At 42.4% G+C, this 71,705-nt stretch overlaps 4 protein-coding genes and 1 long non-coding RNA gene across 5 annotated transcripts; 3 read left to right on the top strand and 2 right to left on the bottom strand.

Annotated features, from left to right (window-relative positions):
• The first annotated feature begins 2,315 nt into the window (after positions 1-2,315).
• Positions 2,316-3,760, top strand: LOC118784383 (trypsin-3-like). Its single transcript, XM_036538614.1, has 4 exons — positions 2,316-2,575; positions 2,992-3,254; positions 3,368-3,504; positions 3,611-3,760. The coding sequence occupies exons 1-4, from the start codon at positions 2,316-2,318 to the stop codon at positions 3,758-3,760; spliced, it is 810 nt and encodes a 269-aa protein (XP_036394507.1).
• Positions 3,761-8,792: 5,032 nt separating this feature from the next.
• has1 (hyaluronan synthase 1) lies at positions 8,793-12,351 on the top strand. The gene is made up of 5 exons (XM_036538042.1): positions 8,793-8,938; positions 10,068-10,774; positions 10,892-11,117; positions 11,302-11,434; positions 11,610-12,351. Exons 2-5 carry the CDS (start codon positions 10,088-10,090, stop codon positions 12,283-12,285), a joined length of 1,722 nt encoding a protein of 573 aa, XP_036393935.1. The 5' UTR covers positions 8,793-8,938; positions 10,068-10,087; the 3' UTR covers positions 12,286-12,351.
• A 3,778-nt stretch (positions 12,352-16,129) lies between these two features.
• Positions 16,130-18,854, top strand: LOC118784057 (hyaluronan synthase 1-like). Its single transcript, XM_036538043.1, has 5 exons — positions 16,130-16,183; positions 16,636-17,346; positions 17,464-17,689; positions 17,867-17,999; positions 18,179-18,854. Exons 2-5 carry the CDS (start codon positions 16,660-16,662, stop codon positions 18,852-18,854), a joined length of 1,722 nt encoding a protein of 573 aa, XP_036393936.1. The 5' UTR covers positions 16,130-16,183; positions 16,636-16,659.
• A 14,266-nt stretch (positions 18,855-33,120) lies between these two features.
• Positions 33,121-37,706, bottom strand: LOC118784382 (sperm acrosome membrane-associated protein 6). The gene is made up of 9 exons (XM_036538612.1): positions 37,685-37,706; positions 37,260-37,415; positions 36,779-36,865; positions 36,426-36,497; positions 36,037-36,060; positions 35,379-35,456; positions 34,765-34,868; positions 33,931-34,087; positions 33,121-33,332 (listed from the first exon to the last, which is right to left on the bottom strand). The coding sequence occupies exons 1-9, from the start codon at positions 37,704-37,706 to the stop codon at positions 33,121-33,123; spliced, it is 912 nt and encodes a 303-aa protein (XP_036394505.1).
• A 3,584-nt stretch (positions 37,707-41,290) lies between these two features.
• Positions 41,291-61,911, bottom strand: LOC118784077. Its single transcript, XR_005005229.1, has 3 exons — positions 61,691-61,911; positions 51,828-51,936; positions 41,291-41,426 (listed from the first exon to the last, which is right to left on the bottom strand). It is a non-coding gene; the product is annotated as an uncharacterized LOC118784077 (long non-coding RNA).
• Positions 61,912-71,705: the final 9,794 nt, after the last annotated feature.

Genomic DNA, 71,705 nt, shown 5'->3' with positions numbered 1-71,705 from the left:
TTTGAACCAACTTCGAATTTAATTGCAGTTCCACTTTACTTATGCAAATTGTCCAATAATTACATCTTTTTAAAAGGAGCTCCTGTCATTGAGTAAACAGTTAAAATGTTCATATCTAAATATGAATACATTCAACTATGCATCCTAGAGGAACAAGTTCCAGACAATTTAATGTTAGCATGATATCCTTTATTGCTGCATATGAGTAGACACCATCTTTTATCTTAAAATGCAAAAAGTGTCTCAAGCACACTAGTGCCCTCTGTTGGTTATAAGATACATTTACATTTACATTTACATTTATTTATTTAGCAGACGCTTTTATCCAAAGCGACTTACAAAAGTGCATACAGTAAGTACAGCGACAGTACGGGGACAGGATGTGTACAGTTCCACAATGAGACAATTCTCAGCTGAGAGCAAGGTCTGTTTGAGGACACAGTACTATCAGATTTGTACAATTACAGCCTATAGGGCAACTAATACGATACACTTTCAAACGGCAAACTTCAACAATATTTCAGTAGGTACTTTATGTATGAGCACTGTGAGGATGTGTCAAAAATATATTTTATGAAATACTTCACTGCAGCCAAGTGCATAATATGAAAGTCATTACAATTCTCCAATAACACCAGAGTTTGTGCTCTATTTTTGTAATCAGTGTTTCATTGACTCTTCCATACAAGGGCAACTAATACATACATGCTTGTACAAGACAAGAACAATTCATACACAGCCATAGCAGAATATGTGGTTTTAACAGAGTTTCCACTTGAATTTGTACTGTAGGTGCCAGACATAGAAACTAACATGTGAGCTATGTTTTAAGTAATATATGTATTCCATGTTAATTAAATGTAATCCAATTATCATCTGTAACAATTATAAATATGCAAAGAATAAACAAATAAACAACCTTTCTAACTCTCTTATTACAATTCCCAGTGATCGAGTCCTGTGCTAACTCCTCTCCCCTCTAATTCCACCACTCCTAATTCATTAATACAACTGGAATAATTCTTTTTCCCCACAGCCACTTTTGATGAAAAGCACCGCTAAATTTATCCTGGGAATGCAAAACGTGCTACGGCTATTTCAATTTTCCTACAATTTTCAACAGTTTAAAAAGAGCAGAACCCCAAATGTTGCACAATGCTGGGGCACCGAATTTGATTGAGACCACACATTCTCTGCCACATGTTTGGAATATTCGAGAGAAAATAAATATATCGCATTCCAGGTCAATGTCAATGACAAACACTTTGAAGATAACTTTGCAGCATTGGTTTTAGGAATAACACAAATCTATACGTGTACTTGTGTAGTATTTAGTAGTATTGTGATGTAGTGAACTTGGTTTCCGTTGCCTAGTCAGTTTTCGCAAGTTAATTTGTGGTAGGGCTGTAATGTTGTTATGCTCATGCTCATTGGTTTTTGAATGTTGTTAGCCTGGTCTGACACTGTTGCTTATTTAACTTGAATGGACACACATGTTCTTTTGTGCTGGAAGTCACTCTGGATAAGAGCATCTGCTAAATGCATGTAATGTAATGTATAGGTAATGATTATTTTGATCACTGCTCTTGTGTCATCATTGTTATTGTGTGAACTCTTTCCGTTAATGTTTGTGTAATTTTCATTACCCATGCTGTGTTCGTCATGATTTGAATTGAATGTGCATTATATCAGATGGTTATTTGCACAACTAGAGGTACTCTCATGTTAGTCATTTACTGCTATTGCTGCTTTTTTCAAGGCCGTTCACAGCCACGTTACCTTATGTTGTTTCCCAAGAGTGTCGCTATTTGAAATAGCAGTTAATAAGCAGATACATTGCGTCCTTGAGCGCAAGTGAGATAGCAAAGCTAAAGAGAATGTATAAAAAGGCAGGGAGAACCCTGAGTTTCCCCCGCAACGTTGACAATATGGCATGCACAAAACCTTTCCTCACTCTCGCGCTGTTTGGAATAGCTGGTAAGAAAGCAGTTCATTGAATTTGCACTGACCTGCAAAAGGCACTTTGCAATTGACTGAGAGCGAATGGATGAAAACTGTTGTTTGTTAGCAGTATTTGCATAAGTGCTCACAGAAAGTTTAACTTTGGTCTGCATGCTAAAACTGAATTATCAAGATGCAATGGGTCCAACACTGTAAACTGCAGTGGAGCAAACCACTTGGAATTGTGGGAAACATTTAAACAGATAATATTATTGTATCTGCATCCTACATAAGCAAGGTACTTTATTCTGAAAAAGAACATTTATGTAAACCATAATAACATGTTTTCATACAGTAATTTGACATGATCGCACATGACACAGGATGACACAGTAAGTTCTGTCAGTAGGCCACCATCTTCTCTTCCTATCTCTATTCCCATCTCTGCTATTACATCTTTGCCCCTCTTTCTCACAGTTGCCGCGCCTGTGGAAGATGATAAGATTGTGGGAGGGTACGAGTGCAGGAAGAACTCTGTGCCCTACCAGGTATCGCTGTTCACAGGGTACAACTTCTGTGGAGGGTCCCTCATCTCCAGTCAGTGGGTGCTGTCTGCTGCTCACTGCTACAAATCGTGAGTACAAAGAGCGAGAGGTTTTTTTTCACAAGATACTGTGGCCCATCATGGTGTCCAAAAGAGACACATCTTTAAACATTGCCTTTACGTTTCATGAACAGTACTTGCCTCTTTTTTTTTCCAAATACCACATTTTTCCCCATACAGATATCATTGATTTGCTTGAGGTTGTGTTTGGTATTGTCTTATGAATTAAATGTCACTCTGGACAAGAGAGTCTCTATTAAATGACAACAGTAACTTTAATTTCACCACTTGTCCTTTTTTTAAATAGGCAGGCAGTTCACATTAACTGAAAACAGCATCTGAAAATGAACGGTATGGTGGTATATACTTGGACTGCTTCAGTATTAACTTTCCTAACCCGTCTTTGACACACTCAAGCCTATTTTATTTTTGGATTCACATGTCAGGTCTGACGTTGAAATACGTCTCGGAGAGCACAACATCTGGGAGGCCGAGGGCACAGAGCAGCACATCTGGTCCGTCAAGTTCGTCCGTCACCCGGAGTACAACCCCCGCACCCTGGACAACGACATCATGCTCATCAAGCTGAGCAAGGCCGCCACCCTCAACAGCTACGTGCAGCCTGTGGCCCTGCCCTCCTACTGCGCAGCCGCCGGGACCCGGTGCCTGATCTCGGGATGGGGGAACATCCGTGACAGCTCCAGCGGCTGTGAGCTCATCGCCTCTGTGGTCGAATTCTGTGATAGATTCTGTGACAGTGAATCTTGATCAAATTTGGATTGAATGAGGATTGAAGCTGATCTCCCTTTCTCTGCCCTCCAGCAAAATATCCGGAGACCCTGCAGTGCTTGGATGCCCCGGTCCTCAGTGATGACACGTGCTTCAATGCCTATCCCTTCCAGATCACTTCTAACATGTTCTGTGCTGGTTTCATGGAAGGAGGCAAGGACTCCTGCCAGGTAATAGTCTCTAGTGACATTGTCTAACTGAGACAATATCTCAATAGCACAGAGTAACAGTGCATGTAGTGGAACAACATACTGACCCCCATAATTTCTCTCTCAGGGCGACTCTGGTGGCCCAGTGGTGTGCAATGGTGAGCTCCAGGGTGTTGTGTCCTGGGGTCATGGGTGTGCCCAGAGGAACAAGCCTGGTGTCTACGCCAAGGTCTGCAACTACAACTTCTGGATCCAAGCCACCATAGCTTCTAACTGAGCAGCACAGAATGTAGTAAACAAAAATAATGGGATGAGGAATGGACCTGATGAGATCAAATAATAAAAAAAACATTTGAGTGTGTTTAGTAATCTGTTCTGAGTGAGTCACTGTTACAGAAGATGTGTTGTTAACCTATGACTTAAGAAAATAGAAAGTAGATGTGTATCAAGGCATGATTAACTTCATACCACCAGAGGGCGCCATACATTTTCATGATGTGTTACATGGAGCATAGAAGATAAAACTTTTACTGGAAACAGGAGGCAACAATGAATTCGAAAGACTTTGTGGAATTTTGTGCCTTGTGATTCAGCAGGCAAGTAGCCTCCAGAGATCTAAGGCTGTGGAAACAGAAAGTAATGAAAACATAATGAAGCATTAACGCATACACTTTTAAAATAAATGCCTGTACCAGAAATTCAAAATACTTCAACTTACATCTACATAAAAGCTTCATTACACTCAGTCCCATGTGTGCACCACACATTTGCCGTGATAAACACAGCCTCTCTTGCATGGGACATCATTTCTGAGGGTGCAGTCTATATTTTAAGCTACCTTCATTTATTGTTTTTGCACTGTGAATGGTGTTTATGTTAAGGTTCAAAATGGTACCCTGCACACATGGCCACTGTGTCTCTCACATTTGCTTTCAGCAAGACTTGCAAGAATAACAATGTTATGGGTTAGGTTATGGGGACTTAAAAAAGGACATGTAGGTGGTTTTGCACTTCCCATTAACATACTGGCTGGTCTTAAAATGAACACCTTTGTCAGAATGGTCTGGACACCACAGAAAATGAGGGACTTGGCAATATGATTGGCACTCATGTGAAGAATTAGATGTTCTGAAATGAATTGCACTCACTGTCATCCCCCCCACGGTATATATTAAAGTACACTGCACTGAATGAGACTGCTATCAAGGTTTTGTTAATCACAGACAGAACTTGTGCCTTATGTTGTTTCCCACGAGCATTAATATTTGAAATAGAAAATGCGATAAAGTGCACTCGTGCCGTTTTCCCAAACAAGCTACTTCAGCTGAAGTATTTTTGCTATATAAATGGATAATGTGTTAAATATGAGGTATATCAAATTGCCCTGTGTAAGGATGTCTGTCAGGCATACAAATAATGCAAAGTAAAAAGATTCAAATTCAAACTGACATTGAGTAAAAACATGCATATAAGCTAAAGTATGCTTAGCGGTGGGAGGAAGGCTGTGAGGTGAGGGCAGAGGTGCAATGATTGTTGGTGGGAGGGTCTGGATATGAGGAAAACTGTCCAGTAGGCTGGGAGTGAGGGCTGGATACTGTCTTTTGCTCTGGAACTTGTGTAGTCAAATTTATCTTATGAACCTAATTGTCTGCTCTTATGTGCACATATACAATCACAATATGGAACTCCAGAAGATGGATGTTAGTTAAAAAAAATACCGGGACGAAACAATGAAATAATTACATATATTCCAATCTAGTGATGATCAAAGACAGGCTGTGGAAAGTCCTTATATCTCAAGTGAAAGGGAACTGTCTGAAGCTCAGTTATACTAATCCTGAGTATAGAATCAGGTGTACTATTAAAACACATTCAGCTTTTTACCATAAGCCCATTCCCTTTCTTGCTGAGAAATTTGAACGCAGCCCTGTGCCGTTGGTTTTATGACGCATGTCCCAGGTTCTCTGACGTGGTGTGACTGGGGGAGAACAGCATCTGGGAGGTCGACCACATCGACAAGCACATCTGGTCCAACGTTTCACCCGGAAGTCAGCAAAGCTTTTGTGTGTGAAAGTTCATTACTTTATGAAAAAAGGGAATAATGAATGTGGACTAATTTATCATACCGCTTTTCACCTCATTGACTCCATGACAATCAAATTTTACAGACAATACAGGGTGGAAAATAAGGTGAATCTGCATATTGTTTTTTATAACGCAGGGACGTGAGTCACTGACGAGCACAAATTTATGATCTGAGATGCCATTTTTAGGGTGGGAAGTTAAACCAAGGTCTTGACTCACTCACCATGGTCATCGGATTCCAGTGGTGCTATCACAGGGAGCAGTGGGTTCCCCAACATCCTGGCCAAATTCTTCATGTGGCTCATTGCATCTGCCTTTTAATTCTCTCCTTGTCTAACTGGCAAATCAAATCCCACCCTCTTTTTCCTAGCTTTGTGATGCTATGTGTGGTGAACGTTCTGGTGCAATAGGACTGCCACGCATCACCCACTTGAGTACAACACATTGGTGTTGGCTGAGATGCGTCATTCTGCCAAGAGATCTTTGAAAGGGATAAACTGGGCTCTATAAATGCAATTCATCATCTTTGTTTTTATATGGTGGACATGGATGATTGTACTAAAATTTCAAGTCTATACAAACGTCCCTCAGTATTACCGGTCCAGTTTGGCAGGGGATCAGTGTATGAAATGTTTCCTTCCACTGTCAACATCATAAATCCACGGCTCTAGCAATACAATGGTGCCCTTCTGTGACAAGAAGTTCCAATGTGTCTTCAAAATGCCTTCACAATTATGCTTAGCTACACCTACCATACCTATACCTCTCTGTGCCAATGGAGGGTAAATATGATGTTTAAAAGAATGAGGACCTTGCATAAAAACTGTCACATGCCAACACATGTGTCTCTGCCAAGTTCTGGAGCTACAACTCTATTATGCATTGCACCATGGCCTCCAGACAAGACACACAAGATGTGGTATAAACAGACTGATATGGCCAAATAAGAATATCTTGGCTTTTATTTGTCAATTTTTTTTCACAAAACTGTACTGTGAAAAAAATTGACAAATAATGTTTTCCACACAAATGATGTTTTCCAGTCAACAGAGCTCACAGGCCTTTTGTTGTCCAGTGGTTGAAGAGAAAATACCTCAATAAAGGGATTTTCTACCAGCAGAGGGTGCCACACAGCATTTGGATGGCTACTACTTTCATTTAAAGGAGATTCTCAGACAAAGTTGATATTTCTGTAAAATAAATAAACAAAATAAATAGATACATGAGGACAGATGTCATTTGTTTCGGTATTTTTGAAAACTTATCTTGTTTAAATGATGTTTTTACAGGTGACATCTACATTGACAAAAATACATAAACAAACTTCAAACAGCAACAAGACAAGCTTTTGTGTCTTCACCAGTGAACATATAACAGTATTTTGTTTCAAACTTTACACTCAAGTCATTGTCATTTTGCAATATCATTGTTTCACAGATGATGATGGCTTGTTAACTCACACAAACTTTTTTTGGGAAAAGCTGTGATTTTTTGTGAAAACCAAACAGAACCTCAACATTAAATATCAAAACAGAGCAAAACAATACATAGAGATGTAAGTACACCTCTTCCTGAACGTCCATGAATTGGTTTTGTAATCGAAAGGTTGCAGATTTGATTCCTTGCTGGGGCACTGCTGCTGTACCCATAGGCAAGGTTCTTATCCCAGATTAGCCTCAGTAAATATCCAGGTATAAATGGGTAACATGCAAATGTGTGACCTATGTAAGTTGCTCTTGACAACAGCATCTGCTAAATGAAAATAATGTAATGTAATCTTAACTGTTCATATATCCCACAAACTTTTTTGAGAAAGAATTTTTTTGATTATATGCTTTATTCACATGTGACAACACATTCAGTTATTTTACAATTTTACAAAATAATTTCTTCTCCAGGGCATCTTAGTGACATCAATGCCACTCCTAGGTATACAGTCTGTACAATGGAGGGAATGGGTGAGAGTGATGTGTCAGAGTTGGAAGCATGCAGCTGGTTAAGCCTATGGGCTGGGCTTAGAAACACTTTCTGTGACATATTCCACAGAAAACAAATAAACATACATATATAGTTCGCTGCAAGTTACCGCAAAGGGGTAATTCATAATTTGAACAGAATAATAATCATGTGGGTCTGTGAGCAGCTAATGAAAATACATTGAGTGTTGTGATTTAAGAAAATATTTTGAACTGAGGGGTGAGATCAAAACCATCACTGTTAATTTCAGGCTACGTCCAATAATAAAAAAAGAGATAAAAATGAAATTTTGATATAAACTGGCAAACAAACTGTGAAGAGAACTGAAAGGAGAAAAATCTGGTTGTGCCTTTTCAGCATATTATATAATGATGACAAATTACAAAACAAGGGATTATCTATTGTCAGGTTGGCCAAGAGATATTATATAATAGTAGGAGCCACATTTTTGATCTCAGATATAACAAAAGAACATGACAACGTGATGTTTTTCCTGGGTGTGGCCCTTGATCTTCTCCGCCACAGTCTTTCTCTCAGTTCGTTTTTTGCTGCCTATTAATTATGAAACAAGTCATATTATCAGAAAGCAATTCCTAGAAAATTTGTCAAAAAGTGTTTTACAGAAGTTAGTGATGCAGAAAATATTTGTGAAATTACCTGAATATTAAAAAGGAAAACAGCCACAGAATGTCTAAGTTGATGAAAACAATGATAGAAAAGGAATGTTAACAACGAATATAACGAAATAAGTACAAACAAAATAATACACATAAGATATGGCAAGGAGGTGAATTCAGCTTGGTTCGCCTTGTATGTTCTACTACTTACATTCAGTTTAGGGCAATGTGCAGGCAAACACATTTTGTCTTCATAGTCTTGATTAGAACAGGTAGATTCAACCTAACGTGATACACAGCAGATCGGGAGCTGAAGCGGTTTGGTAATAAAGCATTACATATTTATGACTTCATATATCAAACGAAAAACTACGTCTATTAAGATGAAATGTCGGTGGAAAATGTAACCAGGTCAAGGGTCCCGAACCTCTCTCCGTGATGCCCTTCATCTTCATTTGGCGCTCCTTATTTCAAAACATCACAACGCTTTAGGGATTGTCGCGATCGACAGGTATGCGAAATTATTGGAACATGGTTTCAATGACGCAGCATGTGACGACAGGATCAATATTTTTGGATGGGCGTAGTAAGTAAGGGACACACGAGTAGCATAGCATCAGTCATAGGCGTGTTTCACTTGCCTATAAGTACCCCAGCTGCTGCCGCAGCTGCCAGATAGAAACTAAGCTTGTGCTAAAGGGAGAGTGATTGCTTACTCTCGGATTGCTTAGCTAACTTGAAGAAGTGCGAAGCCTTTACACAAAAGCCGGAAAAAGGTAAGTGGTAAACTACATTCAAATTTTATTTTTTGAGAGTGTAGTTCACGTGTTATGATATACATACATGCACATATATATCCATTATATATATATATATATATATATATATATATATATATATATATATATATATATATATATATATATCTGTTTCAACAGTATCTTAAGTTAGCTAATGTTCATTATTATAATATGTTTTGCTGTGGATTGAGAACGTTAACAGTAGCCTAATGTGTAGTTACGATGGTCTGCCTTTCTTCAGTATCTCTGTAAAACTGTTTGTTACAATTTATAAGCAACTCTGCAGCCCAAGGGTTTTGGTGATACCACAAGAAATCACACATCTATTCGGGGTACTGATATGTCCTGTTATCTTCACGGAATCGTGTATTTGTTATGCTCATGTTGTGGCTGGAGTCGGCTGGTGTGTAATTCAGCTAGCAAGCTTCATTAGAAATGAATCTAATTAATCAAAAATGTTTTTAAAGAGCTGGAAACGAATACCAAATAATCTTAACAGCATATGCCGTTTCCCACATTTCGATTCTACTAGGATTATTCTCTTCATAGCTGTTAAGAGTAACATCAAGGGGCAGTGTGTACTCGTATAATATTTGGGGATGAATTAAAAATAATGATAAAAATAAAAACGTTTTAATGTAACAAAATAACAAAGGACCATCTTTGGTTTATGTTTGAAGCGTCCTATCATCCTTGAATGCTGGATGACTGGGAAGTTACTTTTTTTTTGGATATTTTCTTGTTTTTAAAACAAAAAACGTATCGTTAAAAAACGAAAGTAAACAGTATCTTTGTCGGTTGGAATTTTAGAACCTAACGGTGCGACATTCTCGTGGTACTTTTATGACTTACCCCCTAGAGACCATAAGGCATGAGAAGGCAGAAGACATGAGATAGCATAAATTGCAGATACTGATAACCTAAACAAGACTTGGAAATACATAGAACACATAACCATATTTTAAAAAGAAAACGAGGAACTCTTTATCAGTTCCAGTGATAGAGACCTTTTTCAGTCTCTCTTGTCAGAAAGGTTATTTAAACTTCTGTAATTTGCCTTGAACAAATGCATCTTTGACGCATAATCATTTCCCTCTCTATCCAGGTAGCTGCTTATTGAGTAAAATGGAACTAAAACCTGTGCTACGGAAGATGGGCACTGTCGGCCGTGCCATAATCACCATCCTCTTCACCCTGGTGGTGCTGGGAGTGATGATATGGGCCTATGTCAAGGGCTTCCAGCTTGCCACCTCCAAGTTTGGCATCATCTCCTTCGGCTTCTACGGCCTCATCCTGGGACTCCATGTCCTGCTGCAGAGTCTGTTCGCTTTTATAGAACACCGCCGCATGCGGGCTCGGCGCGAGCCCTGCAGCTATACCAAGACCATCGGCCTCACCATATCTGCTTACCAAGAGGACCCTGCCTACCTGAGGGAGTGCCTAAACTCTGTCCGTGCCCTGCAGTACCCACCTGAGCTACTGAGGATCATCATGGTGGTGGACGGCAACACGGACGACGACCTCTACATGATGGAGATGTTCAAAGAAGTCTTTGCTGATCAGAACCCTGGCTGCTACAGGTGGGAGCACAATTACCACACCTGGGACCCAAGGCCACAGGAACAGCAGGAGGCAGGAAATTCAGCTGGGGACACGGGCGTAGGGGTGGGACAGGAAGACCCCCAAAGGAGGGAAGTGGAAGAGCTGATCCAAAACAAAAGATGTGTTTGCATCATGCAGAAGTGGGGTGGCAAGAGGGAGGTGATGTACACGGCGTTCAAAGCACTGGGATTATCAGTTGACTATGTGCAGGTGAGAAAGCAGAGGCTTGACGTAATCAATTAAAAACATCTTCAACACATTTGTCACCCTTTTTCATGATAGCATTTTGCTAACAGCAGGTCTTCTTTGTCCTCTGTGTCTCACAAGGTGTGTGACTCAGACACCAAGCTGGACCCGCTGGCTACAGTGGAGCTGTGCAAGGTGCTGGAGAGCAACAAGAAGTACGGGGCTGTTGGGGGGGATGTGATGATCCTCAACCTGAAGGACTCCTACATCAGCTTCATGAGCAGCCTGAGATATTGGATGGCTTTCAATGTGGAAAGGGCCTGCCAGTCTTTCTTCAACTGCGTCTCCTGCATCAGCGGCCCCCTGGGTAAGAGAAACTAGAACACACGGAGACGGCAATCAGTGGCTGATTTGAACAGAAACCAGTGTGTTTGCATGCCATGCTATGTTAGCACATGTCATGATAACTGTTTTTCCTGTTTCCTCTTCCTCCATCTTCCCCTTTCCCCTCTTTCCTCTTCCCTCTTCCCTCTTCCTTCATACTTCCTCAGGTCTGTACAGGAATGACCTCCTACAGCAGTTCTTGGAGTCCTGGTACAATCAGAAGTTCCTTGGAACACATTGTACCTTTGGGGATGACCGCCATCTGACCAACCGAATGTTGAGCCTGGGCTATGCCACCAAGTGAGTGTCACCCCTCAGCTTATCCCACCATGCATTCTTGCCACTAATCTAAAAACTGGAGCACTTTGGTAATCCAGCTGCAAAGTCCAAGTGTGAAAGAAAGGCTCAGGACTGAGAAAAGCCGCTCCAGTCTGCAGTAAAGAAATCAACCGAGCACCTGGTCTTCCTCTTTCAGGTACACAGCTCGCTCCAAGTGCTACACCGAGACCCCGGCTCAGTTCCTGCGTTGGCTGAACCAGCAGACGCGTTGGACCAAGTCCTACTTCCGCGAGTGGCTCTACAACGCCATGTGGTGGCACAAGCACAGCCTGTGGATGCCGTACGAGGCCATCGTGTCGGGCATTTTCCCCTTCTTCGTCACAGCCACCGTGATCAAGCTGTTCTGGACGGGCGGCCTGTGGAACATCCTGTGGGTCCTCTGCTGCATCCAGATCATCGGCCTGATCAAAGCCGCCTACGCCTGCCTCCTCCGCAAGAACTTTGTCATGATCTTCATGTCGCTCTACTCCATGCTGTACATGACCAGCCTCCTTCCTGCCAAGTACTTTGCCATCATCACCATGAACAAGAGCAGCTGGGGCACCTCTGGGAGACGCAAGATCGTGGGCAACTACATCCCGCTCCTTCCCCTCTCCGTTTGGGCAGCCATCCTACTGGCTGGGCTCTGCTACACCATATACAGGGAGACCAAGATGGACTGGACAACCCCAGCTAAGCAGCTGGAGATCAAGTTCTTGATTTATGGTTCTGTTGCCTATGTCTTTTACTGGCTCTTTATGATTTTTCTTTATTGGGTATGGTTCCGGAGATTGTGCAGAAAACGATCCCAAAGCTACAATGTGAGCGTTTAGGACAGCTGTTTTTTTTCAAAGAAAAGACATTAACGGCAATACTGTTTATTTATTTATTTTGTAAGCTCCTGAAATTTTCAAGTGTTATTTATTTATTTATTCATCCTTTGACAATTTCAACACGAAGGAAAACTATATATTAGAAACCTACTGTGCCAAATAAAAATCATTGACAAAAAGAGCATTAGTTGTGCCAGTGGAAGTTGTGTTGTGTAACATCTTGCTGTTTGTAAGTATGGACTTTTCTCCAGTTTCATACCCATCCATCCAACAAAGGTAGTTGTAGATGAAAATCAAGGGTAGAAGTAAATACATTGGATAACACTGGATGCCCTTATTCCATCCACTTAGACTGGAGCACAGGGACAGAAATGGCAATATTTAATAGTAATATCTTACAATATCTAAATGAATTGCACTTGTCACTAGACTTTTTGAGCGCTGAGCTATTTTTGAGTGTCCAGGAGGACAGTTGTGTATGAAAAGGAATATTGTTGAAGCACTTGATACTTCTTGAATGTTTCAACAGTTTAATTTAGCACATAGGGTTAGGGCTGGTTGACTTTAACTTTCCATGATCTAACTGCTGTTCTGTTGACACTAACACAGTGGATTTGAATACATGCGAAGCAACCATTTTCAGAACTTATAAAAGCAAGTCATTGTCTCATCTATAGTGGACCTGCAAGTTTAAAAATGGTGACTGATCATGGAAAAAAGCTTGTAATATTTGAAAAAGAAAATAGATATCAAACTGGGTATTAACACACCATTGTTTGGGATCTCATCTGTTGTAGATACTGTCAGTGGTTAAACTTGAAGGCACAAATCAAGAGGTAGTATTATCTGACATTGTGTGCAATGTGTTGAGATGGACAGGATTCCATTGTTTTAATGTTCATTTTAAAGGACAGACTGTATTTTAAGAGTAGAGGTTTATTTATTGTTTATCTTTTGTACATAATTTGATTGAATATGTAATTTTTTCCTTGTTTTAAACTGACTGAATCTGGGGACCTGTATCCATGTCGTAACTGCAAACAATGTGCGTGAGACCTACTCAGATGAGAAGGTGAATTTTTACGGATCTTGTTTAAGATTATTGTTTAGTTAATTAAAGAAGCATAGTTAGTGGGGAAGTATCATTCCTTTAGTGCTGAAATAGAAATTCATGAATGACTTTTTGGATTGAGATGGGTACATTTTGGTTTTTGAAATAAAGGGAATTCTACTGGAAACATATCTTCACAGCACAGAATGCAACTTCTGAAAAATGACTGACCTCTGTATGAGCAATAGAGTGTTTAGTACTGGAGAGTCAAATCTTAACATTGAATTCTATCTCATTTCTTGGAAAGTGGCATCCATACATGGTAAACATTGTTAATATAGTAGGGCAAAGATGAACTCAGAGGTCATATATACTACTGATCACATTAGCAATGCTCATTTTAATGGCAGTAGGAAGACTAACAAATACATATAGCAGTCAGGATATATAGTCGGTTCATGAAGGATATAGCACTGAGAAAATTGTTTAAATGTGACTGCAAGGAACTTTGAAATGATTTTTGTAATGTGTACTGTTTTTGTGTTTATTTATTGTAATGTTAGCAAAATGACTACTTTAATAGGTATGAAGTTTGCTTTGTAAATGTGTAAATATGTTTGTATTATCATTCAATTGTAGGAGAAGATTAGAGTATGTATTTTTAATGAAAATTCGATAATGATTTTTTGTAATAAAAAGTGATTCCAAAGTACATTTCAGATTGTTGGTTCTTGTGGGGGATGTTCTTTGGGGGATGTTTATGAGTCTTTATGGAAGCCCTGCCTCACCAAGGTAAATTTGGTGAAGTATTAATTGAAAAATAAATTCAGATCTGTACATTTGACCCTTTTGAAAAGTATATACCATGCATATGGATGAGGCTGGAAAGGTTATTTCATCAAACATTGTGTATATCTCATGTTGGACACTCAGTCCAGTTGTGTCACTAGGGATTGCCATTCTGGTCATTTTTTGAGCCCACACTATGGAAATATTGATATTTGCTCTTCCAATATGCTGCAGTGCTCCTTGTCCAGGCTCTTGTCATCTCAAGATTGGACAACTGCAATGCTCTCTTGGCTGGCCTACCTGCATCCACCATTCTGCTTCTGTAGCTGATATAGAACGCAGTGGCTGGTCTTAAATGTCTGGTCTTAAATCAAACAAAGAGGGCCTGCATTACCTCTCTTCCACTCCACTGGCTCGCCGTAGCTGCCTGCATCAAGTTCAAGACCTTGGTGCTTGCATTCAGAAAATCCAACAAAACCGCACCTACCTACCTGAGCTCACTGCTACAAGCCTGCTCCCTCATGATCACCGCGCTCTGCTACTGAACGGCGTCCGGTGGCCCCGTCACTTGGCGGCACAAAATCACTTTCCAGAACCTTCTCTGCCATTGTCCTCCGATGGTGGAATGAACAGCCACACTTCATACGTTCAGCTGAACCCCTCATTATCTTCAGAGAAAAATGTGAAGACGTAGCTCTTGCATGCTCACCTGAATACCTGAAACACTGCCACCTAAAGCAATGTCTTATATGGTAAACTTTGTTTTCCATAAAAAAATTCAGTCTATGGTTTCATGCACTTTTATTTCTACCAGCTAGCTTGTACCTTGTCTGGTGAACTGTTCAAACCTGGTCATGATGCACTTCTAATATTGTTGATTCCGTATGTGGCTTTTTGCTTGCGTTTTACTCTGCCTCACTTGTAAGTTGCTTTGGATAAAAGCATCTGCCAAATGAATAAATGTAAATGTAAACGTAATGTTCTGGGGTTATGTTTTGTTGTTACCAGATCGGTCAGTTGTGACTGTAATTTAGCCCTTGACTTTGAATGGGGTGCTTGAAGACAGACACCCATTGAACATCTAGATGACTTTTGTGACTTGGTTCATAGTGCTCAAATTTGAGTGAAAAGATCTTTGAACATATCAGGATTATCTGTTCTACCTCAGTACAGGAGGGAGCGGCTGTGTTGTTGCTATGTTTGGGCCACAGCAATGTTGTGTGAACTTGCGCAATCTGCCTAAGGGTGGAGTTAAACGTCAGCAATGCTGTATATTAAATTATAAATTTTTATTTTCATTGTGACACAAGAACACAGGCAGGGAGAGGCTTGGAAAATGTTAAAAAAAAGTATGTGCGTGTGTGTGTGTGTGCATATACATATGTCATACCTTTGTTTTTAAAGAGCAAATGTCCCATGATTGTATGGAAGTATGCAGAAAAAGATAAACATTGTTTGAACAAGCTAGTGTCATCGTAGGCTCTTGTGAACAGTTCATAAATGGGTCTGAAGATAAAATTTAAGAAGGTAACATCACCACCATCTTCCATGCCCTCCTGTACACCCTTACAAAGACTGCAACTGTTGTAATGAGTATGAGGGGATAACATATCATACATATCCAAAAAAAAGAATTAAATTTAACATTCTAGTCCTTACTAAGCACTATATTAACAGTTATTCATTTAAAAATGGACTACTGCAGAACATATCCCGTCTTAAATTTCAAATGTGTGTTTTGTTGAATGTGAAAACAAGCAATTTAAACATTTTGCCGCTCCTCATATGAAAACAATGCTTAAGGGTTAGTCCCGATTTACAGGTATGCAGAATTATTGTAACATATTGTCTATGACGTGGTGTGTGACGATGGCAGTACTGTTTTACAACGGGTAAAATAGGTACAGAGCCTACATGAGTACCATAACATCACTAAGGGGTGTGGTCCACTTGCCTACAAATAATCGTGACAAACGACAGGTACTTTCAGAACACACAACCTAAGAAAGAGAGGAGGAGAGCAGGTAGTTGCAGCGCATTTACATCTGAAGAAGAGAAGTAAGTAAAATATTTTATGACAAAGATATGTTGTATTCATGTTTTAGTGTGACTCGTGAATTTCCATGCAATCTTTTAAACATTTAATTTAATTTAATTTAATTTAATTTAATTTAAAGTGTGTTTAAATTTAATGATCGTTCTCCAGTTAGACACCCACTGGGGGAAAGTGGTGAATGAATACTTCATCTTTGTCGGTTGGAATTTTAGAACATAATGGTGAGGTGTTATATGCAGGGCTTCTATGGCTTGCCCACTACCATAAGGCATGAGGTAGCATAAAAGCCAGATAATGACAAATTAAGCAAGAGTAGGGAATAAAACATATAACAGTATGAAACTCTATCAGTTCCTGTCAGTCTTTTTTATACTCTCTTGTCAGAAAGGTTATTTAGCCTGTGTGTAAGTTGTCTTGGATAAATGCATCTTTGTCACATGATTTCCCTCTCTAGCCAGGTGGCTGCCTGTCAAGCAAAATGGAACCAAATCCTTTGTTACGGAAGATGGGCACTGTTGGCCGTGTCATAATCACCATCCTCTTCACCCTGCTGGTGCTGGGAGTGATGATATGGGCCTATGTCAAGGGCTTCCAGCTTGCTACCTCCAAGTTTGGCATCATCTCCTTCGGCTTCTACGGCCTCATTCTGGGACTCCATGTCCTGTTGCAGAGCCTTTTCGCTTTTATAGAACACCGCCGCATGCGAGCTCGGCGCGAGCCCTGCAGCTATACCAAGACCATCGGCCTCACCATATCTGCTTACCAAGAGGACCCTGCTTACCTGAGGGAGTGCCTTAACTCTGTCCGTGCCCTGCAGTACCCACCTGAGCTACTGAGGATCGTCATGGTGGTGGACGGCAACACGGACGACGACCTCTACATGATGGAGATGTTCAAAGAAGTCTTTGCTGATCAGAACCCTGGCTGCTACAGGTGGGAGCACAATTACCACACCTGGGACCCAAGGCCACAGGAACAGCAGGAGGCAGGCAATTCAGCTGGGGACACGGGCGTAGGGGTGGGACAGGAAGACCCCCAAAGGAGGGAAGTGGAAGAGCTGATCCAAAACAAAAGATGTGTTTGCATCATGCAGAAGTGGGGTGGCAAGAGGGAGGTGATGTACACGGCGTTCAAAGCACTGGGATTATCAGTTGACTATGTGCAGGTGAGAAGGCAGAGGCTTGACGTAATCAATTAAAAACATCTTCAACACATTTGTCACCCTTTTTCATGATAGCATTTTGCTAACAGCGGGTCTTCTTTGTCCTCTGTGTCTCACAAGGTGTGTGACTCAGACACCAAGCTGGACCCGCTGGCTACAGTGGAGCTGTGCAAGGTGCTGGAGAGCAACAAGAAGTACGGGGCTGTCGGGGGGGATGTGATGATCCTCAACCTGAAGGACTCCTACATCAGCTTCATGAGCAGCCTGAGATATTGGATGGCTTTCAATGTGGAAAGGGCCTGCCAGTCTTTCTTCAACTGCGTCTCCTGCATCAGCGGCCCCCTGGGTAAGAGAAACTAGAACACACGGAGACGGCAATCAGTGGCTGATTTGAACAGAAACCAGTGTGTTTGCATGCCATGCTATGTTAGCACATGTCATGATAACTGTTTTTCCTGTTTCCTCTTCCTCCATCTTCCCCTTTCCCCTCTTTCCTCTTCCCTCTTCCTTCATACTTCCTCAGGTCTGTACAGGAATGACCTCCTACAGCAGTTCTTGGAGTCCTGGTACAATCAGAAGTTCCTTGGAACACATTGTACCTTTGGGGATGACCGCCATCTGACCAACCGAATGTTGAGCCTGGGCTATGCCACCAAGTGAGTGTCACTCCTCAGCTTATCCCACCATTTATGCATTCTTGCCACTAATCTAAAAACTGGAGCACTTTGGTAATCCAGCTGCAAAGTCCAAGTGTGAAAGAAAGGCTCAGGACTGAGAAAAGCCGCTCCAGTCTGCAGTAAAGAAATCAACCGAGCAACTGGTCTTCCTCTTTCAGGTACACAGCTCGCTCCAAGTGCTACACCGAGACCCCGGCTCAGTTCCTGCGTTGGCTGAACCAGCAGACGCGTTGGACCAAGTCCTACTTCCGCGAGTGGCTCTACAACGCCATGTGGTGGCACAAGCACAGCCTGTGGATGCCGTACGAGGCCATCGTGTCGGGCATTTTCCCCTTCTTTGTCACAGCCACCGTGATCAAGCTGTTCTGGACGGGCGGCCTGTGGGACATCCTGTGGGTCCTCTGCTGCATCCAGATCATCGGCCTGATCAAAGCCGCCTACGCCTGCCTCCTCCGCAAGAACTTTGTCATGATCTTCATGTCGCTCTACTCCATGCTGTACATGACCAGCCTCCTTCCTGCCAAATACTTTGCCATCATCACCATGAACAAGAGCAGCTGGGGCACCTCTGGGAGACGCAAGATCGTGGGCAACTACATCCCGCTCCTTCCCCTCTCCGTTTGGGCAGCCATCCTACTGGCTGGGCTCTGCTACACCATATACAGGGAGACCAAGATGGACTGGACAACCCCAGCTAAGCAGCTGGAGATCAAGTTCTTGATTTATGGTTCTGCTGCCTATGTCTTTTACTGGCTCTTTATGATTTTTCTTTATTGGGTATGGTTCCGGAGATTGTGCAGAAAACGATCCCAAAGCTACAATGTGAGTGTTTAGGACAGCTGTTTTTTTTTTAAAAAAAAAGAAAAGGCATTAACGGAAATACTGTTTATTTATTTATGTTTGTAAGGTCCTGAAATTTTCAAGTGTTATTTATTTATTTATTTATTCATCCTTTGACAATTTTAACATGAAGGAAAACTATATATTAGAAACCTACTGTGCCAAATTAAAATCATTGACAAAAAGAGCATTAGTTGTGCCAGTGGAAGTTGTGTTGTGTAACATCTTGCTGTTTGTAAGTATGGACTTTTCTCCAGTTTCATACCCATCCATCCAACAAAGGTAGTTGAGATTCAAATTTTAACATTGAATTCTCATTTTTTGGAAAGTGGCATCCATACGTGGTAAACATTGTTAATACAGAAAGGCAAAGATGATCTCAGAGGTCATATCTACTACTGATCATATATACTACTGATTAAAGCATGTATTTTTAAAGACAATTTGACAGATTATTTGTAATAAAAAGTGATACCAAAGTACCTTTCAGATTGTTGGTTCTTGTGGAGGATCTTCTTTGGGGGATGTTTATGAGTCTAAAGTATTGATTAAAGTATTGATTGAAAAATAAATTCAGATCTGTAAATCTGACCCTTTTGAAAAGTATATACCATGCATATGGACAAGGCTGGAAAAGGTATTTCATCAAATACCATATATATCTCATGTCAGACACTCTGTCCAGTTGTGTCACTAGGCATTGCCATTCTGGTCATATTTTGAGCCCACACTATGCAAATATGGATATTTGCTCCGGGTTTGAATTTTGTTGTTACTAGATGAGTAAGTTGTAATTGTCCCTGATTTAGAATGCGGTGCTTGAAGAGAAACACCCATTGAACATATAGATGACTATTGTGACTATAGTGCATAAGATTGAGTTATGAGGTTTGGGAACATGCCGGGTGTTATCTGTTCTACCTCAGTACAGGAGGGAGCGGCTGTGTTGCTGCTATGTTTGGGCCACAGTAATGTTGGGCGAACTTGTGCAATCTGCCTAAGGGTGGAGTTAAACGTCAGCAATGCTGGATATTAAATTATTATCTTTTTCTATTGTCACACTAAAAGCACAGACAGAGAGAGGCTTGGAAAATTATATAAACATGTATGCATTCATACATAAGGGCGTGTCCCAACTTACAGGTTTGCAAAATGTGACACATTGTTTTTGACATGGCATGTGACGATGGCAGTATCACTGTTTTACAAACAGTGCACTATAGATAGAGCCTTAATAAGCACCTTAACATCACTTACAGGTGTGTTTCTCTTGCCTACAAATAATCATACCAAATGACATGACCTGACAGAGTAGACAGACTAAGAAAGAGAGAAAGGGAGTAATTAGCTCACTGCAGAGCATTGACATCTATGTAGGAATTAAAAATTTAATTTAATTTAATTTAAAGTGTCTTTAAAATTAATGTTAGAGCCTCCATTTAGACACCAATTGAGGAAAATGGAAATGAAACCTGTGCTTCAGGTAAACAAATTCTTAACCTCTGTTGGCTGGAACAGTGAGGCAGTTTAGTGCAGGGTTTCTATGACTTGCCGACTAGATCCCATAAGGCATGAGGCAGCATAAAAGGCAGATAAAAACTAATCAAGAATAACTTAATAAAGAGCAGGATGAACACCACTCAACAGTGAGAAACTGTCCATCACTTCCTGTCAGCCTTTTTCAATTTGTCTTAGGTTACTCAGCCTATGTGTAAGTTGCCTGGGCAAATGCATCTTTGATGCATGATCAGATGCTACCTATCTAGTAATACACACCTGAAACCTGTGCTACAGAAGATGCCAGAATCATCCTGGGTCCATGCTGTACATGATCAGCCTATTTCACAAAGTATTTTTGTGAAAGTATTATTTCTAGCACTGAATGCAACTTTCGAGACATTATTGACTGTTGAAAAAAATAAATAACAATAAACAAATAAAACAAAAGATTGTTTTGTGTTGCAAGTTTATTTCTTAACATAAAATAGCATTCTATTAAATTTCTTGGGAAATGGCATTGAAATGAAATGCATTGAAGCACAGAACTGAATTCAGAATTAATATGCAGTATACTGCTGATCATGACAGCAATGCTCATATTAATGGAAGTCGGAGAATGAACAAATTTTATTCAGTATAAACAATTTTTAATAGTGATTTTGAGGTACTTTTGTAATCATTTTTGTAGCATATAAACTGTTTTGTGTTTATTCATTGTAACTTGATAGTGATACTGGTTGTCTTGTCTTGTCTTTTTTTAAAGGGAGTATTGAAAATAAAAGTATTTTTATGAGAAAATTGGAAGTGGAAGGAAAAAAAAGTTATTTTATACAACATCAAGTTATATTGGATTCTCAGTCCAATTGTACCAGTAGGGAGGGACTGTCATCACTTTTTGAAACCAGTACATAGAAATCTACATTTTCACTCGATTTGTATTATTAGTTGGTGGACGGATCAATTTTAATTGTAATTAATTTCCTGGTTTAGAACCCTTGAAGAGAGACAGTCATTGAAAATTTTCACAACAATCAAAGACAGAAAGGAGTTAAGAGTTTTCCTGCATGTTTTGAGAACATTTCAGGGGTTATTTTAAACTAGCACCATCCTGGACTGTTGTAAAGAGTCTTTAAATGATATGATTTAACTAAGCAGCCTAAAAATTCTTCACTTGTGTGACACAGAGCATTGCTGTTGTCAGAGTGCCAATTGTACTTACGTAATTGTCATTATGAAGATGAAACTGGCCTTTCGTGCCTCTCCTTACCCAAGGACCCACCCAGCACAATACAGCACCTAACAATGAACCTGCGGGCAAATGAGTATGTGACACTGTACTGCAAGTATTTCCCTTCAGTACTGTACACCTCAGATATTTACATCAATGCATCAATCCATCATTTTTTTGTGTTACAGCACATCTTTTCAAACAAGATTGTCACAAAGTGCTGTACATGTAGCATAGGGGATTTTTCCAGAGGGAATCAAACAAACAGAAAGCCAAAGCCAACTGCAAAAAAGCTGGAAAAATATCCCCCCAACTCTGGGAAAAGGCGTGTGAGAGTCTCCCGGAAAATAATGGAAAAAACAACATTGACAAAACACATAAAGTAGGGTGACCATACGTCCTCTTTTTCCCGGACATGTCCTCGTTTTGGGACCTAAAACATGCGTCTCTAAACGAGGACATGTCCGGGAAAAAGAGGACGTATGGTCACCCTACATAAAGGACATCAGTACGTCACAACACAGCCAGTGAGGTGGACAGGGGATCACATGGTAGCCTCAGGCAGGATGTGATACAGACCCTTCCTCTGAGAGTGCATGCTACAGCAATTGTCCAGGCATCGTGTTCCATATGGCTGGTTAATACAGCAGATGGCAAAGCTGCAGAAGTACATGTTGCTCAGGTAGGAGGAGAGATGGGGGGTGGAGAGAGGGTGTGGTTAGACAGAATGTAGTGGCTAGAATGGGACTACCAGAGAATTTTGGTGCAGTACGTTGTGGACAGTGCACAGTGCAACATTAGGCTGCCTCAGCAGAGATAAATTATGGCCGCATACAAAGAGGGCAGTGAGCAGAAAGGTTAGGACCCATGGCCACATAAGGTGATCAGAGACTGTCCCACCCAATGTAGAGCAGGAGCCAGCTGAAAGCAAGGGACAGTCCAAACTGTAATCGTGGAAGAGACCGCAAGGACAGTTCATAGAACCTGACATTTTCTATAGCCATGGACTGTCCTCTTTCCCAGCTCTCAATATGATTATAGGATCTACTGTAGTGGTAAGTGTTCAAAATAGAATTAAAAATAGAGATTGTGCCTGATTCCTGATCATCGTTAGGTAAGTTATTCCACTATAGAGGAGCACTATGTGAAAAGGCTCTACTAGCAGATTTGTTGGAATCACCAGCAAGCCAATCTCTTAAAAAAATGTAATCTAACTGGGCTATTAGGATTATAGATCCTGCAGGTAAGCAGGCACAAGAGCATTTAAGGACTTATGAGTACAGAGCAGCACTTTGAAATTCATCCAAAATATAACTGGTAACCAGTGATGTGATGCTGGAACTGGGGTAATACAATTACTTTTTTATTCTCATCAAGACTCTTGCAGCAGCATTTTGAAGAAGCTGCAATGGATTTAAGGTGTCTTTCAGGCATTTTGAAAGAAGGGCACTAATCTAATTGAGAGGTAATAAATGCACAAAATAGCTTTTCTGTATCGCTCTTGAAATGAAAAGGCCTAATAATGGCAATATTTCACAGCTGAAAAAATACCAGTTTCAAAACAATTTATATGAGGTTGACAAGAGAGATCTGAGTCAATGGTTGCCCCAAGGTCCTTAATTAAGTAAATTAGGGACAGCTAAGTGACCATCATAGCTGAGCACAAAATTTGCCATAGCAGAATAGCCGACTGTTCTCCAACTCACTTAATTCCTCTCACACCAGACCCTTGATGACCCCATGACAATGTGCATGCCATTTTGTTATGTTAAAGAAGGAGCACGTATATACACATTGCATAGCATGTATCATCATGATTGGGTGTTTCCAGTCAATGACGGACATTTTGCAAACTAAAATTAAAACAGTCTGAGGAGAGACACTCTTTTCTCATGTGTAATCAACATCATCGTTAGTCATGGGAGTTTTGGGTTTAACACTACCTCTGAACTGAATGCACCCTCTCAGTCAGGGATTGTAAGTACACATCAAATGACAGCTGGCAGAAGCTCTCCCTCAGCACCGAATGAGTACATCCACATGGTCTCTCTCTTGCGGTTTATGAGACTGACTGCAGAAGTGGTGGTATTCACTGAGGTATGAGGAAAAGTGAATGACTGGACAAGCTGCCAGCTTGATTAGGTCTGTGACTAAGAGGGCGATTCCTTCTCCCACGGCTGTTTCCACTTATGCAGTCCTGCTCCGCCCTGTCTCCCTCCCCCTTCCATTTACAAAAAACAGACCATTTGAAGCTGGCAGCAGTGCAGGGCGCATACTGCTTCAATTACAAAAGGAAGCAGGCATGACTTAATGGAATGTTGCTAGGTTCACCCATTTCAGAGGCAGACTCCTCTCTACTCACTTCCTCTTTCTTTTTTTTTTTTTTTTTAAATTCGCCTTGCTTCATATCTGACACCATCATCACGATCATCACCATCACCACCATCAGTAGCAGCAATAAAAAACAGACATTATGTGCAGTCCTGTATCAACATCTGTGGCATGGCGCTGTTAAGACTTGAAGTGTTGAAGGTTTTGTGATGTAAACTGATCGCTAAATTAAAGGCAAGAATATTAACAAACAAAAATAACAGACAAGCAAAAGAGGAAGAGTCATATCCCATTGTACTTAAGCAGCAGGACTTGTGACTGAAAGGTTGCTGGTTCAATTCCCCGTTGGGGCACTGCTGTTGTACTCTTGGGCAAGGTAGTTGACCCAGAGTTGCCTCAGAAAATATCCAGCTGTATAAAAGGATGACATTGTAAAAAACCGAAACCAATGTAAGTCTCTCTGGATAAGAGTGTCCGCTAAATGCCACTAATATAATGTAATGCAATTTTAAACATGTAAGGCTAACTAACTGCACTTGCCACAGCTCTGTGCTGATACAAGTACATCTGTTAACAGTATTATATATGCTTACTGTTTAAAGCAATGCTCTATTCCACTGCAGAAAATAGGAAGAATCCTTTTCACCAACCCAGATCAAACCACAGTTATATGCCATTGCTAACAATAAATTTTGTCTAAAGGCATTTAACTGTGAGCTGTGGGCTTATTTCACTCTAGTTCCCCTTTGTGGGTTCATTGCCAGGTCAAAGCATAATGGCAGTTATTTCACTAACATCACACATGTGAGCTTACTGTCCATCTTCAGCTTTATTCAATACAAGTGTATTATACACTTGTAATAGTAACACAGGCCAAAAATTAAGCCATACTCAGCTTCAACACTTATTTATTTAATCTGAGCAGATGTAGCTAACTTAGTTCAGGTCTTGAGTTTTGTCAATGCTGTATCAAGGAGCAACCGGGGGCAAACATTTTACACATAGTACAAATATATGTTTATTAAGCCTAAGTGCTATAGATTTGGGTATGGTGGAAGATTAGAGCTGGACAAAATGATTCATTTAAGCATTTTCCCGGATTTTTAGGGGATTGTTTTTATTGGAAATCAACACATTGTCCAAGGAAGTTTAAGAGGATCCAGAAAGGGTGGGGAACAGCTCCCACTGTCTGAAACTCGCCCAGTGGCCCCATGGGAGAGGTGAAAAGGAATACACATGCTCTCTGGTGGGGTTCAAAGTCATTTACCGGAATAGCTGCTAGACATTTGTTTTGGTTACAACCTCAGAAACGAGCAAAACAACTATATGGACTCATTTTCTGAGATACGGTTGTTGGTATCAGGGCATACCCATGGTCAGACAGCTGTGATAAAAAAAAATTCCATCCCTGGTGGTCTGACAGAGGGTATCTTAGCACAATTTCCCTTGAACAGCAGCCCTGTCTGATCATATGTGGTGAATATGTAATGTTATGCTGATTACTGTGTGTTGTTTGTATTGCATAAAACAGTTTTCAAAGGATGCAAAAAGAAAAAAACACAAATAGAAGACTTGGGGGATTTGTTCTTAGCTGTAATACACAAAGAAAGTCTTTTCATTTTACTCGTTTCTTGTGGACTATTCAGCTTTTAGAATAAGATGTTATCCTAAGTCAAAAAACAGTCTTTTGTTGGTTACCCTCTGGAGACATTCCATATACATTAAATTAGACCTCCCATACTACAGTTAAAAGCATGTTTTCTTACCCCAATTTTAATGTAAATGGTTTATAGAGGGCTGATTAAAAACACTATTAGCTTTATGTAATGTACAAACCGTACAGTGTAAGAGTATGTACAGCGTGGCTGTATCATACTGGTAAAGCCACACGCAACTGCATTGAAGAATTGACATCAAGGTCAAAAAAGCATGTACATGTAAAAACGTAAAGCTATCAATTATACTTATAACAATTATCTTATGCATGTGCATAACAATTATGTTTATAAACAATACACAAAATGGTAAAGAAGTAGGAGTCATGGTCTACAGCTGGCACTGGTAAATTTATCCTCAAAGTGGTTCAATAGTCGGGAAAGAATTACAAACAGATAAACAGATGTTTCCTTAATTGCTAATTTTCTTGCAGTCTACTATGCATGGTTTAAGAATGCAGATTGCTTTAAAATGTACTTCAAATCCTAAATCGCAGGCACTTGCTGACAATATTTCCCAATCATACAGGTAGTTTCTTGAATCAACTGTGTATGAACAAGGGCTTAGCAGGCGTATCAAAGTCGTCATTGAATGAACAGAATGGTTACAAAATTAATACAAACTAAAAATAAAAATAAAAATAAAAACGAACAAAAATGTACGAGAATTAAACCCTGATCTGCGAAAAGCGAAACTGACCAGATCACTTGAAATAACAAGTAGCCTACTGGAATGACTGACATTTGATTCGGACAGGCATGTGAACACGCAGTAGCATTTCCGAATTGATCATCTTGACATATATTAAAAAGGGTGAGTCAAACCCTAAATTCGTTTTGTGGGCAGGGCGTAAAGTCTCTCAGTGTTCCAAAACTGTGTTTGTATAAGGGATTGGCTGCTATCTGTGAATCATTTTGCATTACCTCGTATGCCTCCGTTGGCTTGTACCCAATAACTTACAGGTTAAACCACTTCACCGTAATACCGTCATAGTATGGGGGTGTATGAACCACGCTCCAACAATGATAATTTCTCTGACGATTTAGAGGACCTACAGAACAGTTTTAGTGCGAACGGAAACGTTAAACACCAAATTGCATCGCGGGTTAATTTACAATGACATGCAAACGAAAGATGGATTTTAAAAAAATATCATTAACCTTGATCAATCAAGCAAACTTTTTTCTTTAGAAGATTTTACTTGATGTCGATAAATTTAGTGTAAAAAGAGGTAACTTTTGAAACCATAGCCTATTGTGTGCAGCTGCTGTAAGTTAGCTTCGTAGCAGCACCTCTGTGTCGGTTGCCTTGGCCGTTTTAATAATAATTTCAATTCGAAGCATTTTCAGCATATTCGAAAACTATAGGCTAATATTAAGATGAACTAACCATTCGCCTCGGAAAAAAATGTTTATACTACATAAACTGACCAAAAATCTTTTCTTTCCACTTTTCTCCCTGGAAAGAACAAGAACAATAATGAAATGACCAGATGGGGGTCAATCAAGAATTTAAAACGCAATTAAATGAGTCGAAGCATGTAGTTATGTAGATTGAAGGCTTCAGGTGAGACCGTTAATTTGTTGTTTAGAGTTTCCTGGAAGTTGAGTAGAATATTGCTCTACAACATATTGTGACATGTAACATTGCGAGGAATGCGCTACTGGCAAAAATAAAGCTGTGCCCCTTATCACTTCAAGAATAACCGGTTCAGAAATGCGACAGAGATGCCAATCTCTTTCGTAAGATACTGTAGACCAACGTGTATAGAGCACACCCTTTATAGTTACAGAACTTCTGTTGTGGGGGGGGGGGGGGATTCGCCCTCTGTTCGAATCCCAACGTATAGGACTAGGCGATCGCCGGCTGTCTTGTTTCATTTCCCATCGCTGTCACTGCTGACGGAGCCGCGGTAAAAACGGTCTCACGCAATGAGGTGTGCTGAAATAGCACACCTCATTGTAACCCGCATTCCTCTCCGTTCCGCCCTTTCGTCTCCGTAGGTTTCCCCTTGGATCTGTCTTGCATCTCCATACAGCCCATGGCCCAGGCTGTATAAGGCCCCACACCCTCCGCAATGAGCCATCGGTTCCGCTCCTGCATAGACCTACACTAATATATAGTTTGTTCAATCTAAACGCAATACCGCTGGGACTTCACTCTCCTTTGATAATTTAAGGTGTTTCCTCGTTCAATAGGCAAAGTCAACATTCCAGAGTAAACACCTACATAGCACTGGAATTGAATCGACCATCGTAACTGCCTCGTATTGTGACTGAATCACCCTCGACGCCTCGACTAAGATTTTGCAGCTTTAAACACACTGATAAACTGAACAGCTTAGTTAACATATAGGCAAACTGCGATTCCATGATTAGCGAATGATTTTTTTTTTTTACCATATCCCACACAATCTTTTAGTCACAACTCTCTACACCAAGCAAAACAATACAGTATTTCCAAATACACTTTCCTAAAAGTATAACATTTCCCGTTTGTTTTGTAAAACAGATATAAAAGCGTCTCATAATTTGACTTTCCCTTGCTAAATTTGACAGGTGTTCCGATAAACACTTAGGACTGGTAATCTGTAAAGCTCTGAAAACGATTGCATTGACTTGAACAAATGTTTTTTTTTCCCAAGAAAAGAATTATGATGATAAAATATGTATTATCAAATGTCTTTACTTTCTATGCAAGTCTACAACTCCACGTACGTTTTTATTAGATGGACAAAATAACCTAATCAGTTAGTCTGTAATAAAACAATTTATAAAAAACTGAAAAAATCTTAATCCAACATTATTTCAAGATATTCATTTTTTCAAATTCTAGTCATGGCTATTTTCCCACGTTGTTCTTCGATAACTAATCTGTGACTGTGTCCATGCGTAGGCTGTTTACGCAATTTTAGAACGGAAAGTATCATTCTGAGCCATGATTACATCCACGTTACCGCGCCCTCTTTGTGCATCGCTCGTTACCAAGACAACTCGTGCAAACCATGCATCCAAATCGTACGGCTACCATTTACTGCCAGTTAAATAGGCAGGGTTATTTCGTGAGTCATGTCTGGGTATATTTAGTAACACCACCAAGGGTTTAAAGCCGTCGAAGTGGTCTGTCTCATTTCTGAACGTACACGAATTCCCACAACGAAAGCAGCTCTAAGGCTTCTCAGAATTAACCAAGTTTTATAAACTGTAGGCTAAAATATTTAAGGCGATGCAACCATAGATCTAACAAAACGGACAGAAGTGGGAAAACCCTCAAGCGAACATCTCTCCTTGCGATAAGACTAGCTACAGTGTGCGCGTCCTATCCCACTGACAATGATTTCTGCCTCGTTTAACCACTTCGTCTTTCTGTATAAAGTATTTGCCAGATTCACCTCTTTTTATCTGTAAACTAGAATTCAGAGGTCATTGATTTTTTTAATATTAAGTGTTGTTTTCACATTCATCTGATTTAAGTAGGTAAAAGTTTGTGAACATCCTCATTTCTCATGCTGAGCATTTTTAGAGTTGATTCTGCGTACAAGGAACCAGTGCTTGGTCATTTGGCTTGTCAACTTTAGCGGCCAATTTGACACTAATAATACGGTTAAAATACATAAGAATTTCATACGGCAGTCATAGTGTTCAGAAATAAGAGCACAGAATCACCCATATATTAACGCTTTTGAAAATATCCTTCTTGCAAGAATCAAGCAATCTGTTTGTAAGACTAATTTTAGGCTCACCAATATCTCATATGAGAGTCACTCATATGAGAGTGCAATGGTTCATGATCAGTGAAATTTCATTAGTTCCTCCATTTATTACTGTAGAACCTAATATGTGCAATATTTTGAGTAGAGTTTTGCAGTTCAGCTCTGTGCTTGGAACCAGTTGATCTTACAGGAAAAAAGTACGCTTTTCTAAAGTTAGAAATTTTCTAAAATTAATAAAATCCTGTCACATTATTTTACAAAAGCAGAAGCTATTCAAGTAATCCTTGTTAGAAGTACTACTTTAAAAGAATATTTCTTCCCCATGAATGGCCATTTTTCAATGCTCCCCTGTATTGCCTTTGTACGGTTTTGCAGTTTTGCGTTTTGCTAGGTTAGGATTCGCTGTCTCCAGTCAAAAGAAAAGTATAGCGGCTAAGAGTGAAGGCTCTCTTGCATTACCAGAAAATTAGTGAAGATATATAAAAAGCAATGGGGAAAGCCGGTCTAATGAACGACACCTGGATTGCATACAGGATAAAAGTTTGTTCCATTGCTCTGAAAGACATGCAGCTTGCCATAAAAAGAATACAATGTATTGAATGAAAACGCTCATGCTTGGTGCATACATCTTCTAGAATATGGCTACGAACAAGCTTTAAGACAGCACCCCAAAAAAATTATCAGGCCATATTAAAACCAGTGCAGCTAGCTAGCTACCTCACATCCTATCTAGCTAGCTCACAACCTACCTTACAGGCTACCCTGTATTTACTAAAAAGAGTAATCATTGTTGCAAAAATAGGGTTTCACTTTTTGTAGCCAGCAATATAGGGAATTGCTCGCACAATCCATGTGCTTACCAGCTACCCGCCCCAAATACAGACAGTTGCTATTAGGATTAATTTTATTTACTTGCTATCAACCTGATTGTCAGTTTCTTATAAAACAGGTTGGCAGTGTTTGTTTTACTGGCATAATTTGAACAGAAAACAACTATTTGTCAGTTCACATTAGACACAGACAGTTCGTAATAATAGCTTGATTGATTGGTGTTTGATAGGTACCGAGCTTCCTGCATTTACATTTCGCAGCTGTGTTTAGCCAAATTATGAAAGTGAAAAAAATATTTATATATTTAACTACCAATTTAGCTGCCTAGGTAGCTTCCTTAATTTCATAATCTGTCAGTGTCCAAGAGCCTATGTGAACAGTTGTGTTTGATGGTGCATATGAAACTGGCATTCATTCCACATTTTACCTAACATAGCTATGAACACATTTTGAGAAAGGACCCTGAGAAGGAAATGATCTGACAGTGCTTCCTGAATGTGGTACCTCCTACAACAGCAGCTGGATAAGTTTTCCACCCTAAAGTAATTAATCTAGCTAGGTACCCACTAACATCCAAATGGCCTTCAACCCAGTCCCAGCGCTTGTTTGACATTGTGTCGCCCAAAACTAAAACAATTGCAACACAAAGCACATCATACAATGGTGGAGAGAAACATGGTGAACAACAGCCAGTGTCCTGGAAGTCCCACAGCGCTGTGGTGCTCAGTATCTTAAAGACCAACCACAGGGATTACATCATTGCATTATTGCCATTTAGCAGATACTCTTATCCAGAGCAACTTTCACAGGATATGATTTTATCAAGTTTATACAGCTGGATATTAACCGAGGCAATTGTTGGTTAATTATCTTGCCCAAGGGTGCAGCAGCAGTGCCCCAGTGGGGAATTGAACCGGCAGCCTCGTGGTTATGCACTCTGCTCCTTTCCACTACACCACACTGCCACCTGGATGCAGATGAGAAACTGGGTATTCAACAGTGGTTGAGATTCCAATGGACAGGTAGGGCATCGTCAGGATCAAAGGAGAGCTGGATGCTCCACAGCCTTGTCAACATTGTAAACCTTGAACTTACTACTGCACGACTCAATAAGGCACGGCCAGCAACTGTGGAAGCCTGGAAATCCTTTTTGTCAAATATAAGTTCCTGGACAAGGGGCAATGACTAAAAGCTTGCAGAACACTATGTAGCCTATTGTACTGTACAAACACATGCCAAGCTATTTGTATTACTACTATTGTAATAATAGGGATCATCATTACCTCTCTTTTTACTCTCTTTACCATTGCTGTAACCCATAACTTTGGAACGATATGTTGGGGGATATTGATACTTCCCACAAACAGGAACGGATTTGTGATACCATTCTTGGAATGCCCTGAAAGACTTATGTTCTTATATTCTATCTGCAGCTCAAATGATTCACCAAAAAAAAGAATATTTTAACATGCAATTAAAACATGTTTCCCTGTTTTTCTTTCACTAGCAAAAAAAATGAAGCGGCAGAGGGAGTAACTCCAAAACCCACAAATCAAACCATGCATTTTATACATTTCAAGACTTTAGCTGTGACCTTGACGCCCTCTATTGGTGAAAAATAAACATTACAAACAAGCCAGAAGTTGCAATGCAGAATCAGCTTTTTAATAGTCATACCAATGGGTCATCAACGATTCAGCCTTTAGTTGAGAAATATGACCTTTCTCACTGGGTTCCTTGATCCTCTGGTCTTTTTCACCCACATAAACAGAAACCTGTAAATATAAAAACAAAAATACAGAGTCACAAAGACCATTACATTCAAGCTTAGCATATGACAATGAAACTGTACAATGTGTCTATGGATCTAAATATTGAAAACATCTTAAGTAAATAACCATGTTAGTCTCCTGCATAAAAGTATCATGTATTTCTCATTGTCAATAATGCAATTACACTGAATTGAAGCTATATTTTAGAATAGCTTTTATCATTACTTATTTTCACATAAACGCATTTAATTCAAATGACAACTTGTACTAACCCAACCCCCCTTTCATATTTAAATGCACAATAGCTGTAAAAAACAGAAAAAGCTTTTTTATTGTCAAAGCTCTGTTAAGGTACATAGAGAGAACCACCACCAGCACACACAGTCACATGCGCGCACACACACACACACACGCTTTAATTAACCTTTTTTTTTCAGAAATAACACATTTCAAAATGATGTTGGCACTATTTTTTACTGTTGACATAATATAGAAAAAAGATGTATAAAATCATGTTATGAAACACTTGGCATTTGGCTGAAAATGAACAGCCTTACAGTCTTATGCAGGAAAACACTGGTAAAGACTGAGGGGGTGGCATAATGCAGGAAAAATAACAATAAAGGCATCTAATGAAGTGCACCTGATCTCACAAATTAATGAGTATTGAAAGCGCCAGAAAGTGAGCCGAGGAGCAGAGAGCCAGTGACCTATATAGATTGATCCCGGCTCCACACGGTGAAGTCTCGATTCACATCCAAGATATATTCCAGAGGGGATTTCACTCCATCTCAGACTGAACCAATTATAATAGCTTTTCCACCTCAGAGAGTATTAGTGATTTAAAGAGAGCTGGGAATTCTCCCAACTGCAGACACCCAACACCAGAACAGGGCACCCTAGGTAGAGGCAGGCTCGAGGGCTGTCTGTCTGCACATTTTCAGACCTGAATTAATGAGGCACGTTAACCACCTCAATGAAGACATTTAGGTCTAACGCGCAACGGAGACTTCACTGCGGCTCCCGTCGGCCCAACCCTCGCGATAGACATTCCTCCTCCCTGCGCAAACGCGGAAAACACCCTCGGAGCACTCCTGCCCTCATCTGTATGTATACAGAGAGACAGGGACACATCCAAAGGCATCTGTGGAGAGTGTTTACACAGCGCCATTACCCCAGGGACAGGAAGAGCAGCAGCAGCAGCACGCTCAGACACGCAGCCAGCAGGGAGGGGGAGGGGAGCTGCTGCAGACCGGACAGCCGGGTTGGGCCGAGGTCACGGGGTAGGCCGGCGGGCAGGGGTGCGATCTGCCCCCCCAGAAGGAGAGCCGTGTCAAATATCCCCTGCAACTTGGCCTGGGCTACCAGGACCTGAGGGATCACTGTCAGGAGGAGAGTGTGTGTGTGTGTGTGTGTGTGTGTGTGTGTATGAGAGAGAGAGAGAGAGAAAGAGAGGGAGGGAGAGAAAGAGAGGAAAACTATATTGTTGATTCCTGAACTCTTACAGCTAGTTTGGTTAGTAATGAAGTGCTTAGTTCTGCATGTATTGTGCATTGCATACATAATATTTTCAGTACATACATGAATATGTCAAGAAACGAATCTCGGATTACACAAAAATTAAACATATTACAGCATTCATTACTGAGTAAGGAAAGAAGATAAAATTAATCACAATGGAGCTTCATAATAACAATAACCAGTCATCAGATCACATTGATTAAACCTTTATTCATTGTATTTTAAAGCAGCCCTGAAGGAATGTTAACACAAGGTAAAAACTAGTAATAGAAATGTCCTGTATCTTAATTAAAAAATCTTAAAGTGGTTTTCAGGAACGATTCAGACGAACACCTTCACAGGACCAAGTATGTACTATTCTTGCGGAATTGCAGCGCCTTTCTCACTGACAGATAAATCTTGCTAAAGCAAGGCAGGATTTACAGATTACCCCTCAGCTGGGTGGCTCCTCCGCCTCACCTGTGAGATGGTGGTAGATTCTGACGATGGACCGCTGCTGGGAGAAGACCTCGCACTGGTACGTGCCCTGATGGTGCAGGCGGGCGGAGGGGATAGAGTAGAGGCGGTCCGCCCCCACTGTCACCATCTTGAACTGATCCACCTGCTGAGTCTTGACCTTAACATGAACCCAGACGCAAAGTCCAGTGTAATTCCTAAATATGTAGCCAACACACAGCCACTCATGACGTGCGTATAGCTGTATGAAGCTGTAAATGTTAATTTTCCTGTTTTAGGCCGAGAAAGTGCCTCCGACAAAACATTTTAGAACTGATATAAATCTCAATGCAGCGGACAACAGAAACATGTTTGAAGAAATCTTTGAGCAGGGTTTTAGAGTTAGGTTCCTAAATGTGTCTTATTACAAACACAGACATTTTCACAAATTAATTTTCACATCTGAAAAAAAAAATCGTCTGATTTGTCCTTATAGGATGGATGATGATCACTTAGAATGGTTCTGGTGTTTTGTTTGGATCATTTTCTCCAAGGGGTTTAATGACTTTTGGAAGCTTGTGTGAATCCCTCATCTTTTTTTTCTAGGTTTAAGTGACAGTGGTTAAAGCAAGGATGTGATATTTGACCGGACAGAGGCTAGTAAGTGCCAATAAAGAGGGATGTCTTTCCTCATGAAGTCTTTACATAGTTGGCTTTTATTACCCTTTCAACTACAATCAAAATGTTAAGTATTTTTTCCAGTTGATTTGCTTCCTGGATTAAGACATGATTCACCTTCCCACCCATGTCCACAGACTTTGTTGCCTCTGAGCTTTATCTCTGAACCCCGCCTCTCACCTTGGAGGCAAACCTCCAGACGATCTCCGCTTGGCTGGGCAGGGGAAACTGGACATCACATCGCATCTCGGTGCTGTTGTTCTCCCCAACTGTGAAGTCACTCACTTCCAAGACACAGACAAGACACGCATCAGCTTTATCGCTAACATAGAAGACACGCATCGGCCTGATCACTCACAGACAAGATACTGACTGGAACAGGCATATTGCTGTAATTCATGGTAGAGCCATTTCCTCTGATGGGGAAAAAATCATGACTGTAGCTGCCAATATTTCAAGTAATTATAACATTTAATAACACCCTCCATGTAACTCAGTAAGGGGCATAATCATGTGCAGTAATTGCACTGTGGTGGATGAAAAATGAATAATGTGCTGTGTGTGGGAAGGAACTATAATCTAACACATAGAAGAATACATATACGCTTAACGTGATCACGCAGTATGTGTATATGCAACATAAGTAGATGTTCCTTTTCAGAGGCTGCTGGGAATGTGCTTGAAATCCCATGCAGTTCAAGGTATAACATCACCTGCTGTGGGCCACTGGCCAGTGTATGGGCAAGTGTGGATACATGTAACCTGGTTTGGAAGTGAATGGTTTTGTTACTCACTCGGACAGTCGAGGGGGTACTCGCAGCTGTCGTATTGGCAGGTGAGACAGTTGTAGACAGCGCCGGACACCTGGAAACCTATGCATCATGGGAGGGGAAACGCGTCATGATGCTTCAAAGGTAAGACATCCATCTTACTCACAGGTCAGAGTCTTCAAAAACACATGGATGTCTGAGAAAGGCGTTACTGCTCAGTTCTCTGTAGCAGGACTCCTCCCTTTTCATTTTTCTAAATTACACATTTTTCTGCTTTTCTCCCACAGTGCACTCCTTATGGCAGGGCCACCAAGCAGGGGTCTCAAATTGTTGTCCAGGAGGGCCACAGTCCAAGCCACCATTTGCACCCAGGCTTTTAACCTACGGAGTAAACTCATTACTGCCTTAACAAGACCGACATGCAATAGTCGTGGCCCTGCTCAGCTGTGACCCTCCACGGCCAGAATCAAACTCCTTCCCAAAAACACAAGAAACCAGACCGAACTAGAGGGGATGGATACAAACTGGCTCTTTATTTTAAGTGAGATTTCCGTACGTGACATCATTACTGCTTCGAACAAAGAGCCGATTCGGTGGGGTGTGAGGAAAAAAGTGAGAGCCAAAAATAAAAAGACGCAGTTCGCGCTAGGAAAGGAGAATGGTAGAAGGAACTTTCACTCACCACAAGGGGGGAAGCATCCGGAAGCTGTAAGGAGACAAAGAGAAAAATGAGCAAAAAAGGAAAAGAACGGTGACTGGAATAATGAAAACACGCACAGGAGAGTCTAAGGAATGTGCAGGCTGCAGGTTCAGGCTCCACATGAGCACTGGGTCTTCAACAGATTCTTTGCTGAACAAAGCAAAGCACTTGAGCCAGAGAGCTATTTAACCCCATAACTAGGCAGCATATGGAGTTGAGATGAGAGCGGTGAAGTAAGTGTGAATCTACTCTCATCCAAGCGGGGGGGGGGGGGGGGGGGGGGCGCAGAGAGGATAAAAAAGCTGAAAGATATCTAATGCGTACGATCTGGAGGAGGAAATAAAAGGAAAGAGGGAGCGGGTACTTCTCACCTCTAGGCAGTTTGGAGGCCGCGGCGATGAAATTATTTGCAGCTGTCTGTAACCTCTCTTCATATACAGAGTCTGGCAGATGGCAGAGGAGAGGGAGAGTGAAGGCATTACTCTCAGTGCTGCTCATAACGCTCTGTCTTCCTCAGGGCATCTCTCCCCCCCCCCCCTCCACCCAAAACCTCCTATCCAAAAACACATCCCCATTCTCTTTTTTATATTGTTTTCAGTCTCTCTCTCTCATCTCCCATAGTACATGTAGATGCACTATGGGAGATGAGAGACAGCCTGAAACCCCCCCCCGGCTGCAGGGTGAAGTGGTTGGTGGAGTGGTGCAAGGTCCAGGACTTTGGCACCTGGGTTCATCTTCGTATCAAACTCTTCCACCAGGGGCATGATCTCTGCATGCATGATGTCCCTCAGCTGTCTGTCATAGCCTCCCCCTGTGCAGCACAGACACACACAGATTCAGCGCATCGGCTTGTCCCTCCTCTGGCTTTACACTGCCGCAGCAGTTAGCCAATTGAATAACTGCATGCTGTGTGTTTCATGGCTTAAACTGTTGCATGTTTCACGTAAGCCATTTCACACCTCTATATACATGTGCTAGATGATATATTTAGTCCAAATATTTCTGTTTAAGACTGATAATGACGATGACTTAAGATTATATTTAGAGATCTGTGCACTGTTCTGAAGTAAGACGCTTTGCCTGAATGACCTTGCTGTAAAACATCCAGCTATTTAAACCGATAATACGTTAAAATGTAAGTTCTCCTTGCAAAATTTAACAGTAGTAGTAATTTCATTAAGTAAACAGGAGGTCAGGTTCCTCACCAACTCTCCCGGCCTGTATTACGTTTTGGTCCGTGTTAAAAATCCGGTCAATTGTTCTGAAACAGGAGTCCACATTCCGTATGCCATATTTGGAGAGAATATGCCCCCAACACAAGCGGAGACTGTCATCAGCATCTACCAGGCATTGGAAGCAACCTGAAGAGCAAGCCACACAGGCACTGAGAAAAGCTACCCACACAACTAACCTCCCCATGTGTTATCTTGCAGGCATTTTGAACCAAGTGGCATGTAAGGAGATGGATGGCGCTTATATTCCTTGAATCTCAGAATCTTAGAATGTCATGACATGATAAGTCGGAATGTTTGACAGCTCAGTGTGAATGTCTGTGACATCATCACGCAGCTAACTGAGAATTCTACTGGTAAATGCTCTGAGCAGACTTGGTGAAAATACGCCTGACTACCTGTGAAGACTCTGGAGATCATTGTGCTACTGGATGACAGAACAAGAGGGACCGGAACAAGATTATTACACTGCATCCAGTTTATCGGTCTTATTATTATCTTCTATAGGATAACTGACTTAACTTAGTTATACTACTGTCACATTCATTACCTTGCAGACTCTTGCCTATGACAGAGCTATACCACCAATACATAGGTAGGTCTGCACAATACTGCATCATAGTGCGAGAAATTCAAACTTTATTTGCTAGCACTTCTCTGTAAACCATTCAAAGACTAATGCGAAGTGTATTGCACCAGTCTACATGGGACAGACACCCAGACATAAATCAAGCATTTCTCTCAAAGACACACGCACAAAAAATTAATGCACAACTACCTCTCGCTCTCCCACTTTCTGCTCTGGGAGGGAAAAAAAAAAAAAAGAACACCCCCCCCCTCCCATTTCCCCACCTCCATTTCTCTCCCTCGCTTTCATTGTCTCTCTCTCTCTCCCTCTCCGAGATCCCACAATGCGCCACTTCTGCTGCAGCGCGGAAAGATGGAGAGAGAGAGAGAGAGTGTGAGAGAAAGGGGGAGAGAGAGAGAGAGAGAGAGAGAGAGAGTGTGTGAGAGAGGGGGAGAGAGGGAGAGAGAGTAAGAGTGAGAGAGAGGGGGAGAGAGAGAGAGAGAGAGAGAGAGAGTGAGGGAGGGAGAGAGCAAGAGAGAGGGAGGGAGGGAGGGATAGAGAGAGACAGAGAGAGAGAGAGGGAGAGAGGGGGAGGGAGGGAGGGAAAAAGTGGTGGATGCAGATGGAGGGAAAGGAAAACGTAGAAGGAGAGATCCAAACAAAGTATAGTGTTAGAAGACAGGACTTTCATGGGGTGGGGTGTTGGGGGGGGGGGGGGCTGAAGAAGAGGAAAATAGAGACAATGAAACAAGCAGCCTTTTGATGAAAAGAAAGAAGGGAGGGAAAGTGGCGGAAGAAACGACAGAGGCAAACGGGAAAAAAAAAGACAAAGTGGGCTGGTGCAAAACAGTGGGATAGTCAGGAATGGATGAGGAGACTATTTTTTTAATTAAAGAAATGGAGGCGGGGTGGTGAGAAGGACGGAGAAAGCAAGCAAGAAAAAGGTGAGAGACAGGGAGACCGAGGGAGAGAGACTACCAATCAAACCCACCGCCTCAACCCGCCCGGCACCCCCCCCTCCCTCTCTCTGTGTGTCGCCATGGTAACGAGACAGGGTGCCTAATACAGGGAGTTAATATATTTTCAGTGGCAGGGCGAGTTGGGTACTAATGCATTCATCTGTCTCCACACAGACAAGCCAATCAATACTGTGCTAGAGTCTGCTCCAGGACTGCCAAACTCAGCCAGCTGGTCAGCCGGCGCTGTGTATTTAAGGACAGGTATCGGGACAAACACGGGGCAAAAAATGCAGGGAAGACCATGAGAAAAACTGCCGTTCCAAATGAAAAGCAACATCAGTGTATTTTCTCTTGTTATTCTTACTTCCTGATATATATACACATTACACTAAGACCACTTCAAATATGTACCAAATACATATTATCAAATATCAAATACGTATCATATTAAATACGCAAATATCATATTAATATGTATTCATACTTTCACTTTGTTGCAGCCTCATTAATTTCACTTCTCTTTTACTTCACATTCTGTTTCTTTTCAGCACATTACATCAGTTCTATATTGTGCAAATGTACGCTCCAGCTAAATTGTCAAACCTAAGCGCAAATTACCCTCCGATGTATTATGTCTTTCTTTTTATGCCTGGTAGAAAAAAAAAAGCAGCTCTAAATATTTTATCAAGACCGATCCAAGTAAAAGTTTGCTTCAGATCATTGTGAGATTGCTCTTTTGTTTACACTGGTTTCAATTTCATTTTCAAGCAATTTTTTTTTTTGACAATGAAACAATACAAAATAATTACGATGACAGAGCTATTAATCATGCTGATAATATAGCGTCTGAGTGGATGTGGTTGCATGCGTTTGGTTCTAAATTGTGATTATGCATTAGAAATGTGTCCGTTTCCCTCTGTAGCTCTTAATGGATCCCACATAACCACATTTGTGCATTTGTGTACATTGCTATTACACCAGCACCCAGTTCTGCTTTACTCAATGCGGCGTCTTTTTCATTGATTCAGTGGGTTTTTATGCAAACAGACAGACAAACAAATCAGACATCAAATCACCAGAATACGTTGAATTCTTGAGAATCGTTTTTATTTCATTTGAACCGTGACAGATCTGAATGGTGATCACAAACTGACGGGGTCACCACCCTTGGCTGTCTTCTTATTGGACCATCTCATTGGTCAGGACACAAAGTCAGCCAATAGGGCCCGCCCCCTAGAGTCACTTCGGCAACAACAGCATCCACTGTTAACCACATGAGTTGCTACTGGATGAAGGGCAGTAACTGACTAATACTGCTTTATTATCACACACTTTGTTCACTATGGTTACTTCCCGGACAGGTCAATCTGTACACTGGACTTTGTGAAGGCGTCATTAATGGTGAATTCATTATGAGAATGGAGACGTTACACATCAGTCAGGGGGGACGTGACCTCAAATTAGGATGATTACCGCTTTGGCTTTGGGGTTCTCTAGAGTGATCTCTTTTACTACTGTCTGGATTCAAACTCCTGCAAATTCAAAGTCCTTCAGCTCTCTCTTAAAATATTTGGGTTTCAAGTACTTGTACGGAAATAAGTAAATTGCAACTCAAAATGCTGACAAAATCATGTATGTCAAAAAAAATGCCTCTTAACGGCTGTTGGTCTCATTTTTACCTTGTTGTGCAATTGCATGCATCGCTGTTCCCGAGGACCTCACCTGTGACCTCCAATGACCTCACAGGTTAAGGGTCTCAGGGACAGAGGGGCACACTGGGAAATGTGATTTTGCTGAAGTTCACTTGTGGAAGCAGGTTTGCAGAGGAAAAGACTCAAGTCGCAGCTCTACCGATTGAAAGAATCACAGCTTGATGTCAAACGCTGGAATTGACAAATGAAATCTCTTGCACAATTCTATATATTTCTATGGGTTTGTTGCATTTATGTATGCTTTGCTAAGACTGAAATGGCACTTAACAGAAGTGAAGGGGTCTTAAGAGCCCTCTTTTGTACTGTACTATGTTATGCCATTCATAATGACACTGTATGGCATCAATGTATATTTTCATTGCAATATTATGCCCTATCAAGCACTGCCGTATAAATGACTGATTGATTGTATCTCTAGGGGGTTTTATTGAACCTCCGGTGCTATGAGAAGTAGCCACTTAAGGCTGGCAAAAATCTGCTGATTGTTGTAGTGGAAAATGACCATTTCTTTTCTTCCCTCCTACTGCTCGGCTCCATGCCTTCATGCCTGGTGGCTGATTCACTATTACCTGCGCTGTGTGTAATGATCCTGACAAAGAACAAACGGAGCTACGGTGTGATGTTTTAAAAAGCTGAATGCAGTTTTGACATTCCTGTGAATTCAATATCAAAAGGTTAAAAAAACAGAAAAGACAGAAGAAAAAAGAAAATGAACTTGTCTCTTGTTCACTTACCGGAAAATACAACAATGGAGGTTTGGGGTTGTGTAAGGTGAAGAGAAGCGGAAAGGGGAGAGGAGCTGGGAGTGGCTGTGTGTGAGAAACCTTTTCATGAATCCATCTTGGCGATTAACGGCGAAACATTCTCAAAATGTCCGACAGCCACCTCCTTGGAACTCAAACTGCGAAGAGCAAACAGAAATAGAGGATACAAAAAAGAAAAATTCAGGGTGAGCAGTTGTAAACAGTATATGTGAATGAGAATGCCTTTCATGTAAGTCTGTGTGATGTTATTAAAATCACATTTCAGCCATACCTTGGTCCATATACAACTGTGTAGAACATTAGTTAAAAAAAGAGAGAAGGTATGGTGAGACAGTGCCACCTAATGGCAGACAATCAGACTGACTGACACACTAACTGACTGACTGACTGACTGACTGACTTACTCTGCACAGTGACTGAGGGACAGACAGAAACATACATACGGACAGTCTGAGTTTGGAAACTCTGGAACTATGCCCTACAATTACTGGTGCACACACAAACATATACACACAGACTCGAAGACATGCAGACGTAGACACGCACACACAGGGGCAAAATTCATTCCACTGAATGACACATTCATCGCCAGGTACACTTTGTTCACCCTGTTTGACTCTGACTATGTGATCTCAGGCAAACTGAAAAATAAACTTGACTTTGTTTCCTCCTCCATAAATGTTATCGTTAACTTCGGGAGCAACCAACCAGCTAAATAATCTCATAAATGAGACTGGCAGAGGAACTATGTCCCCAATGAACTGTAGCGTCATATGGCACAGAGATTTCCTCCGCACTTCTTTATCCTTACAGTTATTATTATTAATAACAGTAATAATAAATGCTTAAGTAGTCCACTTAGAGCAGGCAAAGATTATCTATATGACAATTTGCTTGTTGTTGATCCTACTCTGTTGTAAGACAAGATGTCCTTTCCTCTACCCTCTACACACTGAAAATGCATGTCTCAGAGCTTGCACATATATGACCACAGGTGTGCATACATGCCAACACGCAAACCGTGACGAGACACGCGTGTAATGCGCACATCGTCTGAAGAGAACTAGATTTCCTTCTTTTTTCCTTAATTATTTCCCTTATTTTATTTTTATTTTACGTTTACCCCCAAATCGCGAAATGCGCAGTAAAGAAAGGATTACAAAAAAATGCCTGAAAAGGCTATTTTTGAAGAGAAACTGGTGATTAGGAGAGATAGAACCGAATAAACGCGGAAAAAAAGCAAACCGCCAGCTGACAGATGGAGTCAATATTGTTCCTTTCTCTGTGCTGTCTGTCAATGAAAATGCACACTCACCATTTGTGTTTGCTGATACACAATTTACCTTGTTCCTTTAAAACACACACCCACAAAGACACAGACACAGACACACACAGACATGCACACACAGGCACATGCACTCACATGCACACACACACACACACACACACACACACACACACACGCAGACACAGAAAAAGGAAGCTCATCCCTCTTTCCTCCTCCACATCTCCCTGTATCCCCTCAAGAGGAAGCTGTGTCTTAAATGCATTAGCTATATTCTAAAAAAGAACACCAAAAAAGCCTCCATCAACTGAAAAATATAAAAGGAATTGCAGCCTTTTTTTTGCCCCAATCTTCCTTGTCTCCATTTTGTTCAGGACTGTAGAGGGTACATGAAAATAGCGGTCTGCTTACTCCCTCTCTCTCTCTCTCTCTCTCTCTCTCTCTCTCGCCCTGCCTCTGTCCCTGGCTATGCCTTCCTCTCGACAAAGCTGAAGGACCCAATGCTATTAGAGTTAAACCAGACAGTCAGCTGAATAGCAGGTACAGTACAGACAATTGTATTGATTCTATTATTTGGTGCTATACCTACCTCCCCCACCACCAGTACAGCCCACTCGCCCTCTGTCCTCTCCGTCAATCGTGTCAACAGTAGAAACACACACACACATACACGCACACACAGACACACACAGACGCACACATGCACACACACGCGCGCACATGCACGCACACACACACACCTTCTCTGTCTTTCCCTGCCACTATCTCTCCCTCCGTACATGCCTGTCTCATTCTCCCCCTCTTCTCTCTACACGCAGTCTCTCTCTCTCTCTCTCTCTCTCTCTCTTTCCCTTTTACACTCCCTGTCCCCAATCTCCACCTAGCTCTCCTTTCTGCCTCTCTCTCCTCTTGCTCTCTCTCCCCCTCTCCCTCTCTCTCTCTCACGTTTTTCAAGCATCACGTCTCCAGTCCCCCCCTCCCTCTCTCTCTCTCTCTTTTGCAGTCTGTGTGTGTGTGTGTGTGTGTCTGGGAAAGAGAGAAAATGTGTGTGAGAGACAGAGAGAGGAGGGAGGGAGGAGGGGGGATAAGGGGGAGGGCCGGAATATCACCCAGGGTGAGAATCGAAAATACATCTCGTCCAGAAGTGATGAACCTCAAGAAACATTTCCTCACTCCCCTCTCTACCCATGTGCTGCGGCGATAATCTCCTCATAAGAATAACCCCACAGATTTTCCAAACCAACTTTGTCCTTCGGTTTATCACTTTGTCAATGGTGCGATTTATGACCCCCTGTAACGAACAAGCCACCTAAATGTGGCGTCACACAGAAAAAGGGAACAGAAACACGGAAGATGGCGTGTAGATGAATTATTTTGTTCTGAAACATTTTGTTCCGAATTAGACTCTGAATGCACATATAGCTAGCGCCTCATGATAATATTATTCCGAGCCAGATGTCTGGCTCATTGAAATATGTTGCTGCATTTGCCATGCTCTTGTCTCCATTCCTTTGAAAGCACGTCGTGTTTGTACATTTGTACGTATGCAAATTAGGCTTACAGGTTCTACAAAGGTTCCTGAGGGAAATGTGGAATTCCATGGCAGATTTTTTTTTTAAACCTTCGCTCTCACTTGTTTATTTTTAGTAACATGAAACCTGTAAAGACCCTTAAATGTTTCAGTATATTCATTAGAAATACACTTGTGTTGTCTTCTTGTGCAGCGTTGGTGATCTGAATATTCCAGGTGCCAATACGTCACCTTGCCAGCAAGGAGGGTATTCTCAAAAGATGCAATATGTTCCCCCTCGGCTAAAGGATATCTGCAGCTGCTTTGTATGTTATGATCCAAAGATCACACATATAGCATCAAATCTATTATGGAAGATTTATGGCCAACCTACACGAGGACATTCTGTGCATTACGCCTTAACCACTTTTAAAAACTGCATCAATGAGATTCATTAAATTAATGAAGATCAGACTCGATAACAGTGGTCCTTTCTGACATTTCCAGGGTGTTTTTAAGCCTAGCAAAGCGATTAGCTTTAATCTTGGCCACCTCATGTTAATTCAGCTACAATAGTTCAGCTCAGCAGGTACAGGGAGAGCGAGCTGAGCCTATCACAGTGTAAACGTTTAACAAAGGAATCTCACATGGCAATCCCACAAACAGTATTCCACACACAGCCCACAGTTCTACTTCAGAGAGCCATGAGCCTAGCGGTCAGCAGGCAATTCCCCCACAGTCATCTTTAAAGGTATATCACACACACTCATTTGCATACATGTCACCAACCGACCAGCAGTCTCCGACTGTACCCATCGCTGCCCGCTTTGACCTTTCGGGTAACTGCCGGCACATAGGAACCCAACCTCCCACAATAAGCTGTCACCAGTGCCCTCAGATTTGACAGAGAAAGACAGCATCCCCCCCGAGTGAGCGGATCTACCTGCACAAAGCCAAGGCGAAAGCTCTGTCACTTTCATTTGAGGGTGACGTCATGGCTTCATGATCAGCCCTGTTTTAGCATGGGGAGGGTCTTCAGCAGTAACCTTGTTTGCCCCATGTACGTGTATCTGTGCACATATTTTATGGACATAGTATATTGTAAATAGATGTAAACATCTATTTTCCTATGTATGTATAAATAAGGTAGGTAGGTAGGTAGGTAGGTAGATAGATAGGTAGACAGATAGATAGATAGGATAGATAGATGCTTTGTTCTTGTGCTCCTCTGACTTACACATCCTAACTGAAAAATTGCATTGCTTACACACGGTAAATTGGCCTGATTAGCCAAGCAAATAATACGGACGACGGCAACAGCAAAATCAAAGCCATGCAGGTGGACACTATTGCCACAATACAGCAAACTGGGTCAACCGGAGGCAAATGTTGAGGGGAAACGCTGGGAAAAAAAAAAAAATTATCGCAGATCAAACATCTCATAAAAACAGCATGAGGAAAAGGGAAAGGAGAGAAAGAGTGAAGAATTGGAATTACACAGCCTGTGAACAGTTTTGCGAAGGAATACTCTTGCTGGGGCTGGCAAAGGGATTTTCTCTGTGTGAGAAAAGAGCAGCGTGGAGCACAGAATGCTGATATGTGCCCTTTTTTCTTACAGGAGAGCCGCAACGCAATGCAGATACTGGCTGTCTAAGCCACTAGCCAGACACACTAGGGGACTAACGGGTGGGGGTGGGGTGGGGGTGGGGGGGTGTAGGAGAAGGAGGAGGAGGAGGAGGAGGAGGAGGAGGAGGGCGGGGGTATGCAGGGGGGGTACGCACACACGACCAACCACATCGACACCCTGGTACCGGGAGCATGTGAGGATCCAAGACAGTGGCACGAACGTGAAAAACTCGCACTTTGTGTAACAGAATAGCAGCATCTATGTGAGACGAGCGCTCTGTAGAATGTCATGGGTAAGTGATTGCATTCAGACAAGCGGGGAGTTCCATTATCATCGATCAGGACGGAGATGCAGACAGACGCATGGACTGCGGAACAATGCCACGCAATTGTCGACTCTTAAAAGAGATTCCTTTGAATTTTTATACAATGCACAGTCGTTTTATTTTGCATAGAAATGCCATTTTGTTGAGAAGAAGTGCTGTCACGCTTCCAGGTGGAAAAATGCATGAGACAAACTATAACCTATAACCTTACAGCAAGGACACCATTCCTCTTGAATGGTAACGGTTAGCAAAACTATGTGACATTACTGACCTAAGTAGTTATGGATTGATATTTTTTGCAGATAAACTGTAATATGCAAATCTTAACAAATCACTAGCTAAACAAAATACTCAAGTGCTTGTAAGAATTCCGTTATTAGACACTGCACTGCCTGGCGTCAGACACTCAGGGGGTCCGGGAGGTTGACACAAACGGCTCTACCTGCAGAGGCAACACAGCAGTGACCGTAAAGCAGACCTCCCGGCCGATGGGACCCGAAGACACCGCCGCCACCGCGCCGTCTGGGGCCTGGAGTTCGGGATTAATGCAGCCAGCAGAGCGGCTGCCGCAGAAGTTAGGGGGAGCACAGGATTTCTACAGGAATGGGGGGTTTCGCATCGCACGTTTCGCCATTTCATCATCCCTATCAGCAGCAGCAGCGGCGGAAAAAAGGCTACGGGATGGGGAGGGGGGTAGATGGTCGGGGGTAGTGCCGGCACCTGGCGCTTGGCGCTCTTCTACTTACCGCTCTGAGAGGGGGCGCCTCCGTCCTGCCGCCGCTCGGGTGACACCGCGGGGAAAGCTAGAAGGTTGTACAGTTATCTCCGGGCTGTTTATTATGCGAAACCATACAACCAACTACCTCACGCCGCAGCGCACGGGTCTCCCACTGCCTCCCCTCACACTTCCTTCCAGGGGCCCAGCCGTGCCCCCCCTCTCTGCTGTCACCCGGCTCGTCTGTCAGCATGTCCGTCTGCCCGTCTGTCAGTCCCCCTACCGCTGTCCCATATCTGTAAACCCCCCCCACCTACCCCCGCCCCACAATTCCTGATTCTCTCAACCTCATGCAAAACTGACAAAGTCGAGGGTCCAAAAGCAAAGATCCGATATAATAACGACACAATCAGCATTGTCTGTAATCAGAGAACAACTGGATTGAGTAATATCAAATCCACAATGCATAATATTCATGCTCTTGATACGGGAAACCTTCCTCCGAAATGAACAGTACAAGTTAACTCTTTCTTCTTCTCAACGTAATTTGCCATCTTTTATGTCAGTATAAGCCTCCCCTTGTTCCTGCGTCCGCTTCACACCTTCAGTAGACTATGCTAAGAGCAGGGATAGCTGCAACAGACTATCACAGGGGATGCACAGTTTTTCACAGCTGCCATCTATGATTAGTGGTCTGTGAGCACAGTGTTGACGACAGAGCAAGGGGAGCACGTTCATAGCTAAAGGAACAGACAGGTAGATATGCAGACATATGTACAGGCTTGCTTTTGGAAATAGATACAAACACCGGGAGGATGAACTTGAAAAAATTATAACAGATGGTTTTCTACCACTGATGCTAGCCTTTTTTGTATTTCTATGGTTTTGTCTCCCTCTAGTGGTGACTGCATGGAAAAACATGACCCCCCCCCCCCCCCCCCCCCCCTTCCCCCCCTTCCCCCCCTTCCCTTCGCCAACCTGTTTTAGGGTGGCTTCACACAGCACAGATCCATGGCTGATCTGTCTGCCAATGTGCTGCTGTTTAACCCACTTTGACAGTAAAACAACTCATTTAGCAGCAGAAAAATCAATGCAGGCTTCTCTGGGTTTTTCTGTCTGATGTTTCTTTGCTCATAATATACAGCAAGAAAAATTCCTTTTTCTTTGCTCTGTCTACAAACGCACAGTAACACAATGTCAGGGGGGAACAACAGTTGTAGTTATACTTATTGTATTATCATCAATATAGCTGGGTTGACTGGTGTGCTTATTAAGTTGCTTAACAATTTTCCCCTGACATCCTGCTAGATTTACCAATAAAAAAGAGGATTTTTAGCTTCAGACAACATGAGCAGAGGCACATGCCCCTATTGTCTCTCTCCATGTGAGGGCGCTGTTGTGCCCAAAAAAAAAACCTGAAATGAGCAGCTGCTGATTCTGAGCATCTCCCTGCACCGTACCGTACGCAGTTGCATAAGTGAAGCTTTGATGCCGATTGCAAGCTCCTCTCCTGTGATTGCACTCAGACGGTAGATGTTTACTGCGCTCAAGTTTTTGTGACACTTGCTGATACTGTGTCTTCTGTGAGAGAGTTCCGCAAAAGTGTCAAAAAATTTAACTAATGCTTAGGGTGCATTGCCTTTGAGCTTGAGCTTTAACCAGCATATAAGGACTGTGAGATGATGTTTCTGCTTTCTGCTTTGTGTGCAGGACGTTCACTGCAATATATGTGGTCACTCACTGCATGATGACGCTACACTTCATATTGTAGCATTGAGGAGCGGTCCTCAGGGCCACTGGAACCAGGGCATTGGTTCTGATCCCAGACGACAATGACATCCCGACCAGAACATTATTTAAGTGCTCCTTTGTAAGGCCAAGCCCCGCTATACGAGCAAGCAGCGAGTGATGTGTATATCATTAGGGATGCAATTTGACCTGGAACGAAGCTTTGGGCTGTGGAAAGAGATGGGAAATGAAAATGGCTGATGATACCTGCCCCACCCATCCCTGCTTGGAGCAGAAGACCTCCGTAGAGCCGCAGCGTTAGAGTGCGCCGGGTGACAGACACATTGAGCCCATCTTGAGAATTTTGTAGCAACAAATCAAACTGGCACGTTACCATGGCAATGCCAGCGGGATCATTAGCGCACTGCCAGGCTTCATTTTTCCTCCCTTTTACCCTTTTTTTTCTTGGGTGGTGTCCAAATCACAACTACCTTCCCTCGATTGCCAAGACACCCGCTCCCCCCCCCAGTCCCTTCCATTCTCCCTCACTGCCCCCCTCTTTCCGGACTCCATTGCTCTCCTCTCTGATTGGCACTCCTCTCCCTCTCTCATCCATCTTCAGATCCCCTTTCATTTTCTTTTTTTTTTGCTACCCTCTCTCTCCCTCTCCCTCTCCCTCTCTCTCTACATACCCCCACCTTTCTTTTTCCCTCCACCCCAACTCCACCCCTCCCCACTTTCTCTTTCACAGTCAAATCACGCAGAAATGCAGCACGATTGTGCCAATGCCAGCTCTCTTCTCTGCCAGTCTGTCTGCATGCCCACTGAGGGCAGAACAAACCAGCCCTATGTGCAAGCCAGCTCTGGGGTCCAGGGCTCAAACAGTGGGCATGAGTTTTGTACATTGCCATCTACCCCCATCCTCTACACAAAAAGGGCTGAGGCAGTGAGTGCCTCTCAATCCATCGGGCAATAAAAATCAACAACGAACTGTTCAATCAGACACAGGTCAGTGCACCGCATTCTGGAGATGATACATACATTCACAGCACCTGTACATCCCAAAGGGGAGAGCGAATGGGAGAGTCTGTTTGCGTTAATCCCGCCAAAGTGGGGGAGGCTGGAAAAGATGCGCAGCTCAAAACCGGCTGGCAGAATAGGATATGAAGCGCAGTGTGTCTCTCTTCCAGGCGAGACACTTTGAAGGCCCTCTGAGGCTGTGAGTGCTGTGCTTTTCCATCTTCCACACAATGTTCACCAGCAAGTTATTTGGGTGCTTTTTTTTTTTAGAAAATGGGATCAGACTACATGAAAACACTGATCCATGGGCTACTAACAAATAGAAACCTAACACAAACATAACTTACATACAGTTCCAAGATGAGTGAATCACTGGTGAGCCAACTATGAAATAATTAGTAATTGCACAATATGAAATTGACCAAAAATAGGGCATTTATATATATTCTCCAATGTATTTATGCCAATGTCTGATTGAAATTTTGATGACAGTTCACTAGTCACGAATTTGTAAAAAAAATTTTACGCATTTGAAGTTTTCTAACAGGAGGAAGGACTTCATAAATACATATTTCAAGTTTAGTAGGGACTTTGAATCTATGTTACAGTTTTGTGAGTTAAAGACAGAGGATGCTTGGCTGGATTTTGGTCATTGGTAGGATAGTCTCATGTGCTCTGCTTGAGAAGATGTGGCCAATCCTCTATTCATCCATGCTTTATTACAGCAGGTCAATGAAAAATACAAGCACTGACTGAAAACCAGAGGCTCCGTTTTAGAATTCTTACGGCTCTCAGATGCAATTATAAAGAGGCATAGACACAATGCTTGGCAGTCCTAGAGCCTGCGTTCAATATGATGCATTCCAAAACTGGAGAAGGGGATTCCAAGTTCACATTAAGTGGAGTGGGGGACTGTGGTTGTGTTTCACTGTCATGATGTCAAGGCATGATACACACACAGTATGTCTCAGCATCTCCCTATGGCCATATGCTCTGGCAGGGTCACACAGAGCACCGTGCTGTTGGTGTCTGACCACAGATTCACACAAAGATCAGATATGTACAAATATGCATTTGATTTCTCTGAGAGCAACACTATAACCCACACTAATCCCCTTCATCTCCTTCTCGCTCTCTTCCACTCACCCCCCCCCCCCCCCCCCCCCCTTTCTCTCTCACTAACCCTCCTTACATACAATGGCAGCAAAAAAAAAAAAAAGTGTTTCTATGGGAACCCGTTCCCCAGCAACCCCCTGGCTTGGCAACATGCCCAACGGTTGCTAGGGCACCGTTGTCAATCACTGGCGGGTGCTGTGCCAGCCGTGCGGCTGTACCCAGCATGCTTTGCGGGAGGTGGAAACAGGATTTCACACGTCTTCATTACGGACATGAAAGATGAAGGTCAGTCAGCGGGACTTAATGAGAGGATGGCACTGTGTAGAGGGGACTGCTCTCGTTATAATCAATGACCGAAGACTGTTTTCAATCCACAGAAATCCCCACTTTTCAAAATATGCTTTTTTTGTTGAGTAAATGATAAGCGCATTCTGCATCTGAATCTCGGTCTGTAATACTATAAACAAAAGACAAACCATAGAACACCAGGTCAGATTGCATCCCTTGAAGCAATGAATAGAATATGATACTACAAAACCCTTTTTTGAAAAGCTAATATCATGGACAGGTTCTGTGAGGTATCAATCTACTCTAGTATACTCTGTGAATATTATATGAAATTGGGCAATTTACTTAATTCCTCTACTTTTACTAGTTTAAAGTTCATTTAGCAAGGGTCTAAGCACAAAAATGTAATGAGTAGCTCTCAAGCTCATAAAAATACATTAATAAACAACTGCATGTGTAGCAACAATTGGTTAGTAAATTAGAACTAAATTGAAGTTAATGAGAACATGCTAATGCTTTTATGAGAAACTGTGACTTCTTTGTTACATTTTGGAAGCTAGGCGGCAAAAAACCACACACACACACACACATACACACACAAAGCAAAGCTTATGCCCTCTGTTTTTCTGCAGTGCAGTCACTGATGAAGAATTGCTTCACAGACTTGTCTGTGATCATATGTTCATTCACAGCAGTGCAGAGCAATCCTGGCCCTCAAGAACACACCTCTTATAACCTGCACCAGATGACTGCAGCAATAGCAATCCAAGTTCCCATCATCTAGAGTTTCCAGTAACAATGATCAGTGTTTCCACTGAAGTTATCAGGCTCTTCTGGTGGAAAGATTAGCCAGAAAGCCTGGAGGACCAGGGCCGCCTCCATCTGGTCGAGGGGGAGGGAAGGTATGGTGAAAATGGTGGTTACCTGACGGCCGGCCTGTCTCCCGCCGGCTAGAGTTGGTTCGTCTTCCCGCGAAGGGGCCATGGAGTCCTTCAGAGCACGTCCAGGAGCACTCAGGGTGAGCGCTGCATCACTGCAACAGTGGAAGAGAGGGGGAGAGACAGAGCAGTTAGAGGCTGCAAGGGAGAGGGGTGACAGAAGACGAATGGGACAGGGTGTGACAAAGTGATCATGAGACACTGTACAGACGGCATTTAGGTCAGACCCCTTCCTCAGGGACTGAAATTTTCTAACGGGCAGTTCTGCCACAGACCTACAGATGTTCAGCAGGGATCTCAGAAAATTAGATTTTACATTTGGACTATGGTGTGATGAACACTGCATTTAAACAGTGGGCAATTCATGCTGTTTAAAAACAAACAAACAAACAAAAAAAAACAGTCATAATCTCCTGGAATGTGCAGACATATATTTGTCATCTGCAAGTCACTTATGAGACAGACCATGAAGGCTGATGTCATCATCACGCGTGAACATTCCTGTACCTATGATTACTTTCCAGACTGCTAACTACTTTGCGTGAGCCTTTGTTTCAATGTGCATCTGCATCACTGTGTCTGTGCGTGTGTACATAACAGAGAGGTATGTACAGAGGTGCCTCTTCTACCTCATTTTACATTGTGAGAAGACCCCCCCCCACCCAACACACACACACACACACACACACACACACACACACACACCCCTTCAATTCGCCCCTCACTTGTAATGCCTGATTGACCACAGCCCCCCTCAAAGGGGTCAAAGGGCAGACTAAACAGTCTGGTGTCATGGCAACCTTCCTGCCACCAATTAGAATGGAGAAAGGGGGGGGGGGGGTGGTCACACAGCCTGTCAATCAAACCTTTTCAATGCCACTTCATGTTTACAAAAGGCAGAGCAGCACCGAGAGGGTTTATGCGCACCTGAATTTCCCAAACAATGTCAGTTTTCTTTGACAGCGTCAGTGTTGCAAACCCATTCATTATCTGCCTTTCATAGATTGTTATTCTTCCATTTCGTGTCACAGAGCTGGCATGAATAAATAATCGAGCCTATAACCACGAAAACAAACAGATTAATGCAAAACTTAACCTCTCATTCCTCGCATATAAATGGCATATAAAAATAACCAGCTTTTTTTATCCCATTGCGATAAAGATTACATGACATTCCACAGAAAAAAAACACACAGCACACACAACAGACTCCCAAGGTGAAGGCTTCTTAATTTTGAGAAAACAACAAATGGCCTTCTTAATCATTTTTCAACAGTGAAATGGGGCCTGCAGGCACAGCTGAATAGTATGCATTTACATTGTAATTCTGAGATGTGCAGCTTTTCTCGTACAGTCATTTTCAGTATGTCTATTGGTTTTTTTTTTCACCAAGCATCATTCATAATCACACAGCCTGGATGGTATCCTCTGGCAGACACGGATGCACAGTGGTCTCTGTCTGTCTGCACAGTCCCTTCCTGCAGGACTTTCACGCTGCTGACTAATGACAGTGATGTCATCACACTGACTCCCAAGTCAGTGGTGCTTATTAAAGGCACCAAAGGATTAAAAAAAACGTGGCTCAAAAACATGAAGCGCCATGCTTTCCTTGGACTATATTATTACAAATGTTTCACAAAAAATATATGACAGGGCATGCAAGCTCTTTTGCAATTCATTAGAATTTGGCTTCCTTAAACATCTCATTGACATCAGTACAATGTCATGTTGCTTATAATATCAGCAATACCTAGGGTACTTCCATGCATTTCCTAAATGGGCATATGTACATGTGTGATGCCAATCAGTGTTTGCAGTGTTCTGCATGATACATGTGTAACGGTAGCAACGTGTACTCAAACGCGTCACATCAGCCTCCACGTCACTGAGCGTGCGTGCGTGTGTGTGTGTGTGTGTGTGTGTGTGTGTGTGTGTGTGTGTGTGTGTGTGTGTGTGTGTGTGCGCGTCTTTGTGCTCACTCAATGCGGCAGAGGGGGATGGGGGAAAGTTTAACGGATCAATGGGAAGCAAATGCATTCAGATCAATACTGAGCCAAGAGAGAGGGAGAGTGCGAGAGAGAAACAGCGAGAGAAGGAAGAGGGCATGAGAGAGAGGTCATGGCTGGGTGAGAGTTAGTGCAAGCACACTGACTGACCGGACAATACAAGACAGTGAAACTAGACAGACCTTGAAAAAGAAGCTGGAGGGAAGGAAAGAGCTGGCAAGAAGGAGGGCGAGGAAAAAGAGAAGAAGAGACACAGAACATCATTGGTTGGTGGTGAGCACACACACATTTAGAAATGGAGAGAAAGAGGGTAGAAGAGAGACAGACTGATTAGACACGCCAGCATTGTTATTGACTTTTTGTTAAACAAGTAATTCCCAGAATTATTCTGTGTGTGTGTATGTGTGTGTGTGCGTTAGCAACACAAGTACACAATCCTCAGTAACAGAGTCTGCCACCACTGACAGAGAGCCAATGTGGAGGACTGTAGTGCTCCCCATGATCTGACCCCTTCCTGTGCAGGGTTTCATTCAGAAAACACTGAAAGGGAATAGATTAGCAAAAGACATCGATATAATAAAGCAAAGAATTCAAGTAAAGCTAAAGATAGCATTACTTGAATTCTTTCCTGTGTATATTTGTAGTAGATGTAGTGAATGCTTGGACACACAGCAACAAAAACAAAAAATACTATGCATTCACAGAATTTTTCTATAGAGCTGTGCAGCTTGTATCAAAGAAAGTGAAGAGGGTGAGAGAGAGAGAGAGGGAAGGAGGAAAGGAAAAGTGGAGAAGTGGAACTGGTCAGCACAGCTCAGCTGATCAAACACAATAGGATACTTAACAAGATGAAGGGAGAGAGAAGGAGGGAAGGTGGTACTGTAGGGGAGAGGGAAGGGAGGTTTTATGTTTCTTTAGCCTTGACCTCTGACCTTCTGGTCACAACCTTCGTATTGTCTGGGAAGGCAGACAGGCTGTAGCTGGGCGCAGGTCACCTTTGACCCTGAACACACTTCTGCACACCCCAGAAAAATCACCCCACCCACACGGCCCCTCCCCCTCTGAAGTGACTCCACCAGCAGCTTTCAACCTTGAATCTCTGGGTTTCCTGCTGCTCAGATTCAGCTGTCTTTCGAGAATAGAGCCTATTTATCACAGAAAATCTTACAAAGCTCTGAGTTCAATGAAGACTTAAAGCCAGAAACAGCTAGCTAGCTCAGAGCACAGTAAAAGTTTTAAAACTACTTCAACATCTCTACGAAACAGGTGCATGATGTTTCAATCTTTTATCCCAGAGCAGGTCTTTGCCAAAGCATTACACTTAAAAATTTCTGTTATTTTAAAGTTCATCCTTACTAATTTCTGTGGAAGAAATAAATAACCCTTTCATGTCTGAGGGTTTGAAGATTATCTTTGGATAAGTGGAGAACTGGATTATTCACATTTTGAGGTTGGGAAGCAGTTCAAGCATATTCCTTTTGTAATCCTTTGTGTCATTTTTTCCCCCTGCAATCCTCTTTGAAACAGAACAATCACGCTGTCTTCAACTGCAAAGGTATAATTAGAATTCATCTAACTGGTCAATATGCTGTCAAAATGTTTTGTCACATTGTAAGTGGAAGAAACGAACCCATGCAGATGGGTTGGTGCTCTTGTACAACAACTGCGCCCGTTTAACATCCTTCTGAGAACACGGCAATAAAAACTCCCCACGGCTATAGTAAACTCAGTGGGCTTACAGCCATTCATCTTTACCTTGAACCCGAACATAAAACTCTGCTGTGACACCAATGCAGTTCCTATCCATCCTGCTATTCATGAAGCTTTTGAAGTAGAAGGCATCTCGCCAATAGAAGCCTTGTGATTCAAACCACCCTGTCCAATTCAGGCAAAAACTAATCTGCAGCCAGATTCACAAAGGTTACTCATATGGCTGTATCATGCCAGTGACTGCAAGGATACAAAGCGTTCAGGTTATTATTTCTGCTCCTGTGCTACGTACAAGGTTAGCGGAGTTTTATTGCTTCCATACAGCTTTATTGTGCTGGTCTGAGCCTCAGTGAGGCAGCATTGAGTGAGGACTGAGGAGCAGGAATGGGTGCTGGCATGAGTGTGCCCCCTTGTCTTGAACTCGGGTGATTTCTCGCTGGTTTCCGCGGCGTGACAGCGGGGCCGTGCCTGGGAGCTGCGGGACGCTGCTGAAGGCTGTGATGGCTATTCGGCGAGACGTGTCTGGATGCGGGCAAAGCACAAACGGGCATCTCTCTCTCCGTCTCCGTCTCTCCCCTCTCCCTCTCTCCTGTCTTGATCCCTCTCTCTCTGTCTCGCTCCCTTTTTCTGTCTCACTCCCCCTCTTCTCTCACTCTGTTTCATTTCCTCTCTACCTCTTTTTCTGTTTCACCCCCTCCCTCACCCTCTCTCTCCCTCTCTATCTCTGTTTGATTTCCTTTCTCTCTCCCTCTCTCTCTCTCTCTCCCTCTCTCTCTCTCTCTCTCTCTGAGCCACCCTCTCTGCCCCTTCCACTCTCCCCTGCTTTGATTCAGCCTGGCATTTGTTCCCATGGCCCGGCGCGCCGCTGCCAGTGCCCTAGAGCCAGAGCGATTTCTGACATCGCCTGTTACCCACGTCTCCCCCCTCCCCTCTCTGTCTGGCACCACAGGGCTGGCACGCTGTGTGTTAGTCCCTATAGCGGGTAGCTGCCAACGCCGCCGCAGACTGTCAGCTCATCAGCGCAGCCAATATGGCCGCCAGTCGGCCAACGGGCTGCGAATTCACAATCCTGTTTGAGTTTTTCTAGGCGCTGCGACAGCCAACCTGTGTGTGCGTGTCTGTGTGTCTGTCTGTCTGAATGGGTGTTTCAGGTTGTGGGTCAGGTTGTTGTTCAGTCAATCTTGTGTCAGACACTGAGTTTGGCAATTGTTAAGTCAGCGGGAATGCATGCCATCACGTAAAAAAAGGAAAAAAAAAATCAGCGCGGCGAGAACTGGAAGTCCGTCACATCGGTCAGCCCAGACTTTTGTGTCAGTTGGTCAGGACATCAGCATGTCCGTCAGAATGTCAGTCTCGGTATGCGTTAGCCCGGGTGATTCCTATATTCAAAAAGACAAGAATAGGCGGCCCGGTGACACAAATAACCTCCTGGTCCGCCAGCGGGAGAGAGGGAGAGAGAGTGTGCCTTCTGGAACACACGCTATAAATCATACATGACCAGCAGCACCAAAAGCAGTAACAAGTCGTGCACTGCGTCGCATTAATAACGCAGACAGTGTCTCTCTGTCTCTCCCTCTCACCCAACCCCCAGCACCTCAGGCTGAAAGATGCATGTGTGAAGGAAGGGGCGGTAGACAGAGAGGGGAGGGGGGGGGGGGGGGGGTGGGTAGATCAGAGGTAGGGAGGAAGAACAGACAGAAAGAAAAAGAGATAGAGAGGGGAAAGGAGAGAGAGGGGGAAGAGAGGAGGCAGGGGGGGGGAGACAGAAAGGGAGAAAGACAGAGATAGCAAAAGAGAGGGAAAGAGAGAGGAAGAGAGTGTGAGAGAGTGCGCTAAAATAAGAGACAGGCTCTTGCCAGTGCTGTGACCTACTAACGCAGGGCTGAGGAGTTCGCACTGTCGACCCGAACACATTCCTACGGCCTGCAGACATTAACCCACACGCTGCTGCCATGCTGAGCTGGACTGGCCTGCACGCTTTGATCCGCTGTAGGACTGCACGTTCAATATACCATAACACTTGATAAAAGACTAATACATAAAAGACATGTGAGACTGAGCAGCACCGGAATGCAACGCTGAGAGACTCTGCATAGCTATAAACCGAACACTTAAAAAGACGGTGAACTGAATTACACCAGACAGGTTCGCGCAGAAATCCACTGGACTGGATTACATGAGCGTGCTGTTTAGTATGGGGGATATGCACTGCATTGTAACATGGCCATTCTGAAACACACTGCAGCAAACTTCACTGTATCTGCATGAGAAAGAGAGCCGCTCATATTTGTATTTAAGCTCAGTATACATCACATCACACCTGGACAAAAACAATATGGGAAGCTGACAAAAGGCATATTGCACACATTCGACACCCGAAATCTGTGCTACTGCTTTCAGCGGCAGGCTGCCCTGATGGAGGTCGTTCATAAGCTTCCAAGGGCTAAAACTGGATTTTGAGGCGAGCTTGCCCCGACTGACATCACATCTTAAATGACAAAACTGCAAACCCAGGTGGAGTAAAAGCTAAGGTCTGTCTTCTGCTCAAAAGAAAAGGCTCAGTAGTTTTAATTTGATGACTAATTAATTCAGCACTTGCATATCCAGACCTAGCTGATAGCCGAACCAACAGCAGTCTGAATACACTATATATCATACCATTACTGCATGTATTTGAACAGAGAAGAACAGGATGGAAGACAACATCTGCATCTTCATATTTTTACTATTCACATTTTCCCTGTACACCAACAGGAACTGAGTTTTCCCATTGGGTATCAACTTTAATCATTCCTCAAAGAATCTGAGCTCTGCCCCTTGCCTCTAAATCATTGGATAACTTTTCCTTTCAGTGCGCACTGGGTATTGAACCATTTTTTTTCTGTCCGACCAATAAGGCTAGGGTTACATCTGGATCACTTTCATCCAATTCTTTTTGGCATCAAAGCCTTCATGGTTCTATTTCCAATTTTTGTTTTGGCTGATATCCTCTTCTGAAGTAAGTTGTGTGGCTTATAAAGTATGAGCTGTAATAACTCTGTGTATGTTGCTGTCACAAACATTGAGCACGGCATACTTCCTGCAGTGCACTGTGAACCACGCCTGGTCTTTCACACCACCTCTTTCTGATTACTGCAGTGCTGCATGGCAAAGGCAAAGGCCTGTTAGCCGGATCTGAGCAGCACCCTGTCCTCAGGCTGATGCACTCACTTGAAAGCCGCTAGCAAAAAAAGGCAGAAGGCTCAAACAAATGGAGCCACGTTCAGGTAGAAGAATGATGCATTTAACTCCATGGAAGTATTCAACCAGTTCAAATAAATTTCCTCCCTCCATAACCTTAGAGGTAAAACTCATCTGGCTGGTTCTTTTTAAAGAAATTACATTTAATTATTATTATTTAGCAGATGCTCTTATCCAGAGCAACTTACATAGCTTGCACTTTTTACATTTTCTCCATTTTGTCCATACAGCTGGACATTTACTGAGACAATTGTGGGTTAAGTACCTTGCTCAAGGTTACAACGGTGGTGCCCCAGAAGGGAACTGAACCAGCAACCTTTTGGTTATGAGCCCCACTCCTTACCACTATGCTACAGTGCCAAAATACACAGTTCATAGTATGAGTCATAGCATATGTGGCACAGCATATTGTTACATAGCATGTTGTGACATCACACAGGAAAAAGGCTCTTTCTACAAATGTCCACAGTCCCACTAAATGGACAAAAACTGACCAATCACAAGCAGACCAACAGCAACACAATCTAAAATGTTGAATCTGGAGGGAGTTCTCTGGCATGGACCATGACCTCAAGAGTACATGGGCAATGATCACATGCATCCCTCCGTATTCTGCTTGACAGCCAGTGGCACGTAACCCCTCGAGCGCTACATAATTCATGGACCTGCTGAGTAACGTTTCATAAAGTGAAACACATTAGCAGTTTTCACTCTGTTGCTATCAAAGGTGCTTTGTTTTAGCACATCCTAGAGATCCCCTTTGACGTCTCAGAGCGAAACAACTGGCACACAAGAAGGGAGATCGTACCTCGTTCGTCCTGGGTGCCATGACATTCTCTGCCGCCTCCTTGCACCCTGCCTCGTTCCAGCCCTGACCGGGGGCGGTCCATTCCTCCCGAAACCGAGGTAACCACGCGGGTCACAGTCTGATGTGACGCACGACACGCGTGACGAGACGTCGGCCAACAGTGGGCTTCCACAACAGACGGTCACAAAAAGGGCTCTCTCTGAGGGCATGCATCTCGCAGCTCAACACCTATCATGCGCTCTAACAACAAAACAAGCGTCTCAAAGAATGAAAATAAGGGTTCGGGAATACCAGCACACGTAGAAATGTTTTCAGACACCACTCCACCAGAACAGTGCACCTCTTAACAAATGTGCCGACTTTGGTATCATGAGGTGCTTTGTTAAAAAAAAAAAAAAAAAGCGATGGCATTAAACCTGAGCAGAAAATTAAAAGGAGCCCTTAAGTGGTTTTATGCGGCCATCAGCAGACATTCACAGACCACACAAACGCCCGACCTGCACACCGCAGCATTGAGCTGGCTGATAACGTGGGTAGGCCCAGACAAACAGCATCGGGAACAAGAACGACAGATTGATCCAAGTCCATGTGCCAGCGCTTCGGGAGCGAGCACTCCGTGCATCTCGCTGGCCTTACATCCGCTCTGCCCGGAGAAACCAACAGTCAGCGTGTCACTTTGTCTGCGTATCAGCGGAAAGGGGGAGAGAGCGTGGCCAAGGCTCGCTCAGCCTGCTTCAGCTCCTCTGTCCCTCGCGAAACAGGGGCTGTGAAGCACAAAGCGGCTCAGGCACACCGATTCAAACTGCCACAAGGGGGGTAAACCCTCTTCCCCCCATCCCAGTCCAGCGACCGCCGGAGAGTGACCGCGACCGGTCCTCCGCCACGCGACAGCGTTAACGCGCTTGCAGCGCAACGGCGGTCTTTGTGTGTCGGCGTGAAACCGGGAGTCGCAGAGACACAAACGCTCAGTACACCCAGAGACTGATTTGCTGACAAACGCCCCGCAGATAGGCCACTGTTGCAGGGATTGTGAGCGCGTAGAGAGAGAGAGAGAGAGAGAGAGAGAGAGAGAGAGAGAGAGAGAGACAGATACAAACGGGAAAAGGAGAAAGCCACAGTCAAATATAAATCAAACAATGAAAGGCAGAGGGAGATAGAAGCGCGGGCATAGAAAGATGGCACAGGCCGGCACGGCAAATCAGGATAGCAAAACGATGATTAAATGGCAGGCACGCAATCGGATGGATTATCAATTATCATCTCAGTCACATGCAGACCGACGAATAGACAGATTTAGGAGGACACAGATGGACGAACAGAAAAGAGGGAACAAGGGAGAGATGGGAGGAGCGTGCAATGAAGAGAGGGAAGGGGACACCCCAAGAATGGGACTACATTTTGTTTGCGATGTTTCTTTTACGTCAGCTATGTATTATTTTTTAACAAGAGCGGAGAAACCATACCTCGTGTTTCAGAAAAATGATAACACATTACAGGAACAGAACCCCCACCAACCCATCACAACACATAAGCGCACACATGTATACACACACTGACTAAAAGAACAAAATGAGGGAAAAAAAATCAACCCCCCCACCCTCTCACTCCCTCTCTGTCTTTCTCTCTTTCAACTTCCCACTCCTGGGCCCCAAAATTGGATCTAGTGTTCTGATCACAGAAATACAGTTTAAAATTCTACACAGAAAAACCTGACAATAAAATAACGCAAGACAAAGAATGCTGTGAGTACACGACGCATCAATGCATTATATTTCAATTCAGAAAGAGAAACAAGGACAGAGTGAAAACACAAGGATGGAAGCCAGAGCAAGGAGAAAGATCCAAAGTGCACAAATTAGCAGAAGCATGAGATCACATTTTTTCAGACAAAAAGAAAGTGTTGCACAAACTGGGCGAGAAACAGGAGAATGAATGGAAAGAGAAAGAGAGAGCAGAGGACAGCACATAATATTAACAGAGACACACACTCACACACACATGGGGAGAGAGGGGGGAAACAGATTGGGAAGGAAGGATTCTCATACAAGAAAAAGAAAGAGGTCAAATGAAGGGAGGGGAAAATACCAGCATAGGTCGGATGAGTCTAGTCATTTTTTTTTTCCTTTTTTCTTTTCCCGCGATTTCAACTGATTCCCATTCGGCCATCACCCGTTCCTTCTCTCTCCCTGTCTTTCCCTCTTCGCTTTTCTCCCTCTCGTCTTGCTGCTTAGCGCCAGTCCTCTCTCAAATCGTACGTTCCGTTTTCTCTCTTTTTCTGCCTCCTCATCTCCCCCTTTCCACAGACACCTCTCTCTCTCTCTCTCTCTCTCTCTCTCTCCTCTCTCCTCTCTCTCTCCTCTCTCTCTCTCTCTCTCTCTCTCTCTCTCTTCCCCTTCCTTCCCCTCTTTTAAGGATCGGTATTTGGAGAAAGGGGAGGGGTAACAAGAAAAAGAAAAGATTTGAAAGAACAAAAAAAATTTGTGGAAAACAACAACAACAACAAAAAAATGGTATGGGCAGGCAACCAGCAGGCTGTGAGTCAGAGGCAAGGCTGGGCCCATGTTTATGACCGAGCTGAATATGAATAGGAGCAGAGTCAGAGCCTGTTTCCCTACACGTTAGGAAAAACAGAAACGCACAGGAGCAAAAAAAAAAAAAAAAAAAAGTCTGAGCTCAATGTTGTAGCAGCGAAAGTAGACAGCGAGAGAGAGAGAGAGAGAGAGAGAGGGGAATCGGTTTGTGTGTGCGTGCTTGCATGTGTGTGTGTGAGAGTGTGTGTGTGTATGTGTGTGTGTGTGTGTGTGTGTGTGTGCTGCGTGTGTGTATGTGTGTGTAGGATAGGAAGGGAGGAGAGAGAGTGAGCGAGAGGGAGAGAGAGGGGGTGGTTCGTGAAGGAACATCGAAGAGGGAGGGAAAGAGGAGGAGTATATGTGTGGAGAGAGGGAAGGGAATGGAAGGGAAGGGGGTGAAATATTTTTTCCTCCTTTCCATTGTCTGATTTTTATTTTTTTTTTCCCTCCCCATTTTGAATTAATGTCTATGCTCTCGCGGAGCAAAAGAGCTGGTTTCCTTTCTTTTTGGGTTTACACTAATCCCTCCCCCTTTCATTCTTTCTCTCCCCCCCTCCTCCTCCTCTCACTCACATTCAGGCAATTTTCTACACATGCACTTGAACTCAAAATGCTGTCTCCTGGCTCCCCCCCCCCCCACCCCCCGCCCCCCACCACCAAACACACACAGGCATGAAACAGTGCTGATAGTGAGAGAGGCAGAGGGGGGACAAAAAGGGGAGAGCCTTACAGAGAGGGGGAGGGGAAACCAGTCTGAAAAGGTTGGTTCAAGGTTGAGGCAGGGTTAGATTTAGTCACCATTTCCTAGTATTAATAGAGGGGTGGCCCTGTTACCCCCATCACAATACCAAAGGGCTACACTTTTCAGGCCTACATTCTAGTCTCAGCACACTTCCTTCTTCATAAAACAAGAAACACTAAGTTTTGTCAGGATGAAAACAAGTTTGTTTGTTTTTTTTTTTTAATTCTAAGATAAGTTTCATATTATTAAGCATTTACTTCATATTCAAACTTAAGAAAATATTCCATTGACCAAGGGAAGGTTAAAATAGGTTTGCCAGAGAAGCTGATGTTAAATATGTTTTGTGCTTCAAACAAAGCACACATAAAAGGCAACCAAATCCAAATCTTATCTTTTGTTTGGCAACAACTCTACCTATATCTACCACTATCAGGACGCAGGTTGCTAACCACCTTCCATCTTGTTCAGCCTGGACCTGGGCTCACCCACTTTGGATCTGTCCTCTATCGGACTGCAGAATGAATCTGTATCCCTGCCTAAGCAAAACTGACCACTGCTAATGACTATTGATAACTATTACAACACATTACACTGCCTCCGGTCACTGCAGGCAATAGTACAGTTTATACTGTTTTTGTTGCGTGTTGTAATATGTAAATTGAATTTGTATGTGCTACTCTGCACTTGCATTATACCTGCCCTCTTCTGCCTTAGGGTATTTGGGGAGTTGCTTCTAGCTGCGAGTTATGCCGATGGCTGTACAGAAATTCTCCCATTTGCTGTGTGCATTCTGTCCCTATACTATTACACTATTCAAGCTGCCATCAGTAAGGCCATCTGGTGAATAAATAATTAAATAAATGAAAAATAAACATTTATAATAATAACACATAATTAGTTACCATAATTAATACCACCACTTGAATGGCAAAAAAGAAAACCCTTAAGTGTGTTAAATTGTGAAACAAAATATTAATATAAAGAATTACATATATTATACATTAGATGTCACTAAAATTATGCAATATCTGTGTACAATTACAAATATAAAGGGAGCAATTATATTATTTTAATATATTTAATTTTGATATTTTCCTTAGAAATTATGTTTTTTATAATGAAGGAACTTTTTCATTGAAAACTTACTTGAAAACTATTTTAAAAGAACACTATATAGATCAAAAACTGCCTTGAAGTTAAGTGAGGTAAAGGCTTGAAGTTATCATTTTTAAATGATATGAGGAACTGACAACAAATTAAACCAAATGCAATTTGATAGAGTGTCTACATCTATGGATCTGTCTAGTAAAAAACTTTCTTGATGCAGTGGACACACTATTTTTATCACCGTTTGCTGAAATACATTTTTCTTTTTTTTGCGCCTAAATACAATACAGGCTGCAATGGTGCGTAAATATCTCTGAAATCACTACGTAAATGTAATTAACTTAATTCGGACTGTCAAGTTTACAGATAATGATACTTATTTATTTACCTTTATTTTACCAGGAAGTCATATTGAGATCAAAAATCTCTTTTACAAGAGATACCTGGCCAAGATAGCAGCCATACAAACTCATAACATATTAAAAAATACAACATATACAACATGATATACAAAAATCCACAACAAAAAACAGCTATTTAAACTCAGTTGCCTCTCAAGAAACAGCCACATGTCTCATTCACCAATGCCTTATTATGGCCTTAAATTTATCAATGGATATAAATGTATCCAATTTTAAAGCTTTCTGCAGATTATTCCATGTCCAAGGTGCATAGTAGGAAAATGCAGTTTTCCCCAGATCTGTCAAAACCTGGGGTACATTAAAAAGCAACCACCTGGAGGGGCGTAGCTGGTAAATACCTGAGCTGAGGCAGAGAAAGGTACAGAGGTAAGCTGGATAAAATATATCCAGTAAAAATATACCAGTGCTGTTGTCTGCAAGTGGTCAGTGATGTTCAGCCCACAAAGTCATAAAGAGTGCAATGGTCTCTTCTGTTTCTGTAAATTTCTTTAAGGCCAAGTACTCACTTCAGTTTTGGTAAATCTCTGGACACTTTTTAAATTATTATTATTATTATTATTACGTGTTAGTTTTAGTTAATATTTTAATAATAAAAAACAAAGCGGAAAAGCAAAGCAGATCTCTATAAGAATATTACTTGATGATGAAGTCTGAGACCACCTTACCCCACTTTCTTCTTACTCTTCCAACAGACTGAATCGAAGAACAGTAATGACACGAGTCAATGGGAAGCCCACACAAAGGCAGCTGGACAAGCTTGTGTCTGCGTGTGTTCAGACAACCTTCATTAGCAACAGCCTCACGTTGCCGCTAGCCCCAGACTTGGGGTTGTGTCAGGTCAGACAAAACAGGACTAGGGGGTGGGGGGTGGGGGGGCTACGTGTGTGTGTGCAAGGAGGAAAGATGGGAGGAGGGCGGGGGTACAATTTGTGTTCAGAGCAAGAGCAGTGAACTCAGTGTTATTGAAGAGGGCACTCTTTTGTGGCCTCAATAAAAACAAAAATATGCTTTCATATTTCTGTGTAACTGTGTAAACATATAAACAGGTTGTTTGTCATCTATTATTTTGAGATCTATGCTGTCTGCTTCACTGGGCTGTCATGTGATTCATTCACCAGCCCGCTCCAATAAGCGGCAAGTTTTTACATAAGGTTTGGGGCTTTAAACCATAACCCTCAGAATGCCATCCCCACGGCAGCATAATTCATTATGACAGAGCACAGAAATGTAGAGGAAGACTTCGGAATTTTTTTCACCAAACTTTACAGCACTCTGACCATAAATGAATAATTTTATTTAAAAATTATGTGACATTTTTTCCAGAACCTGTATTTCCAATAAGTCAATAACCCACTTCAATGTATTTGCAGCAGTGTTCAGTTGTATGGAAAAGCTGCATATGCATCATAGATTTCCGTATGGACCAACCTGTGCTCCAGTCATAAAAGCATGACTTCAGACTGAAGAATAAGAGTAGGAGCATTACATGATACTGACAAAACAGGACATAGGACACACAGGACACATGACAAACGCATCACGGTTTCCATGGCATTATGGCAAAGCTGCAAAAGGACATTGTTATAAACCATGCAGCACGGTCACGGCAGCAAGACATGAAATTCTGAACGTGCACGGGGCCCCTAGTGAGCTGTTGCAATGAGTTTAAAAAGCTACTTCATAACTAAGGAGAACCAGAGATCACTTTTCCCACCAGAAATTTGAACAAAATTTAATCTTATTTGTATGATTTGTTTGCTTTTAACAATTACAAAAAAAATAAGCATTCATATACATCTGTCTGAGTTTAGAGAACAACAGAACTGTCCTGCAAATAACAGGTATTAACTGACCATAGTTGTGGGTGTGGGTGTGGGTGGAGGTGTAATTAGATGGGGGTGGAGTGGAGAATGAGGGTAGGATATGAAAGGTGAAGAGAAAGGCGTGCTGAATTCTCTTTCACCTTTGTTTAAGCACCAAATCACCCCACATACATAACCACATTACTATTGGGGTGAACAATCCCATTACAAACACTTCACTCCTAATGCAGACAAAGTATTCTCCTGCCCAAGGACAATCATTACCTGAGTGAGAGGGAGCGAGAGAGAGAGAATGAGAGAGAGAGAGAGAGAGAGAATGAGAGGGAGAGAGAGAAACGCAGCGCGTGTGAGGGGAAGGGATGCTCAATGGCTCCTGATCTTGAAAAGCCAGGGGTATTGATCGCATTAGACTTGCTGTGAAACGGAGAAATCGATGTGCTTTAAAGGCGAAGCAGGTCGGCCGCGTGTGGGCTTCATTGATACAAGACCAACGGAAAATGGCAACCTCTGGCAGAAACCAGAAAAAAAAGATCAACAGCCGAGGCTATTGCAGCAAATCCTCTGCTAAAAAGTGTTCTGAGAAACACCCTCCAGCTTGCTATGAGACCTTGTTTTCCACACAAAAGCCACAGGACAAGAAAGGCCACAGTTAAACTGGGCTCTGCCATAAAAAAAATAAATAAATAAAAAATGGAAGCGTCCTTTGCAGTGGCTGATGATTTGCAGTGATGGCGTCTTATGGTTCCAAGAACAACTAAGAAATGAACATAGAAATCACAGCATACCCTGTCCTTTTCTGTCTTATTGAGCAGTCTTGTTCTCAAGCACTAGAAATGAGCCCTCAAGCGAGAGATCAAATCACCTGTGATGGAAGCTGCCCAATTAAAAGCATCCATAAAACTATAATCACCGCTGACCTAGAAGACCAGAATTGCCTATTGTCATAGGGACTTGAGCCAACAAGAACACAGGCACTCGTCATAGCACCAATTTTTATTTTTTCTTAGAAATGAAGGAAGAGAAAGAGGAATAGCTTTACAAACATTTCAAAAGAGGTATTATCTTTTATTCAACAAGAACTACAGCTAATCAGTCCTGTTTGCCAGCAATGTCATTTTTGTGTGTTTTTGTGTTTTAGTTGGTATATTCTGCACCAAAGCACATTTGTTTCAATAAAGTAAATGCAAATTCAATAATGCAAATGAAACTTGCATTGAACCGAATAAAATAAAGAAGGGCTGGGGGGAGCACAGAGAGTATGTTTCTGAGCTCACATGCTGTCTGTGAACTAGAGTGACCCCTGAATGGCTCCGGAACACACACAGACACAGACACACACACTCACACATACACAGCACACACAGCACGATAATTTCCTCTTGAGTTGGCATCTGGGACAGAGACCGTGATTTGACTGGGAAAGGGAGGGATATGAGAAAGAGACAACACCATTCCAACACACTGCTCTCTGGCCAGCTCGCTCAAAACTGACGTCACCTTGTCATGGCAATACAGCTATTTTTGAATTTGAAAAGAGGTGGGGTGGGGCGGGGGGTGTGAACACGGGCATTAGGTGATAGGAAAGAGCGACAGAAGCAGAACAGAGGGACACCATATCACAAAGCACAAAAAATATACAAGTCTGCCCTCTGTTGGTAAATGTGAACAATGCATCTTGTGACATTAGAGAATTATCCTTATTTGAGGACCTAAAGCTATGCTCAGTGTTCATGGCCAAAGCATGCTGCCATGTTAGCAGCAAATGACAGCTGTGTTCTGTGGGCTAAATGCTCAAAGTTTCTATAGACTGGAACATAAGACGACAATGAAACCTTTGGACAGTCTATATTGGTTTCACAGTCTTAGGAGTTGATTTGCTTAGGAGACACCCTTGTCCGGCACAATTTACATACCTTACATGTCATCCATTTACACCGCTGGATAGTTACTGAAGCAATCTGGGTTGATTTGTATGTTGAAGGGCTCAACAGCAATCCTCCACCTGGGAATCAAATAAGCAATCATTGGGTTACAAGCTGAACTCTTTACCACTATTCAGGAAACCATTTCATACAGTGGGCATACAGTCCCAATGTATTTGGTTGAGAAACATTTGAAATTGCGTAACAATTTTATTGAATTCTTTCAAAATTATCTGTAAATGTTAATACTCTACTTTCTCAGTTTGTGTGTAATCCAAGATGCTGGCTACGCAGGAGAGAACAGAAGTCATGACCTTGTGTCTGTAGGGAAAGTCTTACAGTGAAATTTGTGAAACATGGTGTATTATGTCATACCTTTACAGGGCAAAAGTTCGTTTGTGACAGATTTCGAGATCCTATCTATGCCACTGTTAACAGCATCATACCTGATACTGTATTTAACATGGAGCTTTCAGGGAAACAAGACGTCAATACATATTTGCATTTTGTTATTTAGCAGATGCGCTTGCTTTCCAGAGCAACTTCCAAAGTGCTTGTACAAATTAACAAGGAAGTATGACTGTGTACAAAACAAGGATACAACCAGGCATATTCAAATGTACGTCAGTGTCAAACACAGCGCTGAGATCATGGAAAATGCATACACGTTTCAACTCGCAAGTAAAACTCAGCATTTCAATTATTATGAGAATGGAAAAGCACACAAAATTACAAATAGGAAAACTACAACATAAAAAATTCTGTTCCAAAAGGGGAGATCATGGAAGAGCAGGGGAAACGAGGTGCAGTCGGAGGTGGGCCCACAGTCTGTGATGGAATATGGCTAGAGATTCAGCTATTCTGACCCCAACAGGAAGCACTTTCCACCACACAGGGGCTAAGATGGACAGGGGACATGACCAGGATACACAATTGCAAGAGGGGAGGAGAGCCAAGTGTCCTGAAGAGGTTGCACACAGTGGCTGGTACGTAGGATCTAATGATTGCTCGGAAATCAGGGGGAGCTGAACCTCACACTGGTTGGTAGGCTAATGCCAACATTTTGAAATGGATGCAAACCAGACAGTGTTATTAGATAACCTATGCCAATTATGTTTTGAAACAGGCATTGCCCATGTGGGACTTTACTGAAAGCATACAAAGGGTGAATAAAATTGTTTTTTGAAATCTATTCTTGGGCATTTGAAATGATTATACTTTTGTATGATATCACATGTATGCATGTATATATGTACTTATACATATATGGCTAGCGATTCAGCTATTCTGACCCCAACAGGAAGCTCATTTCACCACACAGGGGCTAAGGTGGACAAAGGACAGCTAATGATAGATAACTAATATATAATAATTATATGTATGTGTGTGTGTACACAAACATATATATGTATGTGTGCGCATGTGTGTATATAGATAGGGACTTGACCAGCCTGTACAGGAAAAACTCAAACACAGCAAACTTTTGGCAGACAGGAGAGGCTAAGTGAGATTAGCGGTGAACAATCAATGTACCACATCAACTCAGCTGAAACTGAGAACATGTTATAGCCTCTATAAGGACCACGGTGAGCAGCATGGATGGACGTTAAAATGAAAACACTGACAACACGATGGGTTTACTATTTTTACTTCTGTCAATGTGTCAACATGAAAGCAGCAGCGTATATGTAAACAAGGCTGTTTCAAAGAGATGCAAATCAATCCATAGACGCACAGAACAGAACAGCTTCTACATGAACCTAACAGAGCTGATGGCTAAGACTGATTCTAATATTGATACAGATGAGATTCCTCAATGTTTGCACATTGTATGGTAATTAATTTAGTAACAGAAACATGCATCGTTTCCATATGCATTTCAGGGAAATCCACTGTTGAAAAATAATAGATATTTTGTCTTAAACAACTGAATAGAAAAACCACAATTTTAAGGACGTAACAATCTCCCTACTGCGTAATATATCAAGGATGATAAAAATAGAAACATCAGACCTTATTTCATAATATGGCACATACACTTTTAAGGTTCCTTCTTAACAGTCCACATTTCAGTGTGAGATTCTCCTAAAGACATCAGAGATATAAAATTTGTTCATTACGGTGAACTAACCATCAGAGAGGGCAGATGGTTGGTCTGTAGGTGGTCAACTAATTTTATATCAGTAAGGAAAATAAAGGAGAGGAGAGAAGAGGATGGGAGAACGGACACAGATTTTAATCTTAAAGAACTTAAAGTCACAGTGGTCTAAATACTGTGGCAGAAATTTACATTTACTTTTGCATTTATTCATGTGGCAGATGCTTTTATCCAAAGCGACTTACAAGGGAGGTAGAGTACAAAAACAAAAAACCATACAGAGTCAACAATATTAGAAGCACTGCATGACCAGGTTTCAATGGTTGGCCAGGTAAGGTACAAACTAGCAGGTAAAGCTAATGAGTGAGAACATGGGTACAGGACTAAGAAAACCAGGCTCTTGGCAGCCACTGGATCCCTGGTTGTTTTCTGCACAAGAGAAAACTGCCAGACAAACACCATCTCTCCAACAAATGGTTCATGCAAAGGAGACAGGCTGCAGTACCACTCACCCCAAAAAGGCCATAACCAAAGAAGATCAGAGACCATGGAACACCCAAACACACCTATGGTAATTATAGCTTCACCAGCCAAAGCTGTAAGTGCTGAACAGCAGTGTGCCATAACTAGCATGTATAAAACAAGCACAATGAGTTGCATGTGGAAGCTGCTTAGTGATGAGGATGGAGGATGTAACTAGTGGTGAAATCATTCTCTCCTGCTACAATTAACAATTTGGGGGAACATATGTCATGTCTGCTTGCTTTTGCTTAAAAGTATATTATTACTCCTAGGCATGGATCCTGGAAAATGTCAGGCAAAGTAACCCAAGAAATATGTGTTCGTCCATTGTTGAACAAAAATAAGAGACTCTGTGCCACCTATACTGCATAACATCCTTATACTGAAAACATGAAGGCAAGAAAAGTGTGAAAAGTATATTGCGAAACAAAAGTTATATGCGTGAGGGATTGACTATGCTTGGAAATGACCCACCTGGGATGTATGTATTGTGCAGCTTTTTCTGAAATCAGGTTTACCTTTACTTCTTAATCCCTTAATTCACAGGTACCAATAACATTCACTTATGACATTTTTGGGTAAACAGCAGCAGTACGCCATGCTGGGCAGAAGTGTGGTGTAGTTGGTAAGGGCTCATAACTGAAAGGCTGCTGGTTCAAATCCCTGCTGAGGCAGTGCTGTGGTACCCCTAGGTCAAGGTATTTAACCCACAATTGCTGCAGTAAATGTCCAGCCCTGTAAAATGTAAAAAAATAATAATAATAAATACATACATGAATAAGGACAAGAGAGTCTGCTAAATGACCATAATGTAATGGGTAACTAGTGTGGGGACCTAAACAAATAAAGATGATGAAGGGGCATACTCTGAGGACTGAAACTGATAAGTAATAA

Source organism: Megalops cyprinoides, chromosome 10, assembly GCF_013368585.1.
Source record: "Megalops cyprinoides isolate fMegCyp1 chromosome 10, fMegCyp1.pri, whole genome shotgun sequence".
NCBI classification, from domain to species: Eukaryota; Metazoa; Chordata; class Actinopteri; order Elopiformes; family Megalopidae; genus Megalops; species Megalops cyprinoides.
Note: the sequence above shows the minus strand (reverse complement) of the source record. Positions and strands in the feature narration are given on the sequence as shown.

What these genes read in the sequence shown, in the direction of transcription:
- LOC118784382 (XM_036538612.1), bottom strand. Translation starts at nt 37,706, where the DNA reads ATGATCTCCAGAGTCTTCACAG. An exon ending in GGCCTCCAAACTGCCTAGAG is followed by an intron (nt 36,061 to 36,425) that starts GTGAGAAGTACC and finishes GTCTCCTTACAG; the next exon opens with CTTCCGGATGCTTCCCCCCT. An exon ending in AATCTACCACCATCTCACAG is followed by an intron (nt 33,333 to 33,930) that starts GTGAGGCGGAGG and finishes TCCTCCTGACAG; the next exon opens with TGATCCCTCAGGTCCTGGTA.
- LOC118784057 (XM_036538043.1), top strand. Translation starts at nt 16,660, where the DNA reads ATGGAACCAAATCCTTTGTTACGGAAGATGGGCACTGTTGGCCGTGTC. An exon ending in TATCAGTTGACTATGTGCAG is followed by an intron (nt 17,347 to 17,463) that starts GTGAGAAGGCAG and finishes GTGTCTCACAAG; the next exon opens with GTGTGTGACTCAGACACCAA. An exon ending in AGCCTGGGCTATGCCACCAA is followed by an intron (nt 18,000 to 18,178) that starts GTGAGTGTCACT and finishes TTCCTCTTTCAG; the next exon opens with GTACACAGCTCGCTCCAAGT.
- has1 (XM_036538042.1), top strand. Translation starts at nt 10,088, where the DNA reads ATGGAACTAAAACCTGTGCTACGGAAGATGGGCACTGTCGGCCGTGCC. An exon ending in TATCAGTTGACTATGTGCAG is followed by an intron (nt 10,775 to 10,891) that starts GTGAGAAAGCAG and finishes GTGTCTCACAAG; the next exon opens with GTGTGTGACTCAGACACCAA. An exon ending in CTGCATCAGCGGCCCCCTGG is followed by an intron (nt 11,118 to 11,301) that starts GTAAGAGAAACT and finishes ATACTTCCTCAG; the next exon opens with GTCTGTACAGGAATGACCTC.
- LOC118784383 (XM_036538614.1), top strand. Translation starts at nt 2,316, where the DNA reads ATGACACAGGATGACACAGTAAGTTCTGTCAGTAGGCCACCATCTTCT. An exon ending in GCTGCTCACTGCTACAAATC is followed by an intron (nt 2,576 to 2,991) that starts GTGAGTACAAAG and finishes TTCACATGTCAG; the next exon opens with GTCTGACGTTGAAATACGTC. An exon ending in GAGGCAAGGACTCCTGCCAG is followed by an intron (nt 3,505 to 3,610) that starts GTAATAGTCTCT and finishes TTTCTCTCTCAG; the next exon opens with GGCGACTCTGGTGGCCCAGT.